This window comes from Medicago sativa, chromosome 7, assembly GCF_051527215.1.
Source record: "Medicago sativa cultivar Bolivia chromosome 7, Bolivia_mono, whole genome shotgun sequence".
Classification (NCBI taxonomy): domain Eukaryota; kingdom Viridiplantae; phylum Streptophyta; class Magnoliopsida; order Fabales; family Fabaceae; genus Medicago; species Medicago sativa.
In genome coordinates, this window is record NC_140755.1 from 40,669,319 (window position 1) to 40,741,407 (window position 72,089).

At 33.8% G+C, this 72,089-nt stretch overlaps 1 protein-coding gene and 1 pseudogene across 2 annotated transcripts; one reads left to right on the top strand and one right to left on the bottom strand.

Annotated features, from left to right (window-relative positions):
• Positions 1-35,042: 35,042 nt before the first annotated feature.
• LOC146906114 (uncharacterized) lies at positions 35,043-37,795 on the bottom strand (annotated as a pseudogene). Its single transcript, XR_015018847.1, has 4 exons — positions 37,657-37,795; positions 37,152-37,478; positions 36,788-37,040; positions 35,043-36,660 (listed from the first exon to the last, which is right to left on the bottom strand). The product of XR_015018847.1 is annotated as an uncharacterized LOC146906114 (transcript).
• A 994-nt stretch (positions 37,796-38,789) lies between these two features.
• LOC146906115 (uncharacterized) lies at positions 38,790-42,619 on the top strand. Its single transcript, XM_085728742.1, has 4 exons — positions 38,790-38,957; positions 39,195-39,329; positions 40,656-41,696; positions 41,999-42,619. Exons 1-4 carry the CDS (start codon positions 38,790-38,792, stop codon positions 42,617-42,619), a joined length of 1,965 nt encoding a protein of 654 aa, XP_085584868.1.
• Positions 42,620-72,089: the final 29,470 nt, after the last annotated feature.

The window sequence follows — 72,089 nt, forward strand, 5'->3', positions numbered from 1 at the left end:
CTTGTCGCGAAAATGAAATGTTAGCCTATGTGGTTAGAAGTTTGATAAACAGTGAACTTGTCCCTCGATGTCCCTTGATGCGAAAGATGATATGTGAATCTATTTAGTTTTATATTCGGAAAAATGAAAGTATTGGAATGACTTTGTCGCGAAAATTAGATTTTAACCTATATGGTTAGAAGTTTGATAAAGGTTGAACTTGTCCCTCGATCTCCCTTGATACGAAACATGATATGTGAACCTATTTGGTTTTGTATTCGGCAAAATGAAACTATTTGAATGACCATTGTCCCAAAAATGAGATTTTAGCCTATATGGTTAAAAGTTTGATAAATATTAATGTTGAATTTGTCCCTCGATGTCCTTTATTGCGTATCATAATATTTGAACCAATTTCGTTTTAATTTTGGTAAATAGAAAGTATTGAGATGACCCTCATCGTTAAAACGAGATTTTAGCTTATATTGTTACATGTTTGTTAAATATGAAGGTTGAACATGTCCCTCGATGTCCCTTGATGCGAAACATGATATGTGAACCTATTTGGTTTGAAATTCGGTAAAATGAAAGTATTGAAATGACCATTGTCGCGATAATGAAATGTTAGCCTATGTGTGATGCAAACATGATATGTGAACCTATTTGGTTTGAAATTTGGTAAAATGAAAGTATTGAAATGACCCTTGTCGCGAAAATGAAATGTTAGCCTATGTGGTTAGAAGTTTGATAAACGGTGAACTTGTCCCTTGATGTCCCTTGATGCGAAACATGATATGTGAACCTATTTGGTTTTATATTCGGAAAAATGAAAGTATTGGAATGACTTTGTCGCGAAAATTAGATTTTAGCCTATATGGTTAGAAGTTTGATAAAGGTTGAACTTGTCCCTCGATCTCCCTTGATACGAAACATGATATGTGAACCTATTTGGTTTTGTATTCGGCAAAATGAAATTATTTGAATGACCATTGTCCCAAAAATGTGATTTTAGCCTATATGGTTAAAAATTTGATAAATATTAATGTTGAAATTGTCCCACGATGTCCTTTATTGCGTAACATAATATTTGAACCAATTTCGTTTTAAATTTAGTAAATAGAAAGTAATGAGATGACCCTTATAGCGAAAACGATATTTTAGCTTATATTGTTACATGTTTGTTAAATATGAAGGTTGAACATGTCCCTCGATGTCCCTTGATGCGAAACATGATATGTGAACCTATTTGGTTTGAAATTCGGTAAAATGAAAGTATTGAAATGACCCTTGTCGTGAAAACGAAATGTTAGCCTTTGTGGTTAGAAGTATGATAAACAGTGAACTTGTCCCTCGATGTCCCTTGATGCGAAACATGATATGTGAACCTATTTGGTTTTGTATTCGGAAAAATGAAAGCATTGGAATGACTTTGTCGCGAAAATGAGATTTTAGCCTATATGATAAAGGTTGAACTTGTCCCTCGATCTCCCTTGATACGAAACATGATATGTGAACCTATTTGGTTTTGTATTCGGCAAAATGAAATTATTTGAATGACCATTGTCCCAAAAATGAGATTTTTGCCTATATGGTTAAAAGTTTGATAAATATTAATGTTGAAATTGTCCCTTGATGTCCTTTATTGCGTAACATAATATTTGAACCAATTTCGTTTTAAATTTAGTAAATAGAAAGTAATGAGATGACCCTTATCGCGAAAATGATATTTTAGCTTATATTGTTACATGTTTGTTAAATATGAAGGTTGAACATGTCCCTCGATGTCCCTTGATGTGAAACATGATATGTGAACCTATTTGGTTTGAAATTTGGTAAAATGAAAGTATTGAAATGACCCTTGTCGCGAAAATGAAATGTTAGCCTATGTGGTTAGAAGTTTGATAAACAGTGAACTTGTCCCTCGATGTCCCTTGATGCGAAAGATGATATGTGAATCTATTTAGTTTTATATTCGGAAAAATGAAAGTATTGGAATGACTTTGTCGCGAAAATTAGATTTTAACCTATATGGTTAGAAGTTTGATAAAGGTTGAACTTGTCCCTCGATCTCCCTTGATACGAAACATGATATGTGAACCTATTTGGTTTTGTATTCGGCAAAATGAAACTATTTGAATGACCATTGTCCCAAAAATGAGATTTTAGCCTATATGGTTAAAAGTTTGATAAATATTAATGTTGAATTTGTCCCTCGATGTCCTTTATTGCGTATCATAATATTTGAACCAATTTCGTTTTAATTTTGGTAAATAGAAAGTATTGAGATGACCCTCATCGTTAAAACGAGATTTTAGCTTATATTGTTACATGTTTGTTAAATATGAAGGTTGAACATGTCCCTCGATGTCCCTTGATGCGAAACATGATATGTGAACCTATTTGGTTTGAAATTCGGTAAAATGAAAGTATTGAAATGACCATTGTCGCGATAATGAAATGTTAGCCTATGTGTGATGCCAAACATGATATGTGAACCTATTTGGTTTGAAATTTGGTAAAATGAAAGTATTGAAATGACCCTTGTCGCGAAAATGAAATGTTAGCCTTTGTGGTTAGAAGTTTGATAAACAGTGAACTTGTCCCTCGATGTCCCTTGATGCGAAACATGATATGTGAACCTATTTGGTTTTATATTCGGAAAAATGAAAGCATTGGAATGACTTTGTCGCGAAAATGAGATTTTAGCCTATATGATAAAGGTTGAACTTGTCCCTCGATCTCCCTTGATACGAAACATGATATGTGAACCTATTTGGTTTTGTATTCGGCAAAATGAAATTATTTGAATGACCATTGTCCCAAAAATGAGATTTTTGCCTATATGGTTAAAAGTTTGATAAATATTAATGTTGAAATTGTCCCTTGATGTCCTTTATTGCGTAACATAATATTTGAACCAATTTCGTTTTAAATTTAGTAAATAGAAAGTAATGAGATGACCCTTATCGCGAAAATGATATTTTAGCTTATATTGTTACATGTTTGTTAAATATGAAGGTTGAACATGTCCCTCGATGTCCCTTGATGTGAAACATGATATGTGAACCTATTTGGTTTGAAATTTGGTAAAATGAAAGTATTGAAATGACCCTTGTCGCGAAAATGAAATGTTAGCCTATGTGGTTAGAAGTTTGATAAACAGTGAACTTGTCCCTCGATGTCCCTTGATGCGAAAGATGATATGTGAACCTATTTGGTTTTATATTCGGAAAAATGAAAGTATTGGAATGACTTTGTCGCGAAAATTAGATTTTAGCCTATATGGTTAGAAGTTTGATAAAGGTTGAACTTGTCCCTCGATCTCCCTTGATACGAAACATGATATGTGAACCTATTTGGTTTTGTATTCGGCAAAATGAAATTATTTGAATGACCATTGTCCCAAAAATGTGATTTTAGCCTATATGGTTAAAAATTTGATAAATATTAATGTTGAAATTGTCCCTCGATGTCCTTTATTGCGTAACATAATATTTGAACCAATTTCGTTTTAAATTTAGTAAATAGAAAGTAATGAGATGACCCTTATAGCGAAAACGATATTTTAGCTTATATTGTTACATGTTTGTTAAATATGAAGGTTGAACATGTCCCTCGATGTCCCTTGATGCGAAACATGATATGTGAACCTATTTGGTTTGAAATTCGGTAAAATGAAAGTATTGAAATGACCCTTGTCGTGAAAACGAAATGTTAGCCTTTGTGGTTAGAAGTTTGATAAACAGTGAACTTGTCCCTCGATGTCCCTTGATGCGAAACATGATATGTGAACCTATTTGGTTTTATATTCGGAAAAATGAAAGCATTGGAATGACTTTGTCGCGAAAATGAGATTTTAGCCTATATGATAAAGGTTGAACTTGTCCCTCGATCTCCCTTGATACGAAACATGATATGTGAACCTATTTGGTTTTGTATTCGGCAAAATGAAATTATTTGAATGACCATTGTCCCAAAAATGAGATTTTTGCCTATATGGTTAAAAGTTTGATAAATATTAATGTTGAAATTGTCCCTTGATGTCCTTTATTGCGTAACATAATATTTGAACCAATTTCGTTTTAAATTTAGTAAATAGAAAGTAATGAGATGACCCTTATCGCGAAAATGATATTTTAGCTTATATTGTTACATGTTTGTTAAATATGAAGGTTGAACATGTCCCTCGATGTCCCTTGATGTGAAACATGATATGTGAACCTATTTGGTTTGAAATTTGGTAAAATGAAAGTATTGAAATGACCCTTGTCGCGAAAATGAAATGTTAGCCTATGTGGTTAGAAGTTTGATAAACAGTGAACTTGTCCCTCGATGTCCCTTGATGCGAAAGATGATATGTGAATCTATTTAGTTTTATATTCGGAAAAATGAAAGTATTGGAATGACTTTGTCGCGTAAATTAGATTTTAACCTATATGGTTAGAAGTTTGATAAAGGTTGAACTTGTCCCTCGATCTCCCTTGATACGAAACATGATATGTGAACCTATTTGGTTTTGTATTCGGCAAAATGAAACTATTTGAATGACCATTGTCCCAAAAATGAGATTTTAGCCTATATGGTTAAAAGTTTGATAAATATTAATGTTGAATTTGTCCCTCGATGTCCTTTATTGCGTATCATAATATTTGAACCAATTTCGTTTTAATTTTGGTAAATAGAAAGTATTGAGATGACCCTCATCGTTAAAACGAGATTTTAGCTTATATTGTTACATGTTTGTTAAATATGAAGGTTGAACATGTCCCTCGATGTCCCTTGATGCGAAACATGATATGTGAACCTATTTGGTTTGAAATTCGGTAAAATGAAAGTATTGAAATGACCCTTGTCGTGAAAACGAAATGTTAGCCTTTGTGGTTAGAAGTTTGATAAACAGTGAACTTGTCCCTCGATGTCCCTTGATGCGAAACATGATATGTGAACCTATTTGGTTTTATATTCGGAAAAATGAAAGCATTGGAATGACTTTGTCGCGAAAATGAGATTTTAGCCTATATGATAAAGGTTGAACTTGTCCCTCGATCTCCCTTGATACGAAACATGATATGTGAACCTATTTGGTTTTGTATTCGGCAAAATGAAATTATTTGAATGACCATTGTCCCAAAAATGAGATTTTTGCCTATATGGTTAAAAGTTTGATAAATATTAATGTTGAAATTGTCCCTTGATGTCCTTTATTGCGTAACATAATATTTGAACCAATTTCGTTTTAAATTTAGTAAATAGAAAGTAATGAGATGACCCTTATCGCGAAAATGATATTTTAGCTTATATTGTTACATGTTTGTTAAATATGAAGGTTGAACATGTCCCTCGATGTCCCTTGATGTGAAACATGATATGTGAACCTATTTGGTTTGAAATTTGGTAAAATGAAAGTATTGAAATGACCCTTGTCGCGAAAATGAAATGTTAGCCTATGTGGTTAGAAGTTTGATAAACAGTGAACTTGTCCCTCGATGTCCCTTGATGCGAAAGATGATATGTGAACCTATTTGGTTTTATATTCGGAAAAATGAAAGTATTGGAATGACTTTGTCGCGAAAATTAGATTTTAGCCTATATGGTTAGAAGTTTGATAAAGGTTGAACTTGTCCCTCGATCTCCCTTGATACGAAACATGATATGTGAACCTATTTGGTTTTGTATTCGGCAAAATGAAATTATTTGAATGACCATTGTCCCAAAAATGTGATTTTAGCCTATATGGTTAAAAATTTGATAAATATTAATGTTGAAATTGTCCCTCGATGTACTTTATTGCGTAACATAATATTTGAACCAATTTCGTTTTAAATTTAGTAAATAGAAAGTAATGAGATGACCCTTATAGCGAAAACGATATTTTAGCTTATATTGTTACATGTTTGTTAAATATGAAGGTTGAACATGTCCCTCGATGTCCCTTGATGCGAAACATGATATGTGAACCTATTTGGTTTGAAATTCGGTAAAATGAAAGTATTGAAATGACCCTTGTCGTGAAAACGAAATGTTAGCCTTTGTGGTTAGAAGTTTGATAAACAGTGAACTTGTCCCTCGATGTCCCTTGATGCGAAACATGATATGTGAACCTATTTGGTTTTATATTCGGAAAAATGAAAGCATTGGAATGACTTTGTCGCGAAAATGAGATTTTAGCCTATATGATAAAGGTTGAACTTGTCCCTCGATCTCCCTTGATACGAAACATGATATGTGAACCTATTTGGTTTTGTATTCGGCAAAATGAAATTATTTGAATGACCATTGTCCCAAAAATGAGATTTTTGCCTATATGGTTAAAAGTTTGATAAATATTAATGTTGAAATTGTCCCTTGATGTCCTTTATTGCGTAACATAATATTTGAACCAATTTCGTTTTAAATTTAGTAAATAGAAAGTAATGAGATGACCCTTATCGCGAAAATGATATTTTAGCTTATATTGTTACATGTTTGTTAAATATGAAGGTTGAACATGTCCCTCGATGTCCCTTGATGTGAAACATGATATGTGAACCTATTTGGTTTGAAATTTGGTAAAATGAAAGTATTGAAATGACCCTTGTCGCGAAAATGAAATGTTAGCCTATGTGGTGAGAAGTTTGATAAACAGTGAACTTGTCCCTCGATGTCCCTTGATGCGAAAGATGATATGTGAATCTATTTAGTTTTATATTCGGAAAAATGAAAGTATTGGAATGACTTTGTCGCGAAAATTAGATTTTAACCTATATGGTTAGAAGTTTGATAAAGGTTGAACTTGTCCCTCGATCTCCCTTGATACGAAACATGATATGTGAACCTATTTGGTTTTGTATTCGGCAAAATGAAACTATTTGAATGACCATTGTCCCAAAAATGAGATTTTAGCCTATATGGTTAAAAGTTTGATAAATATTAATGTTGAATTTGTCCCTCGATGTCCTTTATTGCGTATCATAATATTTGAACCAATTTCGTTTTAATTTTGGTAAATAGAAAGTATTGAGATGACCCTCATCGTTAAAACGAGATTTTAGCTTATATTGTTACATGTTTGTTAAATATGAAGGTTGAACATGTCCCTCGATGTCCCTTGATGCGAAACATGATATGTGAACCTATTTGGTTTGAAATTCGGTAAAATGAAAGTATTGAAATGACCATTGTCGCGATAATGAAATGTTAGCCTATGTGTGATGCCAAACATGATATGTGAACCTATTTGGTTTGAAATTTGGTAAAATGAAAGTATTGAAATGACCCTTGTCGCGAAAATGAAATGTTAGCCTATGTGGTTAGAAGTTTGATAAACGGTGAACTTGTCCCTTGATGTCCCTTGATGCGAAACATGATATGTGAACCTATTTGGTTTTATATTCGGAAAAATGAAAGTATTGGAATGACTTTGTCGCGAAAATTAGATTTTAGCCTATATGGTTAGAAGTTTGATAAAGGTTGAACTTGTCCCTCGATCTCCCTTGATACGAAACATGATATGTGAACCTATTTGGTTTTGTATTCGGCAAAATGAAATTATTTGAATGACCATTGTCCCAAAAATGTGATTTTAGCCTATATGGTTAAAAATTTGATAAATATTAATGTTGAAATTGTCCCTCGATGTCCTTTATTGCGTAACATAATATTTGAACCAATTTCGTTTTAAATTTAGTAAATAGAAAGTAATGAGATGACCCTTATAGCGAAAACGATATTTTAGCTTATATTGTTACATGTTTGTTAAATATGAAGGTTGAACATGTCCCTCGATGTCCCTTGATGCGAAACATGATATGTGAACCTATTTGGTTTGAAATTCGGTAAAATGAAAGTATTGAAATGACCCTTGTCGTGAAAACGAAATGTTAGCCTTTGTGGTTAGAAGTTTGATAAACAGTGAACTTGTCCCTCGATGTCCCTTGATGCGAAACATGATATGTGAACCTATTTGGTTTTATATTCGGAAAAATGAAAGCATTGGAATGACTTTGTCGCGAAAATGAGATTTTAGCCTATATGATAAAGGTTGAACTTGTCCCTCGATCTCCCTTGATACGAAACATGATATGTGAACCTATTTGGTTTTGTATTCGGCAAAATGAAATTATTTGAATGACCATTGTCCCAAAAATGAGATTTTTGCCTATATGGTTAAAAGTTTGATAAATATTAATGTTGAAATTGTCCCTTGATGTCCTTTATTGCGTAACATAATATTTGAACCAATTTCGTTTTAAATTTAGTAAATAGAAAGTAATGAGATGACCCTTATCGCGAAAATGATATTTTAGCTTATATTGTTACATGTTTGTTAAATATGAAGGTTGAACATGTCCCTCGATGTCCCTTGATGCGAAACATGATATGTGAACCTATTTGGTTTGAAATTTGGTAAAATGAAAGTATTGAAATGTCCCTTGTCGCGAAAATGAAATGTTAGCCTATGTGGTTAGAAGTTTGATAAACAGTGAACTTGTCCCTCGATGTCCCTTGATGCGAAAGATGATATGTGAATCTATTTAGTTTTATATTCGGAAAAATGAAAGTATTGGAATGACTTTGTCGCGAAAATTAGATTTTAACCTATATGGTTAGAAGTTTGATAAAGGTTGAACTTGTCCCTCGATCTCCCTTGATACGAAACATGATATGTGAACCTATTTGGTTTTGTATTCGGCAAAATGAAACTATTTGAATGACCATTGTCCCAAAAATGAGATTTTAGCCTATATGGTTAAAAGTTTGATAAATATTAATGTTGAATTTGTCCCTCGATGTCCTTTATTGCGTATCATAATATTTGAACCAATTTCGTTTTAATTTTGGTAAATAGAAAGTATTGAGATGACCCTCATCGTTAAAACGAGATTTTAGCTTATATTGTTACATGTTTGTTAAATATGAAGGTTGAACATGTCCCTCGATGTCCCTTGATGCGAAACATGATATGTGAACCTATTTGGTTTGAAATTCGGTAAAATGAAAGTATTGAAATGACCATTGTCGCGATAATGAAATGTTAGCCTATGTGTGATGCCAAACATGATATGTGAACCTATTTGGTTTGAAATTTGGTAAAATGAAAGTATTGAAATGACCCTTGTCGCGAAAATGAAATGTTAGCCTATGTGGTTAGAAGTTTGATAAACGGTGAACTTGTCCCTTGATGTCCCTTGATGTGAAACATGATATGTGAACCTATTTGGTTTTATATTCGGAAAAATGAAAGTATTGGAATGACTTTGTCGCGAAAATTAGATTTTAGCCTATATGGTTAGAAGTTTGATAAAGGTTGAACTTGTCCCTCGATCTCCCTTGATACGAAACATGATATGTGAACCTATTTGGTTTTGTATTCGGCAAAATGAAATTATTTGAATGACCATTGTCCCAAAAATGTGATTTTAGCCTATATGGTTAAAAATTTGACAAATATTAATGTTGAAATTGTCCCTCGATGTCCTTTATTGCGTAACATTATATTTGAACCAATTTCGTTTTAAATTTAGTAAATAGAAAGTAATGAGATGAGCCTTATAGCGAAAACGATATTTTAGCTTATATTGTTACAAGTTTGTTAAATATGAAGGTTGAACATGTCCCTCGATGTCCCTTGATGCGAAACATGATATGTGAACCTATTTGGTTTGAAATTCGGTAAAATGAAAGTATTGAAATGACCCTTGTCGTGAAAATGAAATGTTAGCCTTTGTGGTTAGGAGTTTGATAAACAGTGAACTTGTCCCTTGATGTCCCTTGATGCGAAACATGATATGTGAACCTATTTGGTTTTATATTCGGAAAAATGAAAGCATTGGAATGACTTTGTCGCGAAAATGAGATTTTAGCCTATATGATAAAGGTTGAACTTGTCCCTCGATCTCCCTTGATACGAAACATGATATGTGAACCTATTTGGTTTTGAATTCGGCAAAATGAAATTATTTGAATGACCATTGTCCCAAAAATGAGATTTTTGCCTATATGGTTAAAAGTTTGATAAATATTAATGTTGAAATTGTCCCTTGATGTCCTTTATTGCGTAACATAATATTTGAACCAATTTTGTTTTAAATTTAGTAAATAGAAAGTAATGAGATGACCCTTATCGCGAAAATGATATTTTAGCTTATATTGTTACATGTTTGTTAAATATAAAGGTTGAACATGTCCCTCGATGTCCCTTGATGCGAAACATGATATGTGAACCTATTTGGTTTGAAATTTGGTAAAATGAAAGTATTGAAATGACCCTTGTCGCGAAAATGAAATGTTAGCCTATGTGGTTAGAAGTTTGATAAACAGTGAACTTGTCCCTCGATGTCCCTTGATGCGAAACATGATATGTGAACCTATTTGGTTTTATATTTGGAAAAATGAAAGTATTGGAATGACTTTGTCGCGAAAATGAGATTTTAGCCTATATGGTTAGAAGTTTGATAAAGGTTGAACTTGTCCCTCGATCTCCCTTGATACGAAACATGATATGTGAACCTATTTGGTTTTGTATTCGGCAAAATGAAATTATTTGAATGACCATTGTCCCAAAAATGAGATTTTAGCCTATATGGTTAAAAGTTTGATAAATATTAATGTTGAATTTGTCCCTCGATGTCCTTTATTGCGTAACGTAATAGTTGAACCAATTTCGTTTTAAATTTGGTAAATAGAAAGTAATGAAATGACCATTATCGCGAAAACGAGATTTTCGCTTATATTGTTACGTGTTTGTTAAATATGACGGTTGAACATGTCCCTCGATGTCCCTTGATGCGAAACATGATATGTGAACCTATTTGGTTTAAAATTTGGTAAAATGAAAGTATTGAATTGACCCTTGTCGCGAAAATGAAATGTTAGCCTATGTGGTTAGAAGTTTGATAAACAGTGAACTTGTCCCTCGATGTCCCTTGATGCGAAAGATGATATGTGAATCTATTTAGTTTTATATTCGGAAAAATGAAAGTATTGGAATGACTTTGTCGCGAAAATGAGATTTTAGCCTATATGGTTAGAAGTTTGATAAAGGTTGAACTTGTCCCTCGATCTCCCTTGATACAAAACATGATATGTGAACCTATTTGGTTTTGTATTCGGCAAAATGAAATTATTTGAATGACCATTGTTCCAAAAATGAGATTTTAGCCTATATGGTAAAAAGTTTGATAAATATTAATGTTGAATTTGTCCCTCGATGTCCTTTATTGCGTAACATAATATTTGAACCAATTTCGTTTTAAATTTGGTAAATAGAAAGTATTGAGATGACCCTCATCGTTAAAACGAGATTTTAGCTTATATTGTTACATGTTTGTTAAATATGAAGGTTGAACATGTCCCTCGATGTCCCTTGATGCGAAACATGATATGTGAACCTATTTGGTTTGAAATTCGGTAAATTGAAAGTATTGAAATGACCATTGTCGCGATAATGAAATGTTAGCCTATGTGGTTAGAAGTTTGATAAACGGTGAACTTGTCCCTTGATGTCCCTTAATGCGAAACATGATATGTGAACCTATTTGGTTTTATATTCGGAAAAATGAAAGTATTGGAATGACTTTGTCGCGAAAATTAGATTTTAGCCTATATGGTTAGAAGTTTGATAAAGGTTGAACTTGTCCCTCGATCTCCCTTGATACGAAACATGATATGTGAACCTATTTGGTTTTGTATTCGGCAAAATGAAATTATTTGAATGACCATTGTCCCAAAAATGAGATTTTAGCCTATATGGTTAAAGTTTGATAAATATTAATGTTGAATTTGTCCCTCGATGTCCTTTATTGCGTAACATAATATTTGAACGAATTTCATTTTAAATTTGGTAAATAGAAAGAAATGAGATGACCCTTATCGCGAAAACGAGATTTTAGCTTATATTGTTACATGTTTGTTAAATATGAAGGTTGAACATGTCCCTCGATGTCCCTTGATGCCAAACTTGATATGTGAACCTATTTGGTTTGAAATTTGATAAAATGAAAGTATTGAAATGACCCTTGTCGCGAAAATGAAATGTTAGCCTATGTGGTTAGAAGTTTGATAAACAGTGAACTTGTCCCTTGATGTACCTTGATGCGAAACATGATATGTGAACCTATTTGGTTTTATATTCAGAAAAATGAAAGTATTGGAATGACTTTGTAGCAAAAATTAGATTTTAGCCTATATGGTTAGAACTTTGATAAAGGTTGAACTTGTCCCTCGATCTCCCTTGATACGAAACATGATATGTGAACCTATTTGGTTTTGTATTCGGCAAAATGAAATTATTTGAATGACCATTGTCCCAAAAATGAGATTTTAGCCTATATGGTTAAAGTTTGATAAATATTAATGTTGAATTTGTCCCTCGATGTCCTTTATTGCGTAACATAATATTTGAACCAATTTCGTTTTAAATTTGGTAAATAGAAAGAAATGAGATGACCCTTATCGCGAAAACGAGATTTTAGCTTATATTGTTACATGTTTGTTAAATATGAAGGTTGAACATGTCCCTCGATGTCCCTTGATGCCAAACATGATATGTGAACCTATTTGGTTTGAAATTTGGTAAAATGAAAGTATTAAAATGACCCTTGTCGCGAAAATGAAATGTTAGCCTATGTGGTTAGAAGTTTGATAAACAGTGAACTTGTCCCTCGATGTCCCTTGATGCGAAACATGATATGTGAACCTATTTGGTTTTATATTCGGAAAAATGAAAGCATTGGAATGACTTTGTCGCGAAAATGAGATTTTAGCCTATATGACAAAGGTTGAACTTGTCCCTCGATCTCCCTTGATACGAAACATGATATGTGAACCTATTTGGTTTTGTATTCGGCAAAATGAAACTATTTGAATGACCATTGTCCCAAAAATGAGATTTTAGCCTATATGGTTAAAAGTTTGATAAATATTAATGTTGAATTTGTCCCTCGATGTCCTTTATTGCGTATCATAATATTTGAACCAATTTCGTTTTAATTTTGGTAAATAGAAAGTATTGAGATGACCCTCATCGTTAAAACGAGATTTTAGCTTATATTGTTACATGTTTGTTAAATATGAAGGTTGAACATGTCCCTCGATGTCCCTTGATGCGAAACATGATATGTGAACCTATTTGGTTTGAAATTCGGTAAAATGAAAGTATTGAAATGACCATTGTCGCGATAATGAAATGTTAGCCTATGTGTGATGCCAAACATGATATGTGAACCTATTTGGTTTGAAATTTGGTAAAATGAAAGTATTGAAATGACCCTTGTCGCGAAAATGAAATGTTAGCCTATGTGGTTAGAAGTTTGATAAACGGTGAACTTGTCCCTTGATGTCCCTTGATGCGAAACATGATATGTGAACCTATTTGGTTTTATATTCGGAAAAATGAAAGTATTGGAATGACTTTGTCGCGAAAATTAGATTTTAGCCTATATGGTTAGAAGTTTGATAAAGGTTGAACTTGTCCCTCGATCTCCCTTGATACGAAACATGATATGTGAACCTATTTGGTTTTGTATTCGGCAAAATTAAATTATTTGAATGACCATTGTCCCAAAAATGTGATTTTAGCCTATATGGTTAAAAATTTGATAAATATTAATGTTGAAATTGTCCCTCGATGTCCTTTATTGCGTAACATAATATTTGAACAAATTTCGTTTTAAATTTAGTAAATAGAAAGTAATGAGATGACCCTTATAGCGAAAACGATATTTTAGCTTATATTGTTACATGTTTGTTATATATGAAGGTTGAACATGTCCCTCGATGTCCCTTGATGCGAAACATGATATGTGAACCTATTTGGTTTGAAATTCGGTAAAATGAAAGTATTGAAATGACCCTTGTCGTGAAAATGAAATGTTAGCCTTTGTGGTTAGGAGTTTGATAAACAGTGAACTTGTCCCTCGATGTCCCTTGATGCGAAACATGATATGTGAACCTATTTGGTTTTATATTCGGAAAAATGAAAGCATTGGAATGACTTTGTCGCGAAAATGAGATTTTAGCCTATATGATAAAGGTTGAACTTGTCCCTCGATCTCCCTTGATACGAAACATGATATGTGAACCTATTTGGTTTTGAATTCGGCAAAATGAAAGTATTTGAATGACCATTGTCCCAAAAATGAGATTTTTGCCTATATGGTTAAAAGTTTGATAAATATTAATGTTGAAATTGTCCCTTGATGTCCTTTATTGCGTAACATAATATTTGAACCAATTTTGTTTTAAATTTAGTAAATAGAAAGTAATGAGATGACCCTTATCGCGAAAATGATATTTTAGCTTATATTGTTACATGTTTGTTAAATATGAAGGTTGAACATGTCCCTCGATGTCCCTTGATGCGAAACATGATATGTGAACCTATTTGGTTTGAAATTTGGTAAAATGAAAGTATTGAAATGACCCTTGTCGCGAAAATGAAATGTTAGCCTATGTGGTTAGAAGTTTGATAAACAGTGAACTTGTCCCTCGATGTCCCTTGATGCGAAACATGATATGTGAACCTATTTGGTTTTATATTTGGAAAAATGAAAGTATTGGAATGACTTTGTCGCGAAAATGAGATTTTAGCCTATATGGTTAGAAGTTTGATAAAGGTTGAACTTGTCCCTCGATCTCCCTTGATACGAAACATGATATGTGAACCTATTTGGTTTTGTATTCGGCAAAATGAAATTATTTGAATGACCATTGTCCCAAAAATGAGATTTTAGCCTATATGGTTAAAAGTTTGATAAATATTAATGTTGAATTTGTCCCTCGATGTCCTTTATTGCGTAACATAATAGTTGAACCAATTTCGTTTTAAATTTGGAAAATAGAAAGTAATGAAATGACCATTATCGCGAAAACGAGATTTTCGCTTATATTGTTACGTGTTTGTTAAATATGAAGGTTGAACATGTCCCTCGATGTCCCTTGATGCGAAACATGATATGTGAACCTATTTGGTTTAAAATTTGGTAAAATGAAAGTATTGAAATGACCCTTGTCGCGAAAATGAAATGTTAGCCTATGTGGTTAGAAGTTTGATAAACAGTGAACTTGTCCCTCGATGTCCCTTGATGCGAAAGATGATATGTGAATCTATTTAGTTTTATATTCGGAAAAATGAAAGTATTGGAATGACTTTGTCGCGAAAATGAGATTTTAGCCTATATGGTTAGAAGTTTGATAAAGGTTGAACTTGTCCCTCGATCTCCCTTGATACAAAACATGATATGTGAACCTATTTGGTTTTGTATTCGGCAAAATGAAATTATTTGAATGACCATTGTCCCAAAAATGAGATTTTAGCCTATATGGTAAAAAGTTTGATAAATATTAATGTTGAATTTGTCCCTCGATGTCCTTTATTGCGTAACATAATATTTGAACCAATTTCGTTTTCAATTTGGTAAATAGAAAGTATTGAGATGACCCTCATCGTTAAAACGAGATTTTAGCTTATATTGTTACATGTTTGTTAAATATGAAGGTTGAACATGTCCCTCGATGTCCCTTGATGCGAAACATGATATGTGAACCTATTTGGTTTGAAATTCGGTAAATTGAAAGTATTGAAATGACCATTGTCGCGATAATGAGATGTTAGCCTATGTGTGATGCCAAACATGATATGTGAACCTATTTGGTTTGAAATTTGGTAAAATGAAAGTATTGAAATGACCCTTGTCGCGAAAATGAAATGTTAGCCTATGTGGTTAGAAGTTTGATAAACGGTGAACTTGTCCCTTGATGTCCCTTAATGCGAAACATGATATGTGAACCTATTTGGTTTTATATTCGGAAAAATGAAAGTATTGGAATGACTTTGTCGCGAAAATTAGATTTTAGCCTATATGGTTAGAAGTTTGATAAAGGTTGAACTTGTCCCTCGATCTCCCTAGATACGAAACATGATATGTGAACCTATTTGGTTTTGTATTTGGCAAAATGAAATTATTTGAATGACCATTGTCCCAAAAATGAGATTTTAGCCTATATGGTTAAAGTTTGATAAATATTAATGTTGAATTTGTCCCTCGATGTCCTTTATAGAGTAACATAATATTTGAACGAATTTCATTTTAAATTTGGTAAAGAGAAAGAAATGAGATGACCCTTATCGCGAAAACTAGATTTTAGCTTATATTGTTACATGTTTGTTAAATATGAAGGTTGAACATGTCCCTCGATGTCCCTTGATGCCAAACTTGATATGTGAACCTATTTGGTTTGAAATTTGGTAAAATGAAAGTATTAAAATGACCCTTGTCGCGAAAATGAAATGTTAGCCTATGTGGTTAGAAGTTTGATAAACAGTGAACTTGTCCCTCGATGTCCCTTGATGCGAAACATGATATGTGAACCTATTTGGTTTTATATTCGGAAAAATGAAAGCATTGGAATGACTTTGTCGCGAAAATGAGATTTTAGCCTATATGACAAAGGTTGAACTTGTCCCTCGATCTCCCTTGATACGAAACATGATATGTGAACCTATTTGGTTTTGTATTCGGCAAAATGAAACTATTTGAATGACCATTGTCCCAAAAATGAGATTTTAGCCTATATGGTTAAAAGTTTGATAAATATTAATGTTGAATTTGTCCCTCGATGTCCTTTATTGCGTATCATAATATTTGAACCAATTTCGTTTTAATTTTGGTAAATAGAAAGTATTGAGATGACCCTCATCGTTAAAACGAGATTTTAGCTTATATTGTTACATGTTTGTTAAATATGAAGGTTGAACATGTCCCTCGATGTCCCTTGATGCGAAACATGATATGTGAACCTATTTGGTTTGAAATTCGGTAAAATGAAAGTATTGAAATGACCATTGTCGCGATAATGAAATGTTAGCCTATGTGTGATGCCAAACATGATATGTGAACCTATTTGGTTTGAAATTTGGTAAAATGAAAGTATTGAAATGACCCTTGTCGCGAAAATGAAATGTTAGCCTATGTGGTTAGAAGTTTGATAAACGGTGAACTTGTCCCTTGATGTCCCTTGATGCGAAACATGATATGTGAACCTATTTGGTTTTATATTCGGAAAAATGAAAGTATTGGAATGACTTTGTCGCGAAAATTAGATTTTAGCCTATATGGTTAGAAGTTTGATAAAGGTTGAACTTGTCCCTCGATCTCCCTTGATACGAAACATGATATGTGAACCTATTTGGTTTTGTATTCGGCAAAATTAAATTATTTGAATGACCATTGTCCCAAAAATGTGATTTTAGCCTATATGGTTAAAAATTTGATAAATATTAATGTTGAAATTGTCCCTCGATGTCCTTTATTGCGTAACATAATATTTGAACAAATTTCGTTTTAAATTTAGTAAATAGAAAGTAATGAGATGACCCTTATAGCGAAAACGATATTTTAGCTTATATTGTTACATGTTTGTTAAATATGAAGGTTGAACATGTCCCTCGATGTCCCTTGATGCGAAACATGATATGTGAACCTATTTGGTTTGAAATTCGGTAAAATGAAAGTATTGAAATGACCCTTGTCGTGAAAATGAAATGTTAGCCTTTGTGGTTAGGAGTTTGATAAACAGTGAACTTGTCCCTCGATGTCCCTTGATGCGAAACATGATATGTGAACCTATTTGGTTTTATATTCGGAAAAATGAAAGCATTGGAATGACTTTGTCGCGAAAATGAGATTTTAGCCTATATGATAAAGGTTGAACTTGTCCCTCGATCTCCCTTGATACGAAACATGATATGTGAACCTATTTGGTTTTGAATTCGGCAAAATGAAATTATTTGAATGACCATTGTCCCAAAAATGAGATTTTTGCCTATATGGTTAAAAGTTTGATAAATATTAATGTTGAAATTGTCCCTTGTTGTCCTTTATTGCGTAACATAATATTTGAACCAATTTCGTTTTAAATTTAGTAAATAGAAAGTAATGAGATGACCCTTATCGCGAAAATGATATTTTAGCTTATATTGTTACATGTTTGTTAAATATGAAGGTTGAACATGTCCCTCGATGTCCCTTGATGCGAAACATGATATGTGAACTTATTTGGTTTAAAATTTGGTAAAATGAAAGTATTGAAATGACCCTTGTCGCGAAAATGAAATGTTAGCCTATGTGGTTAGAAGTTTGATAAACAGTGAACTTGTCCCTCGATGTCCCTTGATGCGAAAGATGATATGTGAATCTATTTAGTTTTATATTCGGAAAAATGAAAGTATTGGAATGACTTTGTCGCGAAAATGAGATTTTAGCCTATATGGTTAGAAGTTTGATAAAGGTTGAACTTGTCCCTCGATCTCCCTTGATACAAAACATGATATGTGAACCTATTTGGTTTTGTATTCGGCAAAATGAAATTATTTGAATGACCATTGTCCCAAAAATGAGATTTTAGCCTATATGGTAAAAAGTTTGATAAATATTAATGTTGAATTTGTCCCTCGATGTCCTTTATTGCGTAACATAATATTTGAACCAATTTCGTTTTAAATTTGGTAAATAGAAAGTATTGAGATGACCCTCATCGTTAAAACGAGATTTTAGCTTATATTGTTACATGTTTGTTAAATATGAAGGTTGAACATGTCCCTCGATGTCCCTTGATGCGAAACATGATATGTGAACCTATTTGGTTTGAAATTCGGTAAAATGAAAGTATTGAAATGACCATTGTCGCGATAATGAAATGTTAGTCTATGTGTGATGCCAAACATGATATGTGAACCTATTTGGTTTGAAATTTGGTAAAATGAAAGTATTGAAATGACCCTTGTCGCGAAAATGAAATGTTAGCCTATGTGGTTAGAAGTGTGATATGCGGTGAACTTGTCCCTTGATGTCCCTTGATGCGAAACATGATATGCGAACCTATTTGGTTTTATATTCGGAAAAATGAAAGTATTGGAATGACTTTGTCGCGAAAATTAGATTTTAGCCTATATGGTTAGAAGTTTGATAAAGGTTGAACTTGTCCCTCGATCTCCCTTGATATGAAACATGATATGTGAACCTATTTGGTTTTGTATTCGGCAAAATGAAATTATTTGAATGACCATTGTCCCAAAAATGAGATTTTAGCCTATATGGTTAAAGTTTGATAAATATTAATGTTGAATTTGTCCCTCGATGTCCTTTATTGCGTTACATAATATTTGAACGAATTTCGTTTTAAATTTGGTAAATAGAAAGAAATGAGATGACCCTTATCGCGAAAACGAGATTTTAGCTTATATTGTTACATGTTTGTTAAATATGAAGGTTGAACATGTCCCTCGATGTCCCTTGATGCCAAACTTGATATGTGAACCTATTTGGTTTGAAATTTGGTAAAATGAAAGTATTGAAATGACCCTTGTCGCGAAAATGAAATGTTAGCCTATGTGGTTAGAAGTTTGATAAACAGTGAACTTGTCCCTTGATGCGAAACATGATATGTGAACCTCTTTGGTTTTATATTCAGAAAAATGAAAGTATTGGAATGACTTTGTCGCAAAAATTAGATTTTAGCCTATATGGTTAGAAGTTTGATAAAGGTTGAACTTGTCCCTCGATCTCCCTTGATACGAAACATGATATGTGAACCTATTTGGTTTTGTATTCGGCAAAATGAAATTATTTGAATGACCATTGTCCCAAAAATGAGATTTTAGCCTATATGGTTAAAGTTTGATAAATATTAATGTTGAATTTGTCCCTCGATGTCCTTTATTGCGTAACATAATATTTGAACCAATTTCGTTTTAAATTTGGTAAATAGAAAGAAATGAGATGACCCTTATCGCGAAAACGAGATTTTAGCTTATATTGTTACATGTTTGTTAAATATGAAGGTTGAACATGTCCCTCGATGTCCCTTGATGCCAAACATGATATGTGAACCTATTTGGTTTGAAATTCGGTAAAATGAAAGTATTGAAATGACCCTTGTCGTGAAAATGAAATGTTAGCCTTTGTGGTTAGGAGTTTGATAAACAGTGAACTTGTCCCTCGATGTCCCTTGATGCGAAACATGATATGTGAACCTATTTGGTTTTATATTCGGAAAAATGAAAGCATTGAATGACTTTGTCGCGAAAATGAGATTTTAGCCTATATGATAAAGGTTGAACTTGTCCCTCGATCTCCCTTGATACGAAACATGATATGTGAACCTATTTGGTTTTGTATTCGGCAAAATGAAATTATTTGAATGACCATTGTCCCAAAAATGAGATTTTAGCCTATATGGTTAAAGTTTGATAAATATTAATGTTGAATTTGTCCCTCGATGTCCTTTATTGCGTAACATAATATTTGAACCAATTTCGTTTTAGATTTGGTAAATAGAAAGTAATGAGATGACCCTTATCGCGAAAACGAGATTTTAGCTTATATTGTTACATGTTTGTTAAATATGAAGGTTGAACATGTCCCTCGATGTCCCTTGATGCCAAACATGATATGTGAACCTATTTGGTTTGAAATTTGGTAAAATGAAAGTATTAAAATGACCCTTGTCGCGAAAATGAAATGTTAGCCTATGTGGTTAGAAGTTTGATAAACAGTGAACATGTCCCTCGATGTCCCTTGATGCGAAACATGATATGTGAACCTATTTGGTTTTATATTCGGAAAAATGAAAGTATTGGAATGACTTTGTCGCGAAAATGAGATTTTAGCCTATATGGTTAGAAGTTTGATAAAGGTTGAACTTTTCCCTCGATCTCCCTTGATACGAAACATGATATGTGAACCTATTTGGTTTTGTATTCGGCAAAATGAAATTATTTGAATGACCATTGTCCCAAAAATGAGATTTTAGCCTATATGGTTAAAATTTTGATAAATATTAATGTTGAATTTGTCCCTCGATGTCCTTTATTGCGTAACATAATATTTGAACCAATTTCGTTTTAAATTTGGTAAATAGAAAGTAATGAGATGACCCTTATCGCGAAAACGAGATTTTAGCTTATATTGTTACATGTTTGTTAAATATGAAGGTTGAACATGTCCCTCGATGTCCCTTGATGCCAAACATGATATGTGAACCTATTTGGTTTGAAATTTGGTAAAATGAAAGTATTGAAATGACCCTTGTCGCGAAAATGAAATGTTAGCCTATGTGGTTAGAAGTTTGATAAACAGTGAACTTGTCCCTTGATGTCCCTTGATGCGAGACATGATATGTGAACCTATTTGGTTTTATATTCGGAAAAATGAAAGTATTGGAATGACTTTGTCGCGAAAATTAGTTTTTAACCTATATGGTTAGAAGTTTGATAAAGGTTGAACTTGTCCCTCGATCTCCCTTGATACGAAACATGATATGTGAACCTATTTGGTTTTGTATTCGGCAAAATGAAATTATTTGAATGACCATTGTCCCAAAAATGAGATTTTAGCCTATATGGTTAAAGTTTGATAAATATTAATGTTGAATTTGTCCCTTGATGTCCTTTATTGCGTAACATAATATTTGAACCAATTTCGTTTTAAATTTGGTAAATAGAAAGTAATGAGATGACCCTTATCGCGAAAACGAGTTTTTAGCTTATATTGTTACATGTTTGTTAAATATGAAGGTTGAACATGTCCCTCGATGTCCCTTGATGCCAAACATGATATGTGAACCTATTTGGTTTGAAATTTGGTAAAATGAAAGTATTGAAATGACCCTTGTCGCGAAAATGAAATGTTAGCCTATGTGGTTAGAAGTTTAATAAACAGTGAACTTGTCCCTTGATGTCCCTTGATGCGAAACATGATATGTGAACCTATTTGGTTTTATATTCGGAAAAATGAAATTATTGGAATGACTTTGTCACGAAAATTAGATTTTAGCCTATATGGTTAGAAGTTTGATAAAGGTTGAACTTTTCCCTCGATCTCCCTTGATACGAAACATGATATGTGAACCTATTTGGTTTTGTATTCGGCAAAATGAAATTATTTGAATGACCATTGTCCCAAAAATGAGATTTTAGCCTATATGGTTAAAGTTTGATAAATATTAATGTTGAATTTGTCCCTTGATGTCCTTTATTCCGTAACATAATATTTGAACCAATTTCGTTTTAAATTTGGTAAATAGAAAGTAATGAGATGACCCTTATCGCGAAAACGAGTTTTTAGCTTATATTGTTACATGTTTGTTAAATATGAAGGTTGAACATGTCCCTCGATGTCCCTTGATGCCAAACATGATATGTGAACCTATTTGGTTTGAAATTTGGTAAAATGAAAGTATTAAAATGACCCTTGTCGCGAAAATGAAATGTTAGCCTATGTGGTTAGAAGTTTGATAAACAGTGAACATGTCCCTCGATGTCCCTTGATGCGAAACATGATATGTGAACCTATTTGGTTTTATATTCGGAAAAATGAAAGTATTGGAATGACTTTGTCGCGAAAATGAGATTTTAGCCTATATGGTTAGAAGTTTGATAAAGGTTGAACTTTTCCCTCGATCTCCCTTGATACGAAACATGATATGTGAACCTATTTGGTTTTGTATTCGGCAAAATGAAATTATTTGAATGACCATTGTCCCAAAAATGAGATTTTAGCCTATATGGTTAAAATTTTGATAAATATTAATGTTGAATTTGTCCCTCGATGTCCTTTATTGCGTAACATAATATTTGAACCAATTTCGTTTTAAATTTGGTAAATAGAAAGTAATGAGATGACCCTTATCGCGAAAACGAGATTTTAGCTTATATTGTTACATGTTTGTTAAATATGAAGGTTGAACATGTCCCTCGATGTCCCTTGATGCGAAACATGATATGTGAACCTATTTGGTTTGAAATTTGGTAAAATGAAAGTATTGAAATGACCCTTGTCGCGAAAATGAAATGTTAGCCTATGTGGTTAGAAGTTTGATAAACAGTGAACTTGTCCCTTGATGTCCCTTGATGCGAGACATGATATGTGAACCTATTTGGTTTTATATTCGGAAAAATGAAAGTATTGGAATGACTTTGTCGCGAAAATTAGTTTTTAACCTATATGGTTAGAAGTTTGATAAAGGTTGAACTTGTCCCTAGATCTCCCTTGATACGAAACATGATATGTGAACCTATTTGGTTTTGTATTCGGCAAAATGAAATTATTTGAGTGACCATTGTCCCAAAAATGAGATTTTAGCCTATATGGTTAAAGTTTGATAAATATTAATGTTGAGTTTGTCCCTTGATGTCCTTTATTGCGTAACATAATATTTGAACCAATTTCGTTTTAAATTTGGTAAATAGAAAGTAATGAGATGACCCTTATCGCGAAAACGAGATTTTAGCTTATATTGTTACATGTTTGTTAAATATGAAGGTTGAACATGTCCCTCGATGTCCCTTGATGCGAAACATGATATGTGAACCTATTTGGTTTGAAATTTGGTAAAATGAAAGTATTGAAATGACCCTTGTCGCGAAAATGAAATGTTAGCCTATGTGGTTAGAAGTTTGATAAACAGTGAACTTGTCCCTTGATGTCCCTTGATGCGAAACAAGATATGTGAACCTATTCGGTTTTATATTTGGAAAAATGAAAGTATTGGAATGACTTTGTCGCGAAAATTAGATTTTAGCCTAAATGGTTAGAAGTTTGATAAAGGTTGAACTTGTCCCTCGATCTCCCTTGATACGAAACATGATATGTGGACCTATTTGGTTTTGTATTCGGCAAAATGAAATTATTTGAATGACCATTGTCCCAAAAATGAGATTTTAGCCTATATGGTAAAAGTTTGATAAATATTAATGTTGAATTTGTCCCTCGATGTCCTTTATTGCGTAACATAATATTTGAACCAATTTCGTTTTAAATTTGGTAAATAGAAACTAATGAGATGACCCTTATCGCGAAAACGAGATTTTAGCTTATATTGTGACATGTTTGTTAAATATGAAGGTTGAACATGTCCCTCGATGTCCTTTGATGCGAAACATGATATGTGAACCTATTTGGTTTGAAATTTGGTAAAATGAAAGTATTAAAATGACCCTTGTCGCGAAAATGAAATGGTAGCCTATGTGGTTAGAAGTTTGATAAACAGTGAACATGTCCCTCGATGTACCTTGATGCGAAACTTGATATGTGAACCTATTTGGTTTTATATTCGGAAAAATGAAAGTATTGGAATGACTTTGTCGCGAAAATTAGATTTTAACCTATATGGTTAGAAGTTTGATAAAGGTTGAACTTGTCCCTCGATCTCCCTTGATATGAAACATGATATGTGAACCTATTTGGTTTTGTATTCGGCAAAATGAAATTATTTGAATGACCATTGTCCCAAAAATGAGATTTTAGCCTATATGGTTAAAATTTTGATAAATATTAATGTTGAATTTGTCCCTCGATGTCCTTTATTGCGTAACATAATATTTGAACCAATTTCGTTTTAAATTTGGTTAATAGAAAGTAATGAGATGACCCTTATCGCGAAAACGAGAGTTTAGCTTATATTGTTACATGTTTGTTTAATATGAAGGTTGAACATGTCCCTCGATGTCCGTTGATGCGAAACATGATATGTGAACCTATTTGATTTGAAATTCGGTAAAATGAAAGTATTGAAATGACCCTTGTCGCGAAAATGAAATGTTAGCCTATGTGGTTAGAAGTTTGATAAACAATGAACTTGTCCCACGATGTCCCTTGATGCGAAACATGATATGTGAACCTATTTGGTTTTATATTTGGAAAAATGAAAGTATTGAAATGACTTTGTCGCGAAAATGAGATTTTAGCCTATATGGTTAGAAGTTTGATAAAGGTTGAACTTGTCCCTCGATCTCCCTTGATACGAAACATGATATGTGAACCTATTTGGTTTTGTATTCAGCAAAATGAAATTATTTGAATGACCATTGTCCCAAAAATGAGATTTTAGCCTATATGGTTGAAAGTTTGATAAATATTAATCTTGAATTTGTCCCTCGATGTCCTTTATTGCGTAACATAATATTTGAACCAATTTCGTTTTAAATTTGGTAAATAGAAAGTAATGAGATGACCCTTATCGCGAAAACGAGATTTTAGCTTATATTGTTACATGTTTGTTAAATATGAAGGTTGACCATGTCCCTCAATGTCCCTTGATGCGAAACATGATATGTGAACCTATTTGGTTTGAAATTCGGTAAAATGAAAGTATTGAAATGACCCTTGTCGCGAAAATGAAATGTTAGCCTATGTGGTTAGAAGTTTGATAAACAGTGAACTTGTCCCTCGATGTCCCTTGATGCGAAACATGATATGTGAACCTATTTGGTTTTATATTCGGAAAAATGAAAGTATTGGAATGACTTTGTCTCGAAAATGAGATTTTAGCCTATATGGTTAGAAGTTTGATAAAGGTTGAACTTTTCCCTCGATCTCCCTTGATACGAAACATGATATGTGAACCTATTTGGTTTTGTATTCGGCAAAATGAAATTATTTGAATGACCATTGTCCCAAAAATGAGATTTTAGCCTATATGGTTAAAATTTCGATAAATATTAATGTTGAATTTGTCCCTCGATGTCCTTTATTGCGTAACATAATATTTGAACCAATTTCGTTTTAAATTTGGTAAATAGAAACTAATGAGATGACCCTTATCGCGAAAACGAGATTTTAGCTTATATTGTTACATGTTTGTTAAATATGAAGGTTGAACATGTCCCTCGATGTCCCTTGATGCGAAACATGATATGTGAACCTATTTGGTTTGAAATTTGGTAAAATGAAAGTATTGAAATGACCATTGTCGCGAAAATGAAATGTTAGCCTATGTGGTTAGAAGTTTGATAAACAGTGAACTTGTCCCTTGATGTCCCTTGATGCGAAACAAGATATGTGAACCTATTCGGTTTTATATTTGGAAAAATGAAAGTATTGGAATGACTTTGTCGCGAAAATTAGATTTTAGCCTATATGGTTAGAAGTTTGATAAAGGTTGAACTTGTCCCTCGATCTCCCTTGATACGAAACATGATATGTGGACCTATTTGGTTTTGTATTCGGCAAAATGAAATTATTTGAATGACCATTGTCCCAAAAATGAGATTTTAGCCTATATGGTAAAAGTTTGATAAATATTAATGTTGAATTTGTCCCTCGATGTCCTTTATTGCGTAACATAATATTTGAACCAATTTCGTTTTAAATTTGGTAAATAGAAACTAATGAGATGACCCTTATCGCGAAAACGAGATTTTAGCTTATATTGTTACATGTTTGTTAAATATGAAGGTTGAACATGTCCCTCGATGTCCTTTGATGCGAAACATGATATGTGAACCTATTTGATTTGAAATTCGGTAAAATGAAAGTATTGAAATGACCCTTGTCGCGAAAATGAAATGTTAGCCTATGTGGTTAGAAGTTTGATAAACAATGAACTTGTCCCACGATGTCCCTTGATGCGAAACATGATATGTGAACCTATTTGGTTTTATATTCGGAAAAATGAAAGTATTGGAATGACTTTGTCGCGAAAATGAGATTTTAGCCTATATGGTTAGAAGTTTGATAAAGGTTGAACTTTTCCCTCGATCTCCCTTGATACGAAACATGATATGTGAACCTATTTGGTTTTGTATTCGGCAAAATGAAATTATTTGAATGACCATTGTCCCAAAAATGAGATTTTAGCCTATATGGTTAAAATTTTGATAAATATTAATGTTGAATTTGTCCCTCGATGTCCTTTATTGCGTAACATAATATTTGAACCAATTTCGTTTTAAATTTGGTAAATAGAAAGTAATGAGATGACCCTTATCGCGAAAACGAGATTTTAGCTTATATTGTTACATGTTTGTTAAATATGAAGGTTGAACATGTCCCTCGATGTCCCTTGATGCCAAACATGATATGTGAACCTATTTGGTTTGAAATTTGGTAAAATGAAAGTATTGAAATGACCCTTGTCGCGAAAATGAAATGTTAGCCTATGTGGTTAGAAGTTTGATAAACAGTGAACTTGTCCCTTGATGTCCCTTGATGCGAGACATGATATGTGAACCTATTTGGTTTTATATTCGGAAAAATGAAAGTATTGGAATGACTTTGTCGCGAAAATTAGTTTTTAACCTATATGGTTAGAAGTTTGATAAAGGTTGAACTTGTCCCTCGATCTCCCTTGATACGAAACATGATATGTGAACCTATTTGGTTTTGTATTCGGCAAAATGAAATTATTTGAATGACCATTGTCCCAAAAATGAGATTTTAGCCTATATGGTTAAAGTTTGATAAATATTAATGTTGAATTTGTCCCTTGATGTCCTTTATTGCGTAACATAATATTTGAACCAATTTCGTTTTAAATTTGGTAAATAGAAAGTAATGAGATGACCCTTATCGCGAAAACGAGTTTTTAGCTTATATTGTTACATGTTTGTTAAATATGAAGGTTGAACATGTCCCTCGATGTCCCTTGATGCCAAACATGATATGTGAACCTATTTGGTTTGAAATTTGGTAAAATGAAAGTATTGAAATGACCCTTGTCGCGAAAATGAAATGTTAGCCTATGTGGTTAGAAGTTTAATAAACAGTGAACTTGTCCCTTGATGTCCCTTGATGCGAAACATGATATGTGAACCTATTTGGTTTTATATTCGGAAAAATGAAATTATTGGAATGACTTTGTCACGAAAATTAGATTTTAGCCTATATGGTTAGAAGTTTGATAAAGGTTGAACTTTTCCCTCGATCTCCCTTGATACGAAACATGATATGTGAACCTATTTGGTTTTGTATTCGGCAAAATGAAATTATTTGAATGACCATTGTCCCAAAAATGAGATTTTAGCCTATATGGTTAAAGTTTGATAAATATTAATGTTGAATTTGTCCCTTGATGTCCTTTATTACGTAACATAATATTTGAACCAATTTCGTTTTAAATTTGGTAAATAGAAAGTAATGAGATGACCCTTATCGCGAAAACGAGTTTTTAGCTTATATTGTTACATGTTTGTTAAATATGAAGGTTGAACATGTCCCTCGATGTCCCTTGATGCCAAACATGATATGTGAACCTATTTGGTTTGAAATTTGGTAAAATGAAAGTATTAAAATGACCCTTGTCGCGAAAATGAAATGTTAGCCTATGTGGTTAGAAGTTTGATAAACAGTGAACATGTCCCTCGATGTCCCTTGATGCGAAACATGATATGTGAACCTATTTGGTTTTATATTCGGAAAAATGAAAGTATTGGAATGACTTTGTCGCGAAAATGAGATTTTAGCCTATATGGTTAGAAGTTTGATAAAGGTTGAACTTTTCCCTCGATCTCCCTTGATACGAAACATGATATGTGAACCTATTTGGTTTTGTATTCGGCAAAATGAAATTATTTGAATGACCATTGTCCCAAAAATGAGATTTTAGCCTATATGGTTAAAATTTTGATAAATATTAATGTTGAATTTGTCCCTCGATGTCCTTTATTGCGTAACATAATATTTGAACCAATTTCGTTTTAAATTTGGTAAATAGAAAGTAATGAGATGACCCTTATCGCGAAAACGAGATTTTAGCTTATATTGTTACATGTTTGTTAAATATGAAGGTTGAACATGTCCCTCGATGTCCCTTGATGCCAAACATGATATGTGAACCTATTTGGTTTGAAATTTGGTAAAATGAAAGTATTGAAATGACCCTTGTCGCGAAAATGAAATGTTAGCCTATGTGGTTAGAAGTTTGATAAACAGTGAACTTGTCCCTTGATGTCCCTTGATGCGAGACATGATATGTGAACCTATTTGGTTTTATATTCGGAAAAATGAAAGTATTGGAATGACTTTGTCGCGAAAATTAGTTTTTAACCTATATGGTTAGAAGTTTGATAAAGGTTGAACTTGTCCCTAGATCTCCCTTGATACGAAACATGATATGTGAACCTATTTGGTTTTGTATTCGGCAAAATGAAATTATTTGAGTGACCATTGTCCCAAAAATGAGATTTTAGCCTATATGGTTAAAGTTTGATAAATATTAATGTTGAATTTGTCCCTTGATGTCCTTTATTGCGTAACATAATATTTGAACCAATTTCGTTTTAAATTTGGTAAATAGAAAGTAATGAGATGACCCTTATCGCGAAAACGAGATTTTAGCTTATATTGTTACATGTTTGTTAAATATGAAGGTTGAACATGTCCCTCGATGTCCCTTGATGCGAAACATGATATGTGAACCTATTTGGTTTGAAATTTGGTAAAATGAAAGTATTGAAATGACCCTTGTCGCGAAAATGAAATGTTAGCCTATGTGGTTAGAAGTTTGATAAACAGTGAACTTGTCCCTTGATGTCCCTTGATGCGAAACAAGATATGTGAACCTATTCGGTTTTATATTTGGAAAAATGAAAGTATTGGAATGACTTTGTCGCGAAAATTAGATTTTAGCCTAAATGGTTAGAAGTTTGATAAAGGTTGAACTTGTCCCTCGATCTCCCTTGATACGAAACATGATATGTGGACCTATTTGGTTTTGTATTCGGCAAAATGAAATTATTTGAATGACCATTGTCCCAAAAATGAGATTTTAGCCTATATGGTAAAAGTTTGATAAATATTAATGTTGAATTTGTCCCTCGATGTCCTTTATTGCGTAACATAATATTTGAACCAATTTCGTTTTAAATTTGGTAAATAGAAACTAATGAGATGACCCTTATCGCGAAAACGAGATTTTAGCTTATATTGTGACATGTTTGTTAAATATGAAGGTTGAACATGTCCCTCGATGTCCTTTGATGCGAAACATGATATGTGAACCTATTTGGTTTGAAATTTGGTAAAATGAAAGTATTAAAATGACCCTTGTCGCGAAAATGAAATGGTAGCCTATGTGGTTAGAAGTTTGATAAACAGTGAACATGTCCCTCGATGTACCTTGATGCGAAACTTGATATGTGAACCTATTTGGTTTTATATTCGGAAAAATGAAAGTATTGGAATGACTTTGTCGCGAAAATTAGATTTTAACCTATATGGTTAGAAGTTTGATAAAGGTTGAACTTGTCCCTCGATCTCCCTTGATATGAAACATGATATGTGAACCTATTTGGTTTTGTATTCGGCAAAATGAAATTATTTGAATGACCATTGTCCCAAAAATGAGATTTTAGCCTATATGGTTAAAATTTTGATAAATATTAATGTTGAATTTGTCCCTCGATGTCCTTTATTGCGTAACATAATATTTGAACCAATTTCGTTTTAAATTTGGTAAATAGAAAGTAATGAGATGACCCTTATCGCGAAAACGAGAGTTTAGCTTATATTGTTACATGTTTGTTTAATATGAAGGTTGAACATGTCCCTCGATGTCCGTTGATGCGAAACATGATATGTGAACCTATTTGATTTGAAATTCGGTAAAATGAAAGTATTGAAATGACCCTTGTCGCGAAAATGAAATGTTAGCCTATGTGGTTAGAAGTTTGATAAACAATGAACTTGTCCCACGATGTCCCTTGATGCGAAACATGATATGTGAACCTATTTGGTTTTATATTTGGAAAAATGAAAGTATTGAAATGACTTTGTCGCGAAAATGAGATTTTAGCCTATATGGTTAGAAGTTTGATAAAGGTTGAACTTGTCCCTCGATCTCCCTTGATACGAAACATGATATGTGAACCTATTTGGTTTTGTATTCAGCAAAATGAAATTATTTGAATGACCATTGTCCCAAAAATGAGATTTTAGCCTATATGGTTGAAAGTTTGATAAATATTAATCTTGAATTTGTCCCTCGATGTCCTTTATTGCGTAACATAATATTTGAACCAATTTCGTTTTAAATTTGGTAAATAGAAAGTAATGAGATGACCCTTATCGCGAAAACGAGATTTTAGCTTATATTGTTACATGTTTGTTAAATATGAAGGTTGACCATGTCCCTCAATGTCCCTTGATGCGAAACATGATATGTGAACCTATTTGGTTTGAAATTCGGTAAAATGAAAGTATTGAAATGACCCTTGTCGCGAAAATGAAATGTTAGCCTATGTGGTTAGAAGTTTGATAAACAGTGAACTTGTCCCTCGATGTCCCTTGATGCGAAACATGATATGTGAACCAATTTGGTTTTATATTCGGAAAAATGAAAGTATTGGAATGACTTTGTCTCGAAAATGAGATTTTAGCCTATATGGTTAGAAGTTTGATAAAGGTTGAACTTTTCCCTCGATCTCCCTTGATACGAAACATGATATGTGAACCTATTTGGTTTTGTATTCGGCAAAATGAAATTATTTGAATGACCATTGTCCCAAAAATGAGATTTTAGCCTATATGGTTAAAATTTCGATAAATATTAATGTTGAATTTGTCCCTCGATGTCCTTTATTGCGTAACATAATATTTGAACCAATTTCGTTTTAAATTTGGTAAATAGAAACTAATGAGATGACCCTTATCGCGAAAACGAGATTTTAGCTTATATTGTTACATGTTTGTTAAATATGAAGGTTGAACATGTCCCTCGATGTCCCTTGATGCGAAACATGATATGTGAACCTATTTGGTTTGAAATTTGGTAAAATGAAAGTATTGAAATGACCATTGTCGCGAAAATGAAATGTTAGCCTATGTGGTTAGAAGTTTGATAAACAGTGAACTTGTCCCTTGATGTCCCTTGATGCGAAACAAGATATGTGAACCTATTCGGTTTTATATTTGGAAAAATGAAAGTATTGGAATGACTTTGTCGCGAAAATTAGATTTTAGCCTATATGGTTAGAAGTTTGATAAAGGTTGAACTTGTCCCTCGATCTCCCTTGATACGAAACATGATATGTGGACCTATTTGGTTTTGTATTCGGCAAAATGAAATTATTTGAATGACCATTGTCCCAAAAATGAGATTTTAGCCTATATGGTAAAAGTTTGATAAATATTAATGTTGAATTTGTCCCTCGATGTCCTTTATTGCGTAACATAATATTTGAACCAATTTCGTTTTAAATTTGGTAAATAGAAACTAATGAGATGACCCTTATCGCGAAAACGAGATTTTAGCTTATATTGTGACATGTTTGTTAAATATGAAGGTTGAACATGTCCCTCGATGTCCTTTGATGCGAAACATGATATGTGAACCTATTTGGTTTGAAATTTGGTAAAATGAAAGTATTGAAATGACCCTTGTCGCGAAAATGAAATGGTAGCCTATGTGGTTAGAAGTTTGATAAACAGTGAACATGTCCCTCGATGTACCTTGATGCGAAACTTGATATGTGAACCTATTTGGTTTTATATTCGGAAAAATGAAAGTATTGGAATGACTTTGTCGCGAAAATTAGATTTTAACCTATATGGTTAGAAGTTTGATAAAGGTTGAACTTGTCCCTCGATCTCCCTTGATATGAAACATGATATGTGAACCTATTTGGTTTTGTATTCGGCAAAATGAAATTATTTGAATGACCATTGTCCCAAAAATGAGATTTTAGCCTATATGGTTAAAATTTTGATAAATATTAATGTTGAATTTGTCCCTCGATGTCCTTTATTGCGTAACATAATATTTGAACCAATTTCGTTTTAAATTTGGTAAATAGAAAGTAATGAGATGACCCTTATCGCGAAAACGAGAGTTTAGCTTATATTGTTACATGTTTGTTTAATATGAAGGTTGAACATGTCCCTCGATGTCCGTTGATGCGAAACATGATATGTGAACCTATTTGATTTGAAATTCGGTAAAATGAAAGTATTGAAATGACCCTTGTCGCGAAAATGAAATGTTAGGCTATGTGGTTAGAAGTTTGATAAACAATGAACTTGTCCCACGATGTCCCTTGATGCGAAACATGATATGTGAACCTATTTGGTTTTATATTCGGAAAAATGAAAGTATTGAAATGACTTTGTCGCGAAAATGAGATTTTAGCCTATATGGTTAGAAGTTTGATAAAGGTTGAACTTGTCCCTCGAACTCCCTTGATACGAAACATGATATGTGAACCTATTTGGTTTTGTATTCAGCAAAATGAAATTATTTGAATGACCATTGTCCCAAAAATGAGATTTTAGCCTATATGGTTGAAAGTTTGATAAATAATATTTTTGAATTTGTCCCTCGATGTCCTTTATTGCGTAACATAATATTTGAACCAATTTCGTTTTAAATTTGGTAAATAGAAAGTAATGAGATGACTCTTATCGCGAAAACGAGATTTTAGCTTATATTGTTACATGTTTGTTAAATATGAAGGTTGACCATGTCCCTCGATGTCCCTTGATGCGAAACATGATATGTGAACCTATTTGGTTTGAAATTCGGTAAAATGAAAGTATTGAAATGACCCTTGTCGCGAAAATGAAATGTTAGCCTATGTGGTTAGAAGTTTGATAAACAGTGAACTTGTCCCTCGATGTCCCTTGATGCGAAACATGATATGTGAACCTATTTGGTTTTACATTCGGAAAAATGAAAGTATTGGAATGACTTTGTCGCGAAAATGAGATTTTAGCCTATATGATTTGAAGTTTGATAAAGGTTGAACTTGTCCCTCTATCTCCCTTGATACGAAACATGATATGTGAACCTATTTGGTTTTGTATTCGGCAAAATGAAATTTGACCATTGTCCCAAAAATGAGATTTTAGCCTATATGGTTAAAAGATTGATAAATATTAATGTTGAATTTGTCCCTCGATGTCCTTTATTGCGTAACATAATATTTGAACCAATTTCGTTTTAAATTTGGTAAATAGAAAGTAATGAGATGACCCTTATCGCGAAAACGAGAGTTTAGCTTATATTGTTACATGTTTGTTAAATATGAAGGTTGAACATGTCACAAAAGTAAAAATTCTTAGGTGGAAAACATTCAGATGGATATTTCGATGGAACAAAATAAATTTATTCAGATTTGACAATATAAATTTGGATTAAAACTATGAGTATCAAACAGTTTCCATCTAAAAAGTGAATTTAGATGGACCAAACAAATAGTATTTAAGAATAATTTGTATTATTACATGCGACATAACTTTGGGAATTTATTTATGGCTTGACCTTTCAAACTAAAATTACTGTTAACCGTAGAGTTATTTGGAAAAACCATGTAATTTGCAACGTTGTTACTTTTGTTAAACCAGGCCTACAATACATTTTTGGCAAGTGGGTCACTTCAAGAGAAGAAAGCTTGGCACCCTGTGTAAAAAATCTTAGCAATATCTTCCTAATAGTTGGCTTATAACAAGGTTACAAGGATACTAATCCCAAATCACTATCTTATTTCAAGGTCTTTTGATTTTGGGGAGGGTGATAAAGATACTTATGATTCTGGTCATGCCTTCTGAAATGATCAGCTCATTTACACCAGCAAGTGATGTGTTTCTGCTTTCATTACTGGCCACTCCCACTTCAATAAGATTGCATGATTCTAATAATCTACACCAATGAAAAACAACACCTATAGGATATTCAAAAAAATTTAAAACTATATCTTTTGCCTCATTCCCATTACATTAAATGTCCATGCCTCTGCATCATTCATAGGGTTGTGCAGGCAGGGTACATATTTAAATTACTTGCTCCTTTAATTTTTCCCTCTTGTCTGAACAATATCTTTGCATTCAACCTATTAAGTACCTAAATGGCATGACACAAAGGTTGCAGTGAAGCCACCTCAACTACCAACATATTTGTTTAAGTGTGTACAATTTGTTTCATACCGCTCAACCAGATTGTTTGATGAAAGACCTTGAAGATTGTTTGATACTACTTCTCAATTCTATAACTCCATAAAACTGTATCGCTCAAGTTATAAAACTGTACTGGGAAGGCAATGAAATCGTCTCAGGTAATAGAAGCTAAAATATCTCATTTAACGGTAATTTATTTACTGTGATACATTTTTTATCTGATGTAGCTGCTAGCTAATTACTCTGGTTTAGCAGCATCCAATTTCATGTCTCGGATAATTTTCACAGTATACAGATAACAAAGATTGCTGTTTATTAGAGTATTCCTTTATTTAAAAATAAAATAAAATAAAAACGATATGAATATTTCATGGACCATCAAGTCTAAGATTTGTATAATAAAAGTAATAGAATAATAACTGGACTAACCAACTATGTTAGTATAAATACTCATTTTGTTGAGAACTGTAACCAATTTTCCCATTTGATCAACTACAGAACAGAATATGAAATCTAAACCTTACCAAAGAAATTTGCAAAAAAGGTCATTTTAAAGCTTACCCATCAAAAGTTGGATACACCATTACTTGCTTTACAAACAAGGTCATTTTAAAGCAGCCTTCCCATGATAATTGGATCTTTAATCATGTTTTGTTTCTCAAAGCTTTGAACACGCTTGGAGTGTAATTAAGCTGGTAATTTACGAGTACTGAGCCAAATATTTTGAACTTCTTAGCACTACCTAGAGCTACCTCTGCATCTGCACGCTTCTTAAAGACCACTCTTGCACGGCTGTTTACTCTGTCAACTTCTGTTTCAGATTCCTTTAGTCCTCCAAAACGCCTAAACATTTTGTTAAGGTTTGTTTCTGAGGGAACAGATTTGAACTCGGCGAAGTTCATAACAAGCTCAGCAGGAGCATTCTCATTTATATAACCAGGAGGTTTGTTAGGAGTCTCAGCATGATTGCTTTTAGAATTTTATTCCCAGGAATAGGGCCCACGATTAACTTGGGCTGGCTTTGGTGGCTTAGCAGCGACAAGTTGTTCGTCCTTTTTCTGGTTTTTCAGCAATGGTTGTTGCACTGGTTTCTCTTCATTGCCATTGTCAATGACCCAGTCTGTACAATGCAAGTCACTCAAATGCTCAAATGTAACAAATCCAGTTCCAGCTATGGGTGGTTTCTTCTTCCTCATGGTGCCAAGTTCATCCGTACGTGAAATCTCTTTCCAATCGGCACTCGCAATTACAGAATTCTTGAAATCAGAGAAGAAGCTGCCTATGCCATTGAGAAAAGTATGTTCTCCATGGGGTTTTTGTGCCACACACTGAAGTGAAGATAGCATATCAACTAGAGACGAATATTTTGTTGTGTTCTCGTCATGCTCAACAGTTTTAGGAGAAACATCCAATCTATTCTCAGGAAAAACACCAATGTCTACATCTGTCTTCTGAGTGAGTTGACCATCAGCCCTACGAATACAGTCACCAATTGTAAACGATGAATTTGTGGTATTTGAAACTTCTGCAACAGAAATTGTTTTTTTCCCAGTTTGCATTTTGAAGTCATCATCAAAGTGATCAAAGGTGCTCCTTTTCTTGGAATGTTCAGGTGAAACCAGATGAACTGGAGTCCAACAATCACCGTCTGGAGAATCCAGAGAACCATTCATTGGGTCTGACATCCCTTTTTCCTTCTTTGCTGGATGCATAGTATCCTTGAAATTATATTTACGCTTTTGATGCGCGCTGCTTTGATTATTTAAATTTCTAGGACCAGCTTGATCAACTGTATTAACAACAGGAGTTGCATACTCAATAACTTCCAACAAATCTTGTTCCTCGTCAACAAAAAATTAATTGTCCTTGTCAACGCATTCTTGCTCTTCAACCTTTTGCCTCATATTTGACTCCTCGTTGAGTTTTTCCTTTCCATCATGCAACAGTACGTGGCTCCCTTGCTCAGTAATTTGAGTGCCTTCTTCTACAATTGCATTAGCATGAAAATTTTCCTCGCCCTCAATAGATACCAGCAATCCTGCACCAACAGAACTACAAGCATCACTATCTAGAAACTAAACGAGATTCTCATTTACTACAATTTCAATTTCAACTACTAATTAAGCTGGAAAAAAAAACACCAATGAGATCAGCAGATATCTTACCTTTAACCTCGACAGTTCGATTCATTGTTCGACTTCTTTCTGTTCCTTGTTGATCTTCAACATCAATTTCCATCCCCCCCACGTACATCAGATTGTTCAGTATTCAAAGCAGAAAAACCACTCACATCCTTGTCAGCTATTACTTGCTCCATTGCATTACACTTTTCAACTTCAGTTCCACAGACAACTTCATGTACAATACTTGCTCTGCCATCAACTTTATCGTTCACAATTGGCATATTCAATATTGAATCTATCATTTCCATGATATCAACAACAATATTAGAGTTGGCATCAAATTTATCATTCCTAAAATTTGACATTTCCTCAATATCAACAATACTAGAGTTGCGGTCAACTTTACCGTCATTCCAATTCGTGTATAGTATTGAATCAATCGATTTCAAAATGTCAGCAAACAGTGATGTCCCCGGGTGACCTGCGGCCCCAGCAGCATCCTCCATAGTCCAAGAGTCAGTGCCAACTATTGATTGATACCTCGCTTCCCTTTCCGAAACCACTTTATCCAACTTAACTGCGGCATTCTCAATCCCAGCTTCTCCACTCAAATCCTCAACTATCTGACCACCACATTCCACAGACTCGTCTACGGTTTCACCAACAACTGTGGACATATACCTCTTTTCTACTTCTTCCATGAATATATATACCTCTAAAACTTTCTTTATATCTAACAAAAATCAAAACATCAAACTTTCAATAAAACATTCAATTTTCTTTGACCAAGCTCAAATTCAAATTAAATCTAAAGAGACCCTAATGCAATCGTTTGAATCTAACTAACAGATAAAACAAACGTAGAAACAATAAAAAAATGAAAGTGAAAAGAAATAGAGTAATGTAGTTACCAGGTAGGTTGAGTGGAAGTTCATTTCACAGAGGATTGCAGTTTGCGATGAAAGATTGGGAATGAGTGATGAAAGGGATACGAGGTTTCAGCGGTTACTAATAAGTTCGTACCCTGCACACAAGCGATTTATCAAATCCCTAAAATATTACTACTACTATTATTTTTTTTTAATTAGATTATTCCATCGAATCAGTTTTTTATTTTGAAGGGAAATGGTCAATAGTTATGTTAGTGCTGACTTGGACCATCATATATCCATTAATTTTAGAAAATTGTTTTTTTGAAATTGATAAATTCACATTGACACATGTAAATTACGTTAGGGTCTCCAGCGGTAGTTAACTATCATTGGAAATTGCTGCTGGCATCAGCGGTAGTTAACTGTCATTGCTTTTTTCCCCCAAAACCAGAAAACTCCTACCTCCTATTCACTCATCACCTTACCTCGCCATTACCATATCTCAAAAAATCTACATTACAAAATTTTTGTGTCAAAATCATGGTTTCAAATCATTGTTGATCGATTGATAGGACGTTTCTACACACAATATGCATCAAAGAACAGGTATTGCAAATTTTAACTCGTTTACATTTGATTGATTTTTGCTGTTTTTTTTGTACTGTCACGAACTGCAACGGCAGTTAACTACCACTGAGAGTCAACGGCTGTTAACTGCCGCTGGACACTTAAGAAAAAATTTCAAAACTTCATTTGGCAATGATACTACCTAAAAAAAAAAAAATCAATTTTTTTTCTCTTTTGTTTTTTTGGTTTGTTTATGTTATTATATGTATTAGATACATGTTTATTGATTATTGGCTTAATTGCAGTTTTAGCCTCCTAACTTTCCCAAAGTTGCGATTTTGGCCCCCTAAGAAAAAAACTACAAAACCGCCCTCTAAGTTTTGCAACTGTGGCAGTTTTGGCCCCCAAGGCCAATTTTGACTCGGTCTACGCTGACGTGGCACCCTAAGTGAGGTGCCACGTGTCTTTTTTTTTTTTTGCCTTGGGGGGCCAAAACTGCTACAGTTGCAAAATTTAGGGGGCGGTTTTGTAGTTTTTTTTTAGGGGGCTAAAACTGCAATTAAGCCTTGATTATTTTAGCAATTATATGTTGTTTATTTATAGATATGGTTGAGAATGCGGGTGATGATCCGGGTGATCGAAACCCAAGTGTTGTCGATTCAGTTAAGGTTGAAGCTCCCATTAAGGTCGAAGCTTCCGTGAAGGTTGAAGCTTCCGTTAAAGTTGAGGCTTCAAGCGTCAATTCCGATGTGTGGAAACTTCTTGACAATGAAGTGGACACAATTCATTTTTTTTTTACCTGAGATACATGGAAAGATAAAAACGAATTGCTCGGTTGGGTTCGTCGACAAGCAAATAGGGCTGGATTTACGGTTATCATTAGAAGATCTTGTGAAGGTAGAAATGCTGTGTTGGAGTTGGTTTGTGAACGGAGTGGCGAGCACAAAGTACCGAAGACAAAAGTGAAGCATGAAGCAACGGGATCAAGAAAATGTGGGTGTTTGTTCAAGGTGCGTGGATATGTCGTCAGGGAAGACAGTGCTTGGAAATTGGCTATTCTTAATGGCGTTCACAACCATGAGATGGTGCCATATGTAGCAGGGAACCTTCTTGCCGGAAGATTAATGGAGGACGACAAGAAGATTGTACATGACTTGACCAATTCTTCGGTGAAACCAAAAAATATTGAAAAATTTGAAGAAGAAAAGGAAAGAGTCTGATAAAAGATAAAAAAGGGTTGTGATTTTGGTTTTGTATTTTTGTGAATTTTGGATAAAATATGATAATAAAACAGAATGAAAAAATGGAAATTTGGGCTAAAATGGATAAATGGTAGAATTTTGACCAAAACAGATTTTGTGGATAAAATGGAGAAATGGAATGGAAAGAAAGGGACGCCACACTTTCTAATCCAAGAAAGTGATAAGTCTATGGGATTGAGGATCACCACAAGAAAGGATTCTTGATATGATCAATGCATGGTTCAATCCAGAACCAAAAAGAAGCAAAGCTTCCAAATTCACATAAAGTGACTTTTTTTTTATCAAAATTCTCTATATCTTTATTTCATAGAAAAGCTTACAATTTATAGAGTTCTGACTCTATGAAACTCAATAGTCCCTAATTAATTCAAATAAAACTGGTAAATTAAATCCTAATTATCTAAATGGCTTATTATTAACCTTACAATTATTCATTAAAGTAAAGCTATAACGAGAATACAAATGTCAATTCAAAACACCACCATTCAGATGCCATCATTCCATATAGCAAATCAGCAAGTTTATCGTGAGCTTCCAAATTGATCCAAATGGGTTTAATGTTCCAACAAGTCATAAGTAACGTTTACTTGTATGAATTCATGGCAATGAATTTCCATCATTATTGGCAATTATGAAAATTACTACCACATTCCAAATGAGATTAATTCTTGACTTGTTGAATTCCAAGTATCTTGAATAACAAAAATTAAACTAATGACTTATTTCCCACATGTACACTACACGTGAATTAGCACTTCCAAGTTATGCATGGAATTAAAGTCGAAAACCATAAAATAAAATGAATATAATATTCATTTTTTTGTGCATTTTTTTATATGCCTCCTTCCACATGCTTAATGAACTCATGATCTCATCAGAGTCCATGACAAATATCAAGCAAGTCTACAATGAACGTCATAAGTTCAAAAAGGCAAAAAGGGGTGACTTGACGGAGATGCAATTTCTAATAACAAAGTTGGAAGAGAATGGATATGTTTATTACGTAATAGAAAAAAGGAAAGTCAAACCGTTCAAGACATATTTTGGACTCATCCAACATCGGTAAAGTTGTTTGACAATTTTTCGACTGTTTTGATAATGGATTCCACGCACAAAACCAACTTGTATAGGATGTCATTGTTTGAAATAGTTGGAGCCACCTCAACCTATTTGACATATTCGGTTGGTTTTGCATTTATGACATCGGAGAAGGAGAATAACTTTAATTGGGCTTTGCAAATGTTGCTTAAACTTCTTGGACCAAATAGTGATATGCCTAAGGTGGTAGTGACCGACAGGGACACGGGTATGATGAAAGTCGTAGCAAATTTTCTCCCTGATAGTAGTGCAATACTTTGTTATTTCCATGTTTGCAAAAATGTTAGATCAAGAATCATCACCGATTGTAAAGATAAACAAAATGTTGTTGTGGTGGATGGGAAAAAGAAGATTGTCGACGAGGAGAAGCATAGTAAGTTAGCTGATACCATATTTGATGCGTGGGAAAAATTTGTTGAATCTCCTACTCAAGAGTTATATGCAGGTAATCTATTGGAATTCCAAGATGCTTGTAAGGATTATCCAAAGTTTCTTCACTATGTTGAAACTACCATTTTGAAGCCTTTTAAGGACAAATTAGTGAGGGCATGGACGGACCTTGTGTTACATCTTGGGTACAGGACCACAAACAGAGTTGAAGGAGTTCATGGTGTGGTGAAGGAATATTTGTCCACCTCCAAAGGTGATTTGGGTACTTGTTGGGAAAAAATAGATGAGATGTTGGCAAATCGGTTTGGGGAGATACAATCATCATTTGGTAGGAGCGTTATGGTCTTGGAACATCGATACAAAGATGTCACATTGTACTCCGGGTTGGGGGGTCACGTTTCTAGACAAGCCATGAACTTTATTTTTGTGGAAAAAGACCGTGCTAGGAAAACCTTGTGCATGAAGAAGAAAACTTGCGGTTGTGTTCAAAGGATGTCGTATGGCCTACCTTGTGCATGCTTCATTGCTATGAAAATTCGTCACAACAAGCCCATTCGATTGGATGAGATACACCCTCATTGGCATAAGTTGTATATGGGTGAAGAAGAAAGTAATGAAGATTTGTTTTCGGTCACGGAAGAATGGCGTGGTATCCAAGAACGTCTCGAAAGAGTTCCGTTCCAAATGAAACTAGAAATCAAAGAAGGTTTACGGTTGTTAGCGTTTCTGGATACCACAATGCTGTCACCACCTCCAAGAAAGGTGACAACCAAAGGAGCTTCCAAAAAAAATCAAAACTACACCAAAAACGACACGTAGGATCCCATCTTCATGGGAGACTATTGATTCTCAATATCCGGAAAGTCAATCTTCACCACAAAAAAATATTCACAACCTAAAAGAAAAGGTGCTCGCATTGGCATTTCTCCGGTTCCGGTTCCTAAGCCTAGCTTGGTTTCAAGAAATTATGATCCATCGAGTCCAATGTATTACATGTCAAAATTCATGAGACCATACATTGAGGGAATTGTGGATGTTATTGGCGATGGACATTGTGGGTTTAGGCTATAGCCGAATCCGTGGGTTTGACGGAAGAAAGTCATGTTATGGTGCGGAGAGCACTTATTAAAGAGTTGAAAGAGCATAGGAACAAATACATCGAGATATATGCGAGCGAGCGCCGTTACAACTACATCTTGGATGGATTGCATCCTCCCAAAAATGCTAGTAGTTTTGCACCTCCCGACAAATGGTTGACATTGCCGGATATGGGACACATCGTTGCATCTTGTTTCAATAGGCCAGTATTAGAGATGACTACCCTTGATATTGGAGTCTTAGAGACTTTTTTCCCACTTAGAGGTAGGCCTCCGGTTAACTCGAAAAGCAACATGATTTGCCTTGGTCTAATCCCAAATCATTTTGTCCTTCTTTCGTTGAAAGATGGTTGCCCACTACCTCCATCATCTACGGAGTGGAAGTTACACAAGAGCGAAGAGGCGGCAACATGGGAGGATGAATTTTTGGATCAACACGATCATTTCCGAGCACTCATGGAGATTGAGCTACGAGAGACACTGGTTCCACCAAAAAAACCAACAAATCAAGACAATCCAATTTTGTTGAATGACACTCCAGTTAAAGCAAACGAAGACTTTGAAGATGTGTTTAGAACATTTAGATGATTTAATTTCATTAGGTGAAATATGACACTTTTTAGTCGGTGTTCATCCGTCTTTTGGTCGATATGCGTCGATGTATTTTTTGGGATATATAATGTAATGACCAATTTTTTTTGATAATATGTAATTAACCTTTAATGAATTATATATATATCAATATATTTGAGTTTTGCATTTATTATAAATTAATGTACTTTACGTGTAATGTGTTGCATATTGTGGAAAATTTGACGAATTTCAAACAATTGTGAAACGTTAAAGCATTATCGATTTTGTGTAATGTTACCGACTAATTGATAAACTATGAAATGTTGATGTTTGTGATTGCTGGATGTTGTTGTTTCGGTTTCATTTCATGCGGAATTTCCGTTTGAAATTACAGGTACAAACAGGCCAAAATGGCTTGCAGATTACATTGGCTCTATTTATTGGTGTGAACGGCAGTTAACTGCCGCTAGAGCCAGCGGCAGTTGACTGTTGTCGGTTACTTGAGCGGCAGTTAACTACCGTTGGGGGCTTTTAGATAATTTACATGTGTCATTGTGAACTTTTGTATATCAGAAAAGCAATTTTCTTAATTTTACACAACATCATACACCTAATATAAAAAGTTCATAAACTAATTAACCTTTTGTAAATGGATCATGAACGGTTGTCATGAGCACTCAGTCATTAGGGACATCATATTTTATATGTAGAGACAGAGGCGGAGTCACGTGAGAATATGGGATGGTCATGGCCTACCCATTAATTTGTGGAAATTACTATATTACTCTTAAGCTAACTTGAATATTACGAACATGCACTCTCATTTTTTTCTCCTGGATGCATCTTCTTTTCTCTTTGGCGACAAACAGTGAACATGACTGTGAACTAGGGTCGGACCTTGGGGTGTGCAAAGAGCTCAATGGAGCTGGGTCTCCCTAAGGTATGGGCCTCCAAAAAAATTATAGCCCAATAGTACTACTAAGTACCACCCCACTAAAAAAAATTGATTCTCTTTCTCTCTGATACCACGCGTTCCATCATCACCACTCCATCGGACTTTCCTTTTCTTCTTCCCCGATTTGATTTACTTTTCCTCTTCTATTGTCTTGTTTTAGGCCTATTAGAATTGGGTCTTCTTGCTTTTAGTGTTAGGTGGGTATTTTTTTTAGGGTGGTTTGAGGTTCCTCATGTATACGGTAGTGATTTTCACCTTTGGATGTATCACATATATACGACACCTTGTATTTATCTTTTAAAAAATTTAAATAGAACATTATTCTTTAAAAAAATACGTTTTTATTTTATTACGGACCTCTTTTCACTTACAAAGCCGAGCCTCCGGATTCGTAAGAATGACCCTGCAGTGAACCTTCATCACCCACCGTCATTCACGCGGCGACCGGCAACACCTCCATCTCTAACTCTCGGTCGAACTCGAATCCTCCATCTCCTCTCTCTGTATCGATCTCTCATCTCTAATTCTTTATTTGTCTCAATCTCTCCACAAACCTTAAATGAGTAATTGTAAGTGTATCTCTGATAGTACATCTATTTAGTAATAGTGATGATATTACTTCAATTTTCTTTTGTTTGTTAATGAATTTGATTTTTGATTTGGTTTTCAACTTTAATTTTCCCATAAGTCTAATCAAACTGAAACTGATTATTCATTATGATGTGAATAAGATATCTTTATGAGGATTTAAAATGTAACAAAAGATTACTCGGAGCTGATCATATAAAGGTCCCTCTCATTCTTAACATGAAGAAGTAATTTTAAAAGTTGCTATTTAATGTGATTTATGTAACATCCTGATTTTTAGGATATTATTATTATTATTATTATTATTATTATTATTATTATTATTATTATTATTATTAATTATTTATTATTTATTAATTTATTTGATGTGTTTTAATTGTTGAGTTAATTGGGTTTTATTAGAGATTTGACGAATTAAGGGTATTTTGGTAATTTGAGAGTGGAGGGCATTTTAGTAATTTAGAAGTAGAAGAATATTTAATGTGGTTAGTAGTAATTTTTGGGAATTAATAGAAAAGAAGTAAATAGTAATAAGGAGGTTTAAGTGGAGAAAAATGAGTAGTGTTATTTTCATGAGTAAGAATAATGACTAAGCTCAATAGGAGTTAAGTGAAACAAGCCCAATTGGTGTGGATATATAAGAGTGTTAGTAGTCACAAATTAGGGTTGATAAATCATTTGGTAAGTTTACACATAGAGGCAAGAGAGAAAGAGAAAGAATATATAAAGGGAAAAAGAGGAGCAAGCTTGAAGGACTAAAATGAAGGGGTAGGTTGGAGCTTATGAGGCTTAACTTTTTGATTAAGAGGTAAGAGAGAAGGTTATTTTCAAGATCTAGAACTTATGAGCAATTGTGTGGTTTTGGATTATTTGTGTTCTTGAGTTTTCATGAATTTGTTGTTGAATTAAGTTAATTTTCGTGCTCCAATTATGATGGTTATTTATAATATGTGAAAAGTGGTATAAACATGTTGTTATTGCATGAGAATCTATGTTTGATCATGATAAGTTGATGTATTTGAGTTTTTAGCTTAATTTCAAAGAATCCATGAAGTTGTTGTTGAATGATGTTAATTTTATGTTCAATCTTCTTGCTATGATATTGGGTAAGTGGAAAGTAGTGGAATTATGTTGATTGATTATGTCTAAATCATGTTTGGTTGTGTTAAGTTGTTGTTGTTGAGACTTTTGATGAATTAAGTAAAAACTATGTTAATTAAAGTATAAGATGTTTTGTGTAGTTGTGAAAAGAGCTTAAATGATGTGTTTGAGTCTTGGGAAATGATTTTAAACACTTTGGGCGTATGGGGATCTAAATAAACATTGTTGGGTTGATTTTGAAGAGAATCTGAGGCCAAAACACATATTTACGCATTTTCGCAGCGTTGGCGTTGTAACTGGGGTGCTAGATGCCCAGTTACAGAGAGTCAACGCTTGGACTGGCGTGCCCTGGCGCCAGGCACCTTGCTCAGAGCAAGAATTTTCTTGCTTTGTGTTCCGAGTGCTTGAGGGATAGCGTGGTCAGTTCCTATGTGTTCCTTTGATGATGAAATCTTGTTGTTTTGATTAGTAAATGAGAGATAACCAAAGCTTGCTTAAGAACGATGTTAACTTTGAGATGAAATAGAATGGAACTTGAACATGAAAATGGAGTAGAAATGAAATAGAGTTTTCTCGAATGGAATGATGTTGTTATGTTTGAACTATTGTGATTATAAACATAAAGATAACATGTAAGGATGATAAGGATGTATGTGAACATGAAACTTAGGTCATATAAAAAATGTGAAAATAGACGAACTTAGGTGAAAATGTAAAAATAGACGGACTTTGTGAAATGATGAATTATGACATGTTAGCTTGTAATTTATTATAGGATATTAATAAAGTGATGAATAATGGTTGAATTGGTTAAGGATATGTGAATGAAATATTGGTTAACTAAGTGTAAGTGGCAAATCGTCTAATATGCAAATTGACTAAATGAATAAATGTTGTTTATTGATGTGCTTGCGATAACATGATGATGTTGATGTGATAAACATTATGATGAGATAATAATGTGAATGTTATGATATATGATTGCTTTGGTGACTATGAATTGTTGATGTATTGATGTATTGATTTGACGTGCAATGATGTGTTGGTGCGGTGATATATTATATAATGGTGTGAATTATATAATGATGAGTTTTATGGTGTTGTGCATTGTTGAGTCAATACTTGAAGTTCATGCATACATAGTCTTGTAATCATGAAGATGAGAATCATAAAGATGAACGATTAATCCGGTAACATAACTCTGAATTATCCAAATAATCACGATGATGAGGGACCACTCGGTAACATAACTCTGATATCCAAAACGGTAACACGTGTATGTAGAGTCGTTTAGAGCATTGCATGCATATGAGTCTATGTGAGAGTCGTGTATTGGATTATGTGAGCATATGTGAAGTTGTGTATGTGACTATGTGTATCTGTGTGATAATTGTGTAATTGTAATTGATGGTGATGAAGTGTGAATGGTGTATATTCGCCTTGTGATGAAATGACGATGTGGATATTTGCTATATCTTGTGATGATGTCTTGGAAAGTTGTTGAATTTATTTAGTTGATTAAATAAATTACCATGTTAGGAAGAATGTTAGGAATGGAAAACGCTGTTTGTAAGAATAAATGATATTAGCAATATGTAAGGATACTCTTATTTTAACCTATGCTTCAGTCAAAGAAATAATAATATAAATAATATATTCATCGATTAAATTAATTTTTACTCGAATATTTTAGTGTTTCTATCACATTAGTGACCCGTGGTAAAAATTTCAGAAAAGTTTACGATATTTTGTTCCACCAACATAGTGCAATTTGGCCGCGCGTAAACTTTTAAAACAAACTCCCTTAGCTACGAAATTATTCGTATAAATTCATAAAATTTACCACGATTGATTAATATAGTAGAAATAAATTTCTCTGTTATAATTTTTTTATATAAACACTGCGTATAGAATAACCATACAAAAAGTTTCCATATCAGTAAAAATGATTCTGCATATTTTTATCGGTGTCACGTAACACTGTGAACTGCACCCATTCACAAAAAAAATTAGACTACCAAGAACATAGAAATAAATATAATAAAATAATTATGTCAAAATTTATTAATTATATATGTTTAGAAGTGAAAAGTACATACAAGAGCTCTAACTAGTAGTTACTATTATTTCGATTGATAGTTCCAAAAATTCTTCTCTTTCACAGATAGGGATAATACCATCCAAAGAAAATTCAGACCTTAAAGGAAAGGACACGTGGGCCTCTTAGGTAGAGATCATACAACCATTAACTTTCTATAAAAAGAACTTGAAACTTTTCCCTCATCTCACCTTTCACCAGATATTTACCTATACACTTCTTTCTCATCCTTCTCTCATCTTTATTTCAATCTACTTTCATCTCTGGACTTAATTCAAAATATCTTATTCATATATTCATCTTTACACACGATCAAACAAAGAGCCTATAGCCAAACAAGGTTGTTATCCTTTCATGACATTTTAAGGTGTGTGAATCAAAGAGTGCAGTGTGTCTCAAAGAATGAAGACAAATAAGATGAAGAATAAGCTTTGTTTCCACTTACGAAGGGAAGCTCTTCGTTTCCAGCTACAAATAGGCAAAATATTTAATCCGTGAAATGTAATTTAAATTCAAAATCAAAATTTGTCCCTCCTCGGCTCTAAGAAACAGCCTACTTCAAAATTAATAAAGTATTGGTCTCCGATACGAATCATGTATCGGTACGTGTATGATACTCACGATACATATCAGGAGAGTATCAAGTTATTAAACTTTATTAAAAAAAAAAAAAGCAGAATAAACAATTGTTTCATACATTTTAGATAATTTTGGATACGTGAGGGTCAGGATACTTGAATTTCTATTATTTTGTTTTCGGTTTTTTTCTTTAAAAAAGCAAAAGAGGAAACACAATTTTTCGAATTTCTATTATTTTCTTTGAAAAATATAACAAAAACAAAAAATCATTATAATATATACATTAGATAATGATATTGTTTTTGGGATATAGTTTACCAGTAATGATGTTCTTTTTTTAGGATATACTCCCTTCGGAATGAAATACTCAAAAGTGGTCGTTGAAAAGTTAATATATGTGGTTTAAAAAACTAGCCAATATGTGGTTAAAATATTAGTCAACATATATCAACTTTTTACCTACCTTTTTTGCTTATATTTTATTTCAAAGGGAGTATTTAATTGACTAAGTAATGATGTTCTCTTTTTCGGATATAATTGACTAATTGTTATTTTTTAATTATCAGAGTTACTTATATTTATATATTGTGTATTAAGATATTTAATTCTCATTTTTTATTAAAGTATTTTGGTCGATCGTATCTTGAATTTTTAAATTTTCTTGTATCATTGTATCGGTAACGTATCATATCAAGTATTTGAGCTACATAACTCCTTAGTTATACCTCTCATAATTTAATTAATTTTGTTTTTACGAAAAATCAATTCATTTTGCTTCAGAGTCCAACTAACAGGGTCCCAAAGACATTTATTAAGGAATCTTTTACAACACTTTTATCAAGTAATAATTAGTAATTACAACACTTTTTGTCTTGCTTTTAGTTTAGTTTAAGTGGTTACCTTGTGCTTGTGCATCTATCACCATGTCTCTACGATGGCTTTGTGTGTGTTTCACATGATATGTTGATGTCTTAACAAAGTAATTATTGTGTCATGATGTGTGTTTTTAATTAAATGTAATTCTCAAGCCACAAGACAAGACAAATTATACAACTCATTTGTTGCTCCTATTTTCTCCTTGTTTGATATGATGGAGTTTTTGCATTTTTCTACAATTTTCTCTTAGATTGCATCCTTTTCTTGGGTTTTAACTTGTGTTAATGGTGCCCTGGGGTCAAGGTTTGTCCCTATTTCATGGTTTTAAGTTACTCTTTTCAGTTTCTTTTTTATGTTTTTATTTTGTGAACTTAAGTTTATTTTTTAGCTATATGTAATAAAATTACGTAGTAGAAAAGTATGAAAATGGAATTGAACTCACCTAAGGGTGTGTTTGGATGGAGGGTTTAGAAGGGGAAGGGAGGGGAGGGTTTATATTTCATTTTTAAATTATGGACACTATGAAATGTTTTTTAAAGAGTTAATATATTAACATGATAAACGGTCATATAATACTTCAATCACACTTAATTTATTTTAGAGAAACATGTTATATAGCCCGTAATTTAAAAAAGAAAAACAAACCCTCCCCTCTCCCCGTCTTCCCTTTCTTCATTTTACTTATTTGTGATCGCCTTCCCGTTCTTTTCCCATTCCTGATAACTAGCAGTAAACTCTATCTTCACTCTGTTCGCCCAGTTTGTAGTGGTGTTCTGCTCAAAGTTTGGTAAAACTATAGTGAGAAAATGTTTTTATAAGCACTAATTATTTTAAAGCCTGTGTTGTTCCTCATGACTAGCAATTTTAACATGGTTTTCAGAATATATATATATATATATATATATATATATATATATATATATACACGCACACACACAGACAAACACATAAAAATAACAATAAAGAAAATAATAAAACAAAGTGGGTCGTTTTCTTTTAATGTTGAACTCTGTGAACCAATTTATGATCTTGATATCTTGGACTACTCTTTACTCAAACACTTCTGTAAATAAGCCAATGGATTGTAATGAGACCACGTGATGAAGGAGACTAACATTAGGAGATGATAACATGAAAAATGATAAAACTTAGTTAAAACTGAGAAACCTTAGAAGTTAATTGAAAAAAATGAACTAAAAACCATACAAGTTGGTACAACTAATAGAAATACTAGAAAACTAGATAATAAGAAACATTTAAAATTAGTAACAGAGAAATCGATAGAACATACAAAAATCACTTTCATTGGTGTAAGAGACTAATATGCAAAGCTAAGGTACTTAGGTTCAAAACTAATTAATGGATTGTAAATCAAAAAGTTAGTGTTGGATTATTCATTTTGTTTAGAGATATACAATAGAATAGACAAATATTTTGCTATTGTTGATTTACTACTTTTTGTTTTAAAAACGTGAAGGCCTTGTTTAACAAAGTGATAGGAATGAATTAATGTTAACTAATTGGACTATCGGATGTAAAGTGCCTCTCTTTTCCCACTTCAATTAATTCTTCTATGCTACTGAACTAGTTCAGTTTGGTACAAACTAGAATTTGAATAATCTAGATCAGGTTGACTTTTAAAGTTGAAAAATATTAATGAAAAAATATATCAATAAACTGATTTTTATAAAATAAAATAAAATAAAAAATCATATCATTTTTTTTAAAGAAAAGAAAATAGACCATGTAATATGGTTAAATTTTGTTACTTTTAGCATTTAATAGATTGTAAATATTATACTTTTGTTACCACTTTGATTTAAAAATCAACAACTTTGGTTAGTGACTAGCAATTTGATTTACAGGTTCCGTCCAGTGCGAAGTTAATAAACAAGTTAGTAGTTGCTTTGTGTAACAACTAAGTATAGGTGCATCTTTAAGCTTAATTCCTGGATAAGACATACTAATAATACACCAAGTTAAAGATAAAAAAAAGGGAAGAAACTAAATTGTGATTAACCGACCTTACCATGCTTTATCTTATGATTTCTTAAATTTAAAATTATAAGGAAAAAATAATACTATATAAAGTGAGTAACTTTTTATATATGTATATCTGTATAGATTTCAAACTAGTTACTAAAAAGGATTAAGACCCCAACTTATTTTAAGGACCAAACCGGATAAACAAGGAGTCGATAACTTAGAATTTGTTTTGATATTAGTTCATTTGTGGTTGAAAGTGCACGCACGACCGTCTCTGACACGATTCCTCTTTTTTTACAACGGTAAGTGCACCTATCTACTTTTTAGATATACTTATACTAGCTAAGTTGTTGTGTATACTTGCCCTTTTTCATACGTGTTTAACAATGTGTAAATTCCAAAGTGAATGAATGAATATATGTATGCATGAGAAAGATCACTTATGGAATAGTTAAGTTGTAACATGTGACTAGAAGTCCTTATACCTATTGAATATTTTTTACGTACATGCATTCATAGTTACATGACCACCAGAAAGGAGTCACGAGGTGCACACCAGAGAGGTGGCACGGGGTGCGCTTTAAAGCCATTGCATCCCTTAGTGGATCATCGAGTTTGATTGATCGGTAAGATACCCATCACATTTGTGGCACTGAACTAACACAAAATTGCCACTACGGAGCGGTATTAATTCTGGAACATATGCATCGACATATAGACATTGCATTAGGAGTCGAGTCATAATAAATTCTATATTACTCTTGTTTTCTACTTGTTTCCATACAAGGGTTAAAATGCGATCTTTAATCCTTTTATAATGTTTGCTCTGTTTATGTTTTCTTTATATTTTTTATTTTCGAAAATGGTGAACCCTTTCAGTGGATATGTGGGCTATATGCCAAATTGATTATGACGACACCATGGGATCCAGAGATGCTTCCTTTGGATGCGACAGAGTTTAGCTTCCCTGATACTTGGACCTCTATGTCCTGGGGTTTTGACCCGGCCTCAGGACATGTCTAATTCATGGGTAACATTCTCATGACCACATATAGAGCTGGTAGCGAGACAAAGACATCACTTTCTTGGTGTCCCATTAGTTTCCTAGACCCTCTCTATTTGATCATCCATAGTTTCTTGATAGGGATGATTCGTGAGGTTGGGAATCTCTTTCCCCATGTCCCACCTGCACCAGCCCCAATCCCCGAGATGGGTGGAGAGACTGTCTTCCAGCCAGCACCCAAGCCTCATCCAAATATGACATTACCCCCAGAGTTTTCTACACATATCCCTTTCTTTGTTACTGATGAGTTCCTCGATCTTGATGTGACATTGCAGCCACTTGAGGGTGTCGGGGGGGTGAGACTGTGGAGTCTGACTCCTTTGAGTACGACTCTGCATGCGACTGTGATGATGCACGTTCCGAGCAGACTTTGACTAGTGATTGTAGTGGGCTATGTGGGGCCGCAAAGGGTGATTATTGAGGGTGTCACTAGTCTTGATTAGTCTTAGTGGTGGGTTTTGTGTATAGTTTTGGCAGGTTTGGTGACAGTAGATGGCGGGAACCATGAGACCTTTTATCCTACGTGGTTGGGTAGTTAGTTTTCTCCATGGGGCAACTCTTCTGCGGGAGTGTCTGCCGAGGACTTTATAATTATTTTGATGTTGTCTCTATGACGGTTTGTATAATATTCATAACCGTACTTTATGACTTGAAACACTAGGGAACCACTTATGGTATGCTACTATATTTTTTATTATAACTTATTTTCTAAATTTATGATCTATTTCAAAAACCATTATATACTTAACCTTGATTTAAACCGGGTAACCTCTCACAAAAAAAAAAAAGATAGCGGTATCTTTCAAGAGAAGAAAACTTTTATCTCGCTCGTTCATAAAAGATTTACCTTATCCTTTAAAATAAAATAAAAAGATGTCACAATTTTTGTTGTTAAAAAATGGGGTGTTAGATTGTTCCTTTCTTAAACACATAGGGAAGGATCATTGCTCACCATACAATAATGCAATGAAAGATTATCAAGACTTTTTGAATCAAGATGGGCATCTTAGGAATGTTACTGAATTGCAAAGTTCGAGCCAAATTCTTGTGTTAAGATTTGTTGATAAAGCTAGTTTAATACAAGAGCGGTTTTTTTTATGTGTCACATGTTAATGACACTTCTTCCTTAACTCTTAAGGAAACAATATGTGGCAAATTTTCTAGACATAACCTTGATGTTTCTAATATTTGTGGCTAAGGGTATGACGGTGCTAGCAATATGAGAGGAGAATGAAATGATTTACAAGCACTTTTTTTATGAAAAATTGTCCTTATGCTTACTATGTCCACTGTTTTGCTCATCGATTGCAACTTGCCTCAGTTACTACATCAAGAGAAGTTACACCAATTCATCAATTCTTTTAGAAGCTGGCTTTTGTTGTCAATGTAGTTGGTTCTTCTACTAAGCGCCATGATGAGTTACAAGCTGCCCAAAAAAAAGAAATTGCAAATTTGTTAGAGATTGGGGAGATTGTAACTGATAAAGGTAAAAACCAAGTTGGTACTGTGAAAAGAGCTGGAGATTCTTGTTGGAGATCACATTTCAACTCTATTTGTAGCTTGGTAAGTATGTATGAAGCAACCTGTGCAGTTTTAAAATAAAATTGCAAAAGAAACAAAAAAAATTACCCAACATGCGGATTGTAACAGCCCGATTTTTTGTTAGATTTATTTTATTATTTATTTATGTGTGCTATATGTGTCTATATGTGATTATTTGCCTTTTTGTGTATTTTGGTTGGGATTCGTAGAATTCGGTGTTAGAAGGGTATTTTAGTCATTTTGGACTTAGGGGCATTTTGGTCATTTTGAGAGTAGGGGTAATTTTTGCTGAAGGTTATTTTAGTGCTTAGTGAGAGTTATTATTCCACCAAGTTGCTAGAGAGTGTAGTAATTATTTTATTTCCGATAAGTGATCGTTAGTGATGTATTTTACCGTTAGTGATATATTTACCGTTAAGTGAGTGGTAACATTTTTGAAGTTAGATTAGAAATGGGTTAGGCCCATTAAGGATTGTGAGATAAGCCCAATTAAGTGAACCTTTATAAACTAATGTTAGTAGGGAGATAGGGTTTTTTCACAAACATTTTTCATTTGAGAAGAGAAGAGATAGAGGCTAGAGGGAAGAACAAGAACAAGGGTTAGAGGCAAGAGAGGATTCATCATCTAGGAGCTAAATTGAAGCTTTGGTTAGAGATTCTTGGTGTTAGAGGTAAGAGGGTTAGAATTCAACCATAATTCATAATTTTTTTTCTTTTTACCCATTTTGTGAAATTGATGAATTGAAATCTAAATGTTGTAAATTCGTGCATGATTATTGCTGTTATGTTTGAGAACATGATTTGTATGATAATTGTATGTTAGTATGTGAATTAACATGTTGAAATGCATAATTGTTGGCACTTTGTGTTCTTGAGCAAATTTGATGAGAAATGAGGTTGTGATGTTGAATTGTGCATGAATTTATGTTCATTAGTTGTTATTGATGATTATTGAACTATTGGAATTGAATTGGTGTAACTGGAATCGCTGTTTATGGATTTGTGAGGAGATTTGTGGTTGTGTTGGTGTTTTGAGAAAATTTTGTAATTTTGATGAAATGAACTATTTTGTTGTTTCTAATGCTTGAATCATGTTTGTTTAAGTGTATTGAACCTATTTTGACGCATAAACACTTTCTGGAACTTGGTTTGGGAGTTGGGGATTTGAAAAATGGGGTTTTGGGTGAAAATGATGAGGAACCCGTAACTACTGCAGAATTTCGCAAGAACTGCGCTAATAACCCAAATTGAGCTAAAAGCGAAACTTCCCAGAAGCAGTTTTTCGTCTGTTTCGCTAATAGCCCAAATTGAGCTAATAGCGAAATTTCCCAGAAGCAGTTTTTCTTCTATTTCGCTAATAGCCCAAATTGAGCTAATAGCGAAATTGCCCAGAAACAGTTTTTTTTGTTTTGTTTGCTTTGAGCACTTGGGGACCAATCCGATACTTCTAAAATGTTTCTTTGGATTTAATTAACCTCTGTTTATACCTTTAATCCTACTGGAATATGATTTGAATTGGTTTGGACTTGAATTTGTGAAAATTGTCTAACTTTTATAAAAACGGTCCAAACGTCGATCTTTCCGAAAACTCGTTTTTCTCCGGAGTTTGAGGTGGGATTAAAGTTGTATATTGTTTATATGATTTCTAAAAATGGTTGTGGTTGGTTTCATCAAGTTTGAACTTATTTTGATTTGAAAATGAGAATTTTTGTGAAAAGTGATAAAGTGAGACGAACTTTGAGTTCTTCATGAATTCATCGTATTTGGCCGATGAAATGCTTATGTAACCTCTACTGCACATATAAGTGACTTGTGAGAATACATGGCATAGGCAATTGAGCTTGTAGAATTGGTTTTGGTTCATAACCTCTAGTATTTTTAAGTTGTGATTTTTGGAGACGAACTTATCAGAAAATGACTTTAAGTGTTGATTGTCTTGTGAATCCTTTATGGATAGTTGATATAACTTATATGAAGATGATTGATGATGTATTTATGTGACAACTACATATTGATTGAATTATGGATGTTGTTGGTGATTGTATATATGTTAAGTGGTGGTGAATTGTTGTTGATTGCATATATACAAGTATTGGAGATGTTGAGATGAATTGTTTGTGTGAACATATGCATTGTAGTTGAGTCATATGTTCATGCATACATGACTGATGGTGGCGGATTTTATATCCAATTGAGGTGATTACGATGTTTTTGTTGCATCGGAGGTGACGACCTTGAGGTGATTTGGTACCACATGCATCTAGATGAGTCTAGAGCCATTTGCATAGATTGTTGGTGAATTGGATTGCATTAAAATGTGCTTGATGGTTGAATTACTAATTGTACTTGTGATTTGAATTGTTAATTGTTAATTGACAAGGTGAAGTTGTGATACGTGTATGTTGCACTTGCTGATATGAACTTGGTATGATGGTAATGAATGATATGAATGTGTTGTGAATACTTGAGAGAATATGCATAATTTAATATTCATCATATTTGAATGTATCTTTCATCTCCAATGTTCATGTTAAACCTTTTGGATTATGATGATGTAATGCTAACCCTCAGTGGTTTACCACCTACCTTTCCGTATGGACGGGTAGATGGAGTGCAGGATGCTTAGATTGTTTTGCTTGATGTTGCCGAGGAGTGGAGTTACTCTTTTATATGCAAGTGTCTAGATTAGGGCTCTGATCTAGGATTTGCATGTTGGATTTTATCAATGTAGTTTGGAGTTGAGATATTGTTGTATTTGAGATATGGAGGATATATTTTTATTATATTGAGATCGGGAGTTGTTTATGGATTATATGTATGTTTCGCTGCTATGTTATGTAACATGATCTTTATGCATGTATGTTTTAATTCGAAGACGTAGCATCTATTTCTAGAATATATTCGTATGTTCGCGCGTTTTACCGCTTATTAGAAGTAGGTTGTTACAAGTTGGTATCAGAGCCGTGGTCAGTCTTGTCCGGACTAATGGACTAATAGACTAGTATATGTTGGTACTCCCTGTTAGTATACGAATGGTAATGAGTTACCTTCGGTACTTGTTCTTGTGTTGTTGTGATGTTGTTCTTATTTGTTGGTTATTTTTCCTGTTGTATACGACATGTACGGAAGTACTGTCGGTACTTGTTCCGGTGTTCCGTTCTTTTAGGCAGGTCTGAGTTGAGTGGGGAGAAGCCGCATACTCCAGGTATCTTTTGGATAGAGAAGCTCAGTTGTTTGTGGTTGTGGTTTCGGCAAAGTTTGAAGAGCTTTCGAGGTTTTTTCCGCACATCAATACGGAGGATGCTATGGTTTCCAAGTGTGTGAAGTTTGAAAGCGGTTTGAGGCCCGACATCTACCAGTATATGTGTATTCAGGAGATCTGAGGCTTTGATACTTTGGTGCATAAGTGTCGTATGTTTGATGACGCTGGAAGGGCTAAGGTTAATCACAACAAGGCTCAGAATGAGAAGAAAGGAAAGGGGCATGGATTTGAGAAGCCGTACAACAAGGACAAAGGCAAGAAGAAAGAATCTGGTGGAGGCTCTAAGGTGAATGTTGCTGAGGTGAGGTGCTACAAGTGTGGCACATTGGGTCATTTTGCTAATGATTGCAAGAGTGGTGAGAAATGCTACAAGTGTGGAGAAGCAGGTCACAAGGCTTTTGAGTGCAAGAAGGAGATCACTTGCTACAATTGTGGTGAGAAGGGGCATATCAGTACTAAGTGTACCAAACCGAAGAAGGCAACAGGGAAGGTGTTTGCATTGAATGCGGAGGAAGTGGAGCATCTGGATAATCTCATCAGAGGTATGTGTTTTATCAATAATACTCGTTTGATTGTAATTATTGATACTGGTGCTACTCATTCTTTTATCGCGGCTAGTTGTGTTGAGCGTTTGGGTTTGGTTATGACTTCGTTGTCTCGAGGGATGGTTATCGATACCCCGGCTAGTGGTTATGTGACTACTTTCTTTGTGTGTGCTAAGTGTCCTGTTAGTTTTGGTAACGTTGATTTTGAGTTGGATCTTGTGTGTCTTCCGTTGAAGCATATGGACGTGATTTTTGGTATGGATTGGATGTTGACTTTTGGTGTTAACATTAATTGTTTGACCAAGAGTATAACGTTTTCTAAGCCGGTAGCTGAGGAAAGTGGGAGGTTCTTAACCGCGGAGCAAGTGAAGAAGTCTTTGGATGGTGAAGCTTGTGTGTTCATGATGTTTGCTTCCTTGAAGGAGAGTAGTGAGAAAGGAGTTAGTGATTTGCCGGTAGTGCAAGAGTTTCCAGAAGTTTTTCCGGACGACATTACCGAGTTGCCGCCGGAGAGAGAAGTTGAGTTTGCAAATTGATTTGGTGCCAGGAACGAGTCCTATTTCGATTGTGCCGTATCGGATGTCTGCATCAGAGTTGGGTGAATTGAAGAAGCAGTTGGAAGAGTTGCTCGAGAAGCAGTTTATCAGGCCAAGTGTTTCGCCGTGGGGAGCTCCTGTGTTGTTGGTTAAGAAGAAAGATGGAAGTATGAGGTTGTGTGTGGATTATCGGCAGTTGAACAAGGTGACAATCAAGAATCGGTATCCGCTTCCGAGGATTGATGATTTGATGGATCAGTTGGTTGGTGAAGAAGTGTTCAGCAAGATTGATTTGAGATCAGGATATCATCAGATTAGAGTAAAGGCGGAAGATATATCCAAAACTGCGTTCAAAATGAGGTATGGACACTGTGAGTATTCTGTGATGCCATTTGGAGTATCTAATGCGCCAGGTGTTTTCATGGAATATATGAATAAAATATTTCATCCTTTTCTAGATCGTTTTGTGGTGGTGTTTATCGATGATATTTTGGTGTACTCTAAGTCGGAAGAAGAGCATGCCGAGCATTTGAAGATTGTGTTGGAAGTTTTGAAGGAGAACAGGTTGTTTGCTAAGTTGTCGAAGTGTGAGTTTTCGTTGCGGGAAGTGAGTTTACTTGGTCATGTAATTTCTAAAGGTGGCATTACGGTGGACCCGTCGAAGGTTGATGCGGTTTTGCAGTGGGAATCGCCTAAGTCTATTTTTGAAGTTAGAAGCTTTCTTGGTTTGGCCGGTTATTATCGGAGGTTCATTGAGGGATTCTCTAAGTTGGCGTTGCCATTGACGCAGTTGACTCGGAAAGGACAAGCTTATGTTTGGGATGCTAAGTGCGAGAAGAGTTTCCAAGAGTTGAAGAAGAGGTTGACGTCAGCTTCAGTGTTGATTTTGCCGAATCCGAAGGAATCGTTTGTTGTGTATTGTGATGCTTCTAAGATGGGTCTTGGTGGTGTGATTATGCAGAACCGTCAGGTTGTGGCTTATACTTCAAGGCAGTTGAAAGTTCATGAGAAGAATTATCTGACTCATGACTGGGAATTAGCGGCCGTTGTGTATGTGTTGAAGATTTGAAGGCATTATCTGTATGGTTCTAAGTTTGATGTGTTCAGTGATCACAAGAGTTTGAAGTATTTGTTTGACCAGAAGGAGTTGAATATGAGGCAGAGAAGATGGTTGGAGTATCTTAAGGATTTCGACTTTCAGTTGAGTTACCATCCTGGGAAGGCGAATGTTGTTGCCGATGCTTTGAGTAGAAAGTCGTTGCATATGTCTGCTTTAATGGTTAAAGAGTTGGAGTTGATTGAGCAGTTTCGAGATTTGAGTTTGGTTAGTGAGTTGACACCGGACGGTGTGAGGTTGGGTATGTTGAAGCTAACAAGTAATATATTGGAAGAGATTAAGAATGGACAGAAGGAAGATTTGGAACTGGTTGATCGAGTAGTGTTGGTCAATCAAGGTAAGGGTGGAGACTTCAGATTGGATGAGAACGGTGTTTTGATGTTTCGTGATCGTGTTTATGTACCAGATGTTCTTGAGCTTAAGAGACAGATTTTGGAAGAGGGTCACAGGAGTAGTTTGAGTATTCATCCAGGAGCGACTAAAATGTATCAGGATTTGAAGAGGTTGTTTTGGTGGCCTGGAATGAAGAAAGAGATCGAAGAGTTTGTGTATGCTTATTTGGTTTGTCAGAAGTCTAAGATTGAACATCAGAGACCGTTAGGTTTGATGCAACCGTTGTTTGTGCCGGAGTGGAAGTGGGACAGTATATCAATGGACTTTGTTGGAGCGTTGCCGAAGATTGTTAAGGGTTTTGAATCGATTTGGGTGATTGTTGATCGGTTGACGAAGTCGGCACATTTTATTCCTATCAAGACCGGTATGTCTGTGGCTAAGTTGGCTGAGATCTACATTGAGCAGATTGTTAGATTGCATGGTATTCCTTCTAGTATTGTGTCGGATCGGGATCCGAGGTTTACTTCTAAGTTTTGGGAGAGTTTGCAAGTTGCTTTGGGGACTAAGTTGAGGTTGAGTTCTGCTTATCATCCCCAGACTGATGGTCAGACAGAGAGGACTATTCAGAGTTTGGAAGATTTGTTGAGAGCTTGTGTGTTGGAGCAAGGTGTCAATTGGGTCGAATGTTTACCGTTGATTGAGTTTACTTACAACAACAGTTTTCATTCTAGTATCGGAATGGCGCCGTTTGAGACTTTGTATGGTCGGAGGTGTAGAACTCCTTTGTGTTGGTATGAGTCAGGAGAGAGTGCTTTGTTAGGACCAGAAGTTGCGCAAGAAACTGCGGAAAAGGTTAAGATGATTCAAGAGAAGATGAGAGCGTCTCAGAGTAGGCAGAAGAGTTATCATGATAAGAGGAGGAGGGACATTGAGTTTCAGGTTGGTGATCATGTGTTTTTGAGAGTGAATCATGTAACCGGTGTTGGTCGTGCTTTGAAGTGTTGGAAGTTGACTCCTCGTTTTGTTGGACCTTTTGAGATTGTTGAGAAGGTTGGGGTTGTAGCGTATCGGATTGCGTTACCGCCATCTTTGTCAAATCTTCATGATGTGTTTCATGTATCTCAGTTGAGGAAGTATGTGTATGATGCGTCTCATGTGATTCAAGTGGATGATTTGGAAGTAAGGTATAATTTGACCGTTGAGACTTGGCCAGTTAGGATTGAGGATCGTGAAGTGAAACGTTGCGTGGCAAGGAGGTCGTTTTGGTTAAAGTGATTTGGGTTGGACCAACGGGTGAGAGTGCCACATGGGAGTCGGAGAGTAGGATGAGGGTTGCATATCCAGAGTTGTTTCCTTCAGGTAATTTTCGAGGGCGAAAATTCTTTTTAGTGGGGGAGAGTTGTAACAGCCCGATTTTTTGTTAGATTTATTTTATTATTTATTTATGTCTGCTATATGTGTTTATATGTGATTATTTGCCTTTTTGTGTATTTTGGTTGGGATTCGTAGAATTCGGTGTTAGAAGGGTATTTTAGTCATTTTGGACTTAAGGGCATTTTGGTCATTTTGAGAGTAGGGGTAATTTTTGCTGAAGGTTATTTTAGTGCTTAGTGAGAGTTATTATTCCACCAAGTTGCTAGAGAGTGTAGTAATTATTTTATTTCCGGTAAGTGACCGTTAGTGATGTATTTTACCGTTAGTGATATATTTACCGTTATGTGAGGGGTAACATTTTTGAGGTTAGATTAGAAATGGGTTAGGCCCATTAAGGATTGTGAGATAAGCTCAATTAAGTGAACCTATATAAACTAATGTTAGTAGGGAGATAGGGTTTTTCACAAACATTTTTCATTTGAGAAGAGAAGAGATAGAGGCTAGAGGGAAGAACAAGAACAAGGGTTAGAGGCAAGAGAGGATTCATCATCTAGGAGCTAAATTGAAGCTTTGGTTAGAGATTCTTGGTGTTAGAGGTAAGAGGGTTAGAATTCAACCATAATTCATAAAATTTTTTCTTTTTACCCATTTTGTGAAATTGATAAATTGAAATCTAAATGTTGTAAATTCGTGCATGATTATTGCTATTATGTTTGAGAACACGATTTGTATGATAATTGTATGTTAGTATGTGAATTAACATGTTGAAATGCATAATTGTTGGCACTTTGTGTTCTTGAGCAAATTTGGTGAGAAATGAGGTTGTGATGTTGAATTGTGCATGAATTTATGTTCATTAGTTGTTATTGATGATTATTGAACTATTGGAATTGAATTGGTGTAACTGGAATCGCTGTTTATGTATTTGTGAGGAGATTTGTGGTTGTGTTGGTGTTTTGAGAAAATTTTGTAATTTTGATGAAATGAACTATTTTGTTGTTTCTAATGCTTGAATCATGTTTGTTTAAGTGTATTGAACATATTTTGACCCATAAACACTTTCTGGAACTTGGTTTGGGAGTTGGGGATTTGAAAAATGGGGTTTTGGGTGAAAATGATGAGGAACTCGTAACTACTGCAGAATTTCGCAAGAACTGCGCTAATAGCCCAAATTGAGCTAATAGCGAAATTTCCCAGAAGTAGTTTTTCTTCTGTTTCGCTAATAGCCCAAATTGAGCTAATAGCGAAATTTCCCAGAAGCAGTTTTTCTTCTATTTCGCTAATAGCCCAAATTGAGCTAATAGCGAAATTGCCCAGAAACAGTTTTTTTTTGTTTTGTTTGCTTTAAGCACTTGGGGACCAATCCGATACTTCTAAAATGTTTCTTTGGATTTAATTAACCTCTGTTTATACCTTTAATCCTACTGGAATATGATTTGAATTGGTTTGGACTTGAATTTGCGAAAATTGTCTAACTTTTATAAAAACGGTCCAAACGTCGATCTTTCCGAAAACTCGTTTTTCTCCGGAGTTTGAGGTGGGATTAAAGTTGTATATTGTTTATATGATTTCTAAAAATGGTTGTGATTGGTTTCATCAAGTTTGAACTTATTTTTCTTTGAAAATGAGAATTTTTGTGAAAAGTGATAAAGTGAACTTTGAGTTCTTCATGAATTCATCGTATTTGGCCGATGAAATGCTTATGTAACCTCTACTGCACATATAAGTGACTTGTAAGAATACATGGCATAGGCAGTTGAGCTTGTAGAATTGGTGTTGGTTCATAACCTCTAGTATTTTTAAGTTGTGATTTTTGGAGACGAACTTATCAGAAAATGACTTTAAGTGTTGATTGTCTTGTGAATCCTTTATGGATAGTTGATATAACTTATATGAAGATGATTGATGATGTATTTATGTGACAACTACATATTGATTGAATTATGGATGTTGTTGGTGATTGTATATATGTTAAGTGGTGGTGAATTGTTGTTGATTGCATATATACAAGTATTGGAGATGTTGAGATGAATTGTTTGTGTGAACATATGCATTGTAGTTGAGTCATATGTTCATGCATACATGACTGATGGTGGCGGATTTTATATCCAATTGAGGTGATTACGATGTTTTTGTTGCATCGGAGGTGACGACCTTGAGGTGATTTGGTACCACATGCATCTAGATGAGTCTAGAGCCATTTGCATAGATTGTTGGTGAATTGGATTGCATTAAAATGTGCTTGATGGTTGAATTACTAATTGTACTTGTGATTTGAATTGTTAATTGTTAATTGACAAGGTGAAGTTGTGATACGTGTATGTTGCACTTGCTGATATGAACTTGGTATGATGGTAATGAATGATATGAATGTGTTGTGAATACTTGAGAGAATATGCATAATTTAATATTCATCATATTTGAATGTATCTTTCATCTCCAATGTTCATGTTAAACCTTTTGGATTATGATGATGTAATGCTAACCCTCAGTGGTTTACCACCTACCTTTCTGTATGGACGGGTAGATGGAGTGCAGGATGCTTAGATTGTTTTGCTTGATGTTGCCGAGGAGTGGAGTTCCTCTTTTATATGCAAGTGTCTAGATTAGGGCTCTAATCTAAGATTTGCATGTTGGATTTTATCAATGTAGTTTGGAGTTGAGATATTGTTGTATTTGAGATATGGAGGATATATTTTTATTATATTGAGATCGGGAGTTGTTTATGGATTATATGTATGTTCCGCTGCTATGTTATGTAACATGATCTTTATGCATGTATGTTTTAATTCGAAGACGTAGCATCTATTTCTAGAATATATTCGTATGTTCGCGCGTTTTACCGCTTATTAGAAGTAGGGTGTTACACGGATGCTCATAGTTCTTACAATTACTTGAAGTCTTTTGATTTTATATTTTTCTTGAATTTGATGAAAGAAATTATAGGGATACCATTGATGTAGTATCAAAAGTAAATATTTTTGTTATCGTCTCCACAGGGACTGGTGCGATATTCAAGCCGTTCAACAATTAATATCATTCTAAGCTATAGAATCATCAAGTGTTTTGTATCGTAAGCTAACATACTATAAATTGTGAATGAGACAAGAGTTAATAGGGAAATGAATATGCTGGGATTAAACTTCATCAACCTAACTTAAATGTATTCTTGATGACAGTCAGTCATACACTATTTTTAGAGTCATTTTAATTAAGTTTTTAGTCTATTTTATTAGTTTAGTATTTAATTTATAGTCGTTAATTGTCGTTTTTAAATCATCAAGTCAATTAATGTATTGTTATGATTATTATTATTATAACTATTATTATTATTATTATGTGTGAATGGTCATTTGAAATAAAAGGCAACATGTAAGGCTCATGGATAACCCATTTTGGAGAATAGACGTGCAATCCCTTGGTGGTGTGAATAAAAAGTTATGAGGAAAAAAATACATTGGGCTGGAGCAAACCGAGAGAAAGAAAAGCCTAACATGCCATAACTTGAAAGATAACTAGGTTACATGATACTATAAGAAGGCAGCCACATAAGACAAAAAGGATCACTCTTTGGCACATAAATATTCACTTTCTGGCAGAGAGCACATCACGTTTGGGAAGGAAAATAGAACATCGCGCATCACGAGAAACAAAAGAGGAGGGGAGAAGCATATGAGATAGGGAAACCACATCACCGATTGAAACTAAACTGAAGAGCAACGCCGGCAACGACGGAATTCTATCGGTTTATTTTCTTTACTATGTTGTTTATTCCTTTGATCATGTTTAGCTAATTTCCTTAGATTAAGTCTGAGATGATTCTGTGTAACCCTGATTGAACCATGTTGCTGTGAAACTCTATTTATTGTGAATGACAATCTAGTTTTTATTCAATTCAATTGTTCTTAATGCTTTTTATATCCTGATCAAATATAAACATGATTTAGTGAGAACGAATGACTACTGTCCATAGCTTTCGACTTAGACCTAATTGAATTGTTCTGATAAACAGGGTTAGTCTAGGAATGGATAATCGTTTGTTAGTGATATTAGGTTAACGTGCTTAAACCTTCAAAGATTATTAGACCACCTAAGGAATTAGGGGATGTAGTTTGAGAAGAGGGTCCTAACTCAAGGGATTGATTAGGACTATTTTGTTAACTATCGTGGAACTAGAAAATTATTCATAAGAATAGGTGCAGTATACCAATTAGGGGAACATGGATGATTCGAAAGATCTAGTCTCATCTCTCCATATATTTTTCAAACAAACCTTTATTTTCTGTTATTTACTTTTTATGCACAGAAACCTACTGCCTCAGGCACTTATAAAATTTACATATCCTAGATATTAACTTTATTGCTGAATTGAGATTAACACAGTCCTTGTGGATACGAACTTATTTTATTACTTCGATGCATTTTTAGTACACTTGCTAAAAGTATATCAAGTTTTTGGCGCCGTTGCCGGGGACTGTTAAATCATTTCAACTTGGCAATTTTGTTTTTATTTAGGATTTCTGTCATTTATATTTTTGTATATATAGAAAAAAATAAATAGATTTATACTTTTAGTTTTCTTCTCACAGTGCTACTAAAAAGTTTATCCAAGTTTTGCAGCTATGATGGACAGGTTAGTAGACAGGTTACGCCTCTATGACACATAAGAGATTGTTACGTTACAGTATGAAAACTATATGCTATCTTTGAAGATAAAATATTTGGACTCGATATTGAATTTGAGAAGTGGTCGTTATGAGGAAAATCAACCAGGTAGTAATTGTGAAGGGAAGAAAGAGGTGATCAACATCGATTACAATACTCAACTTCAAAATATTTTAGATGATTTCTTGATGTCAAATCAAGTTTCATTTGATAAGTTAGATGTTCAGTGTGGTGATCTTGTTGAGAATGCACATAAGTCTCAGAGGATGTTGGTTCAGATGGAGACCGAGTGTCACGAGGTTGTGTTGGAAGAAAATCCAAAAGTGAAGAGTGTTGATATTTTCCCGAAGTCTGAACTATTGAGGGTTAAAGAAATCACTTGTGTGCAAACCAATACATATTCTTCTTTATGGTGGGAGAACTCCAATTTCAAAAGTTTAACAATGGGAGCATGGGAGCATCTTCTTCTTTTTATAAAGTTCATGGAATTCCTACCAAACAAGAGGAAGAAGAAAGATGATATATTTTTTCTGTCATTTTTGCCACCCTAACAGTGGTTGAAGCGTCAAGCTCAAGGACGTAAAAGAAAGCGCTTGGTGGGAGGCAACCCATCCTCTCTTTTTTTCTAATGTTTTTTATTTTGCAGGTATTTTTATTCAGTAAAAAAAAATGAAAAAAAAAAGCAAACAAAAAAATGTGAAAAGATGGACAAAAAAAATAAAAAAAAAAAATAAAAGTCCACATCAGTTATTATTTTTTTGTGTTTGTCAGATGTCAGTTGTGTCAGTTCTCAGTTTGATTCTATTTATTGTAACTTTAATTGTTTACTTGTTTATTATTGATGAATTTGCTTGTTTACTTGACTTTTTCCAGTTTAGTAACAAATATTAGATCAAGTGGTATTCCAAAAGTTCAAAAGGAGGAGTGACTTGTGTTTCAAAGGCGAAGTGTACGGAAGTTAAAGATAGGTAGTCACAACTCCCAGAAATCTAAACACTGTAAGGTTCATGGCCAAATTTTATTTTTCCAATTTACTTATATAGAGTGTTCCATGCTTTTACATTTCTAGAACTTGCATTGTTTCTCCACTGTCGATGGATTTTTGTCATTAGCACACTGAGGCAAAAGTGCTTGGTCCTGTGTGCCTTATTGAAGACTACCCTAATATTAATTGTTATTTTTATCGTTTTCTTAGCCAAATTGAGCCGGTAGGTTTAGAACTTTTTGTTCGGTGACAAACTACATTACAAGCTTAGAGACTTTTAGGACTTGTCCCATATTGTTTTTCTGAGTTAGGCATTGTAGAATGTTGCTAAATAATAAGTTTGGGGTTGCAATTGGAATTTGCAACCAACTAAGTTTGGGGGTGGGGGTACTAGAGAACAAAGAAAGAACATGATCATGAAAAATACACACAAAAATGGGGTATTCAAAAAAAAAAAGAGAAAATAGAATGAAAAAGGGACAAAACATTAAAAATCCGAGTGACTTCAAACTCGATTGTCCCAATTGTTACAAAAATAATCTCTAGTACCCTTACAAAAATTGTTGTTCCAAAGGTGAATGATGGATTGAATTTGTGCTTTAAACTTCCGTAAGAGTGCCTAACTCAAAATTTAGTGTAGCCTACTTATCCAAATATTATCCCACCTTCACCTAAGCCCCGTTATAACCCTTTAAGACCTCAAAGTGTGCGTTGACATTGATTTTGATTGACGTTTAAAAACTTTTCAAGCGTATGGTAATATGTAGATTGCATGTCGACTGTGTGTGAACCCTTTCATATTTTTGCGTGGAGTTGTGAATTGGTGGATGCTTACAAGTCAAACTAGCTCATCTTTAGCTAGTAAGGAGTTGAACTTTTGGGTACTATCGCTTGATCAGGTAATTGTTATTTTACTGTCGATTGTCAATTTTGCAAGTAAATTCCTTGAGGGCAGGGAATGGTTCAAGTTTAGGGTTGTGATGACAGTCAGTCAAACCCTATTTTTAGAGTCATTTTAATTAAGTTTTTAGTCTATTTTATTAGTTTAGTATTTAATTTATAGTCGTTAATTGTCGTTTTTAAATCATTGAGTCAATTAATGTATTGTTATGATTATTATTATTATAACTATTATTATTATGTGTGAATGGTCATTTGAAATAAAAGGCAACATGTAAGGCTCATGGATAACCCATTTTGGAGAATAGACGTGGCAATCCCTTGGTGGTGTGAATAAAAAGTTATGAGGAAAAAAATACATTGGGCTGGAGCAAACCGAGAGAAAGAAAAGCCTAACATGCCATAACTTGAAAGATAACTAGGTTACATGATACTATAAGAAGGCAGCCACATAAGACAAAAAGGATCACTCTTTGGCACATAAATATTCACTTTCTGGCAGAGAGCACATCATGTTTGGGAAGGAAAATAGAACATCGCGCATCACGAGAAACAAAAGAGGAGGGGAGAAGCATATGAGATAGGGAAACCACATCACCGATTGAAACTAAACTGAAGAGCAACGCCGGCAACGACGAAATTCTATCGGTTTATTTTCTTTACTATGTTGTTTATTCCTTTGATCATGTTTAGCTAATTTCCTTAGATTAAGTCTGAGATGATTCTGTGTAACCCTGATTGAACCATGTTGCTGTGAAACTCTATTTATTGTGAATGAAAATCTAGTTTTTATTCAATTCAATTGTTCTTAATGCTTTTTATATCCTGATCAAATATAAACATGATTTAGTGAGAACGAATGACTACTGTCCATAGCTTTCGACTTAGACCTAATTGAATTGTTCTGATAAACAGGGTTAGTCTAGGAATGGATAATCGTTTGTTAGTGATATTAGGTTAACGTGCTTAAACCTTCAAAGATTATTAGACCACCTAAGGAATTAGGGGATGTAGTTTGAGAAGAGGGTCCTAACTCAAGGGATTGATTAGGACTATTTTGTTAACTATCGTGGAACTAGAAAATTATTCATAAGAATAGGTGCAGTATACCAATTAGGGGAACATAGATGATTCGAAAGATCTAGTCTCATCTCTCCATATATTTTTCAAACAAACCTTTATTTTCTGTTATTTACTTTTTATGCACAGAAACCTACTGCCTCAGGCACTTATAAAATTTACACATCCTAGATATTAACTTTATTGCTGAATTGAGATTAACACAGTCCTCGTGGATACGAACTTATTTTATTACTTCGATGCATTTTTAGTACACTTGCTAAAAGTATATCAATTCTCATGATTAATATTGCACATTCTAGTTATCACTCGATATTTTCACGTATTGCTCGACAAACATTATTCATGTCTAAATAAGCTTGTGAGCTCAATCATATCGATCAATCGACGATTTCTCAACCTATTTACCGATATGATAACATTAATTCAATACCATATGTGAATATTAAACCTAAATCTATTTCTACAATTTAGAGTTCAATAGACATTATTCTAACCTAGATTCAAAAGGTATTTTTCAATAACAATTCAAATCCGTAAGATTAAAAGCATATAAATCAAGAATAACATCAATATCATGAGATACTAGAATCATACAATATCATACTAAAAAGGAATACATACTAGTAGAATTGATTTCATTTAATCCCAACAAAGAGAGTTTAGTTACTCATTCTCATGGTAACCTGACAAGGAGAAGAAAAGAGATGGATGATACCAAGCCTTGATGTCTCCATGAATCTTGTGACTCCACCTTCAATCCTTGCTAGCTCCTTGTTCTTTAATGCTCTCTCTAAGCTTTTCCATGTTTTACTGTCCCCAAGTGTAGATCTAATTTTCTCCAAAAAATGCTCCCTATTCTTGTTCCAAAACGTGATTCCCCCTCAAGTTACTGGGCGGCTCCTCTTTAAAGTAGTGTCATGCCTTCCTTTGTTTTCTTCTCTCGGGTCAACAACACAGGTTGGGTCAAAAGCCCAATTGTTTCTAGCTCCCCCAATGTGTTTGCACTTCTTTTTCTTTATTCACACCAGCCAATTAGCACATCAATATAAGCTCACCCAAGTTTTCTTTCTTTGCTCCTATGACTACTAACTATAATAATAATAATAATAATAATAATAATAATAATAATAATAATAATAATAATAATAATAATAAAATAAACTAATTGATTCAATTAATAAATAAAACCACAATTTATTTAAAATGACTCTAAATGAAATACCAAACTAATAAAATAGACTAAAAACTTAATTAAATTGACTTTAAAAATAGTGTATGACTGACTGTCATCAACCATTTTTGCTTTGTCAAGCCTTGCAAAAACAATCTTAGGATCTTGTTAATGTTATGCTTTTGGTTCGTTCAACAAAAGCTCTTATTCAAGATTTGAGAGAAAATGGTTGGGATAAGTTGTTTGGTTGTGTGGTATCTTTTTGTGAAAAGCATGGTATTGAGATTCCTGACCTCAATGATTGTCATTCAACAACAAGATTTGGACGCGCTCGTAAGAGAATCAAGTCACAATGAATCATTATTTTAGAGTTGAAATTTTTTATACTACCATTGACAAAACAACTACAAGAGTTGAATAGCAGATTTAGTGAGCAAACGACAAATTTGTAGACACTAAGTTGTGCTTTGTCTCTTGAGGATTGGTATAAAGCTTTTAACATTAACACTCTTGTTGAAAAATATTATCTCATGGATTTCAGTGATCAAGCGAAGACTAATTTGTCTTTTCATCTTCAACATTTCCTTTTTGATGCTCACCAATTATCAACTTTGAAGAATTTATCAACTATTCAAGACCTATTAATCCAATAGAGAAATGATATTTGTACAACCATTTTTTGACAACTTTCTCTCTCATACTAACATTATATTCTTACTCTCTCTTCCTTTTTCTCTCTCTCCATTGTTTTTGACCAATGAAAAGAGAGAAAAGAGAGGTTGTCATAAAAGTTGTTAGCAAATGGTTGTTTAAATATCATTGCTCAATCCAATAACCATCCCTTATCCGAAATAATTCACCAAAACCTGCTCTACCCACATCACTAAAGTAGCTTCCGCCGACGTTATGAAAAGTGCAACTACTACAAGAAGGGTACCACACAACATAACGAGCTATTGGATTGGACACCTGAGTGGTACGAAAGCAACGACCAAGCAAAGAAGCAAGCTTAAAAGTTTCATAAATTACCATGACATCGTGAATTCTCTTAAAAAACTTAATTGAAAACATATTATATCACTATATTAAGACCAAATATTTGATGGAGTGATTAAAATTGCCAAAGATCAAATATTTGATGAAGGGGTTAAAATTTCCAAATTTTAATATAGGAGATCAATTATGCTAAAAGGTGAAAATAGAGGAATCAATTCTGCAATTAAACATATTTTTAACGTAAACGAGTTTCAAAAGTTAATTTGATTAATTTTTTTTGTCAACCCACTTGGGTTGGTTTTGTGGTATTGGCTTGAGGTTTAAGAGTGTGCTTCTCTTCAAGGTCTTGGGTTCGATTCTCTCCGGTGTCAATTTAAGTTTAAGTGGGTTAGTTTACCTTCTTAAAAAAAATTGATTATTTAAAAAAAAAGTAAAACTATATGTTTTCTTTTGGGGTAATAGTCACTTTAGTCCTAGTCCATCAATATTTAATGATTAGTCATTTTAGTCCTTCATTGTATCAAAATCTCAAAATAGTCCCTGATTGTGCATTCCGTTAGTCAAAATAGTCTTTGTCACTAAAATAACCTCTCATTGTTCACAATAACTCTTTTCATATAGGGACTAAAATGACATTGATTATTTAAAAAAAAAGTAAAACTATATGTTTTCTTTTGGGGTAATAGTCACTTTAGTCCTAGTCCATCAATATTTAATGATTAGTCATTTTAGTCCTTCATTGTATCAAAATCTCAAAATAGTCCCTGATTGTGCATTCCGTTAGTCAAAATAGTCTTTGTCACTAAAATAACCTCTCATTGTTCACAATAACTCTTTTCATATAGGGACTAAAATGACAATAAATATGTACTTATAATGACTAATATGACAATAATTAATTATATTGGAGGACTAATCTGACAATATTAATGATATATTTTAACATTAAGGACTATTTTGACTAACAAAATGCACAATCAGGGACTACTTTGAAGTTTTGATACATTGAAAGACTATTTTGACTACTCATTACAATTTCAGGGACCAAAGTGACTATTACCCCGTTTTCTTTTTGTGTTTATGATTTCACAAGTTAAATCTCTAAAATTTGAAATGCTACGTAAAATACAATTGAACCATCTCCCACTTTCTTGTATTTTTCATCACCTTAACGTTTTTCATTTAAATTTTATCAAGATTTACTTGCGGATATGTCAACCATTGCATTTTCATTTTCACACGGCGTCATTTTCCTTCCAATCACGTGTTAATGACATCATTTTTTTTTGAGCAAGTGTTAATGACATCATTAGTAAGTATTGGCTTGAACTTTAAATATTATCATCAACACATGCTTACCCAAAAAAGAAAGAGATACCAGGAGAGCAAACCTAGGTTGTAACCACTACTTATGAATCCAAACAACACATAATCTCCCTTCAGGATCGGTTTGGTTCAACGGAGGGGAGGAAAAAGGAGGAAAAATATTTTAATTAAATATATGTTTGGTTCAAAAGAGGGGAGAGAAGAGATTTTAATTAAAAATGTGTTTGGTTCACAAGGGAAAGGTAAATATTTTTAAATTAATTTACCGTTTTACCCTTAAACTTAGTTAAATATATGAAAATGCTTGTTTTTACGATTTCATAGACCAACGAAAGACTGACTCACAATTTATGTTGGAGGAGATCTGAAGCAGCCGTTGACAGCAACAAAGTAGCAGTAGGGTT

Excerpts from the sequence above, each read along its gene's own strand:
- LOC146906115 (XM_085728742.1), top strand. The coding sequence starts at position 38,790 with ATGGTTGAGAATGCGGGTGATGATCCGGGTGATCGAAACCCAAGTGTT. Across the intron at positions 39,330-40,655 it reads TGGAGGACGACAAGAAGATT|AAGGAGAATAACTTTAATTG; the intron begins GTACATGACTTG and ends ATGACATCGGAG. Across the intron at positions 41,697-41,998 it reads TGTCACCACCTCCAAGAAAG|GCTATAGCCGAATCCGTGGG; the intron begins GTGACAACCAAA and ends TTGTGGGTTTAG.